General features: G+C 37.0%; 2 protein-coding genes across 2 annotated transcripts; both read right to left on the reverse strand.

Moving 5' to 3' along the window:
* Positions 1-37,301: 37,301 nt before the first annotated feature.
* LOC145952206 (uncharacterized) lies at positions 37,302-38,177 on the reverse strand. Its single transcript, XM_083064481.1, has one exon. The coding sequence runs from the start codon at positions 38,175-38,177 to the stop codon at positions 37,302-37,304; it is 876 nt and encodes a 291-aa protein (XP_082920607.1).
* A 7,564-nt stretch (positions 38,178-45,741) lies between these two features.
* LOC109792778 (isoliquiritigenin 2'-O-methyltransferase) lies at positions 45,742-57,525 on the reverse strand. The gene is made up of 4 exons (XM_020352205.3): positions 57,053-57,525; positions 46,725-47,041; positions 46,414-46,478; positions 45,742-46,310 (listed from the first exon to the last, which is right to left on the reverse strand). The coding sequence occupies exons 1-4, from the start codon at positions 57,472-57,474 to the stop codon at positions 46,020-46,022; spliced, it is 1,095 nt and encodes a 364-aa protein (XP_020207794.2). The 5' UTR covers positions 57,475-57,525; the 3' UTR covers positions 45,742-46,019.
* Positions 57,526-60,948: the final 3,423 nt, after the last annotated feature.

The following is a 60,948-nucleotide window of genomic DNA, read 5'->3' on the forward strand; positions in this document are numbered from 1 at the left end:
GATCGTGCTTCCATTGGGAATTTTGTCGATCTTGCTTTGATAGCTCTCGCTGGGGATTTGTTCCGTGAGCTTGAGTTGGGGTTTCTCTGGGGAGTATTATTTCTGCGAGCCTCTCTAAGCTCAATTATTCTGATGAGAGTATTATTTCAGCAAGCCTCTCCAGGCTCAATTATTCTGTGGGAGTATTATTTCGGCAAGCCTCTCCAGGCTCAATTATTCTGTATGATGAATTGTTTTTTTGTTCAGCCCAAGAATGCAAGCTGAGATGTCTTTTGGAGAGTATTATTTTGGCAAGCCTCTCCAGGCTCAGTTATTCTGTATAATTTTGTTGGATTTTCTGTATTTTGCCTTTTTGTTGATTTTGGCTTTTTCTGTGTTTTTGCCTTTTTTGTTAATTTCGGCTTTTTCTGTATTTGTTGATTTCGGCTTTTTCTGTATTTTTGCCTTTTTTGTTGGTTTTGGCTTTTTCTATACAGAAATGTCTCTGAGGAGTATTATTTTGGCAAGCCTCTTCAGGCTCAGTTATTCTGAGAGAGTATTATTTCAGCAAGCCTCTCCAGGCTCAGTTATTCTGAGAGAGTATTATTTCGGCAAGCCTCTCCAGGCTTAATTATTCTGAGGAAGTATTTTTCAGCAAGCCTCTCCAGGCTCAGTTATTCTGAGAGAGTATTATTTCGGCAAGCCTCTCCAGGCTTAATTATTCTGAGGAAGTATTTTTTCAGCAAGCCTCTCCAGGCTCAATTATTCTGTACAAACTGAGGAGTATTGTTTGTATCCTTGCCTTTTTTTCGTTTTCGGCTTTTGTTGACTGCTGTCATACACAAGCAATTTTCTATTTTTTCTATTTTATGCAATTGCCTCGTGGTAAGGTCTTTAAATGTGCAACTAATGTGTGTGATGCACGCGATGCAAGTTTTTATTTTTGTTCTTTTATTTAGAAAAGTGAATGGCTCTCCCTATCCTCTTTTTCTTTGGAGGAGTTTCTGTCATAGACGCGAGGGAGGATTTTTGTGAGCCTTTTATGCAGGAGATTATGGATTTTATAGGAACCCCTCCAATTTTCTTTATTGACCGATTATTAAGGAATTTCATACAATTTTTTTAGAAATACCAATTTAGAGGCATAATCACATGGTCAAGAGAGAAAAGAAATGAATAGATATTTTATTAATATTCACAAGTGTTTTTACAGAAAGATATACAGAAGGAATTTCTGAAGAATGGCTGGCCAGGGTAGGCTATATACATTTTTGGCTTAAACAATTATATCTGTAATTGTCGCTCTTCCCGTTCCCCTAATTGCTTCGGATGAGATGCCTATGCCAGGAGTGTAGATGCTGCAAGACGCTTGCTTCTAAAAGATAATCACTTGAACCGCCTTCCGGTTTTCGATTCAAGTGACCGTTGCTTGCTTTGCTTTTACATCTTATTCTTTTGCCCCTAACTTTTGCCTAGGACGTATCCTAGCGGGGATAATTTTGCCTTTGTTTTGCTTAGTACCTTTGTACTGGCGGGCTTTTTGTTTTGCCCTAACTTTTGCCTAGGATGCCCTTTTTCGGGTTTTCATCCTAGCGGGCTTATGCAAGCAACGTCTTCAAGCATAGTACTTCTTTACCTCGTCAGTGTTGACTGGGTATCGAAGTTCTTTTCCATCCATGTCTGTGAGGATCAATGCTCCTCCTGAGAAGGCTCGTTTTTCCACGTATGGTCCTCCGTGATTTGGGGCATACTTTCCGATTTTGTCCTTTTGAGTTGGTAGCAATTTCTTCATTACCAACTCTCCCTCATGGTAGACTCGAGGGTGGACTTTCTTGTCAAAAGCCTTTTTGGTCTTCCTCTGATAGGCTTGACCACGGCATATGGTGTTCAGCCATTTTCTTCAATGAGGTTCAATTGGTCATACCGGCTTTGAACCCATTCTACCTCGGAAAGTTTTGCTTCCATAATTACCCTTAGAGAAGGTATCTTGACTTCGACGGGTAGAACTGCCTCCATCCCAAAGACGAGGGAGAATGGAGTAGCTCCTGTAGATGTGCGTACTGAAGTCCTATAACCATGAAGAGCGAAGGGTAACATCTCGTGCCAGTCTTTAAATGAGGCAACCATCATTTGCCCTATTTTCTTGATGTTCTTATTGGTTGCCTCGACTGCCCCATTCATCTTTGGCCGATATGGGGAAGAGTTGCGGTGTTGGATCTTGAATTCTTGGCACAGTTCTTCCACCATTTTATTATTCAGATTAGATCCATTTTCAGTGATGATTTATTTCTCCATGCTTCCACTAGATTATTCTAAAATCTTTTGGGACAAGAGAGAAGAGAAAGGAAAGATATTTTTTGTTCTGAAGTTTGTGTTTTAGAGGGGATTTATTTTTCAAAAATGGTTTTTGTAAGAATGGATGGCCAAGGTAGGCTTATGTGGTTAGGCTTGTTTGATTAAACACTTATGAAGTTAAAAAGTCGTGTTGTGATTTGACAACTTGGATAGCTTCCCTTGAACCTTTCTTTTTGAATTCGGTTCATGGTACCATCATGGATTTTCTTTTGTTTTTTGATTGTCCTTATTTTTGCCTAAAACACCCTTTCGTGGTATTTTAGCGGACTTTTGTTTTTGTTCATTATTTTGTAACCCTAATTTTTGCCTAGGTCACCCTTTCGTGGGATTCCTAGCGGGTCTTTTGCTCTTATTTTTGCGCAGTCCCCTTTTTGAGTTTTCTGCCGAGCTTCTTTTATTTTAAAGGATTTATTTTTATCCATGATGGCACTTGTCAAGGCCAAGGGAAGGTGCTCCAAGTTGTCACACACACCTCCACATGAAAATGATGTGGGTTTATTATTATTAAGATGATTTTAACCTCATTCATGTTTATTCAAACAGGGTTAAAAATGATGCGGTTTAGAATTTTATTATAAGCAAGAAAAGAAGCAATGAAGAATGATTTTATTATAATCATAGCGGAAACATGTGTCCTTATTTCATCACTGATATGGGTCTCAATGTTGACCTCTTATATCTTTCGGCCATGCCCCAAATTCACAGTCTCTAATTTCTCTTGACGAGCTTCTTAATGTAGCAATCTTTGCAGATCCGGAGAAATGGTCTCCTCATCACTGTCCAACTCAACCCATTTATCCTCAACTTTTGGATCCCGGTCAGAGCGAACAATTACAGACACAATTATTTTATTGGTTCTGTTTAGGTTTAGAATTATTAATGTTAATGGGGAAAGAGAGAAAAGAACAAAAAAGAGAGAAATGTGAAAAATGCCTCTTTATTGATATGTATTAAAACTGTACAAAAACCCTTATTTACATGAAAAGGTTCTCATGATCTCGGGTACTGATCATGAGTCCCTAAAAAAAAATATGAAGGGGCCCTATCGTGGCTTGTTCTTCTCTCTAATCCTGCTTTGGCCGAGGATTCTTGCTCACGTCGGGCGCTGTCGAATCGAAGGTGACCCATCCGGCATCAATAAGGTCTTGGACCTTGTATTTAAGAGATAGGCATTTCTCTGTTGAATGCCCTGGTGCCCCCGAATGGTATAAACATTTGTCTTGCGGTTTGTACCAATAGGGATGAGGTGGGTCAACCTTCTTTAGTGGAACGTAAGCTAGAAGACGTGCTTCCACTAGCTTCGGCAGGAGGTCGCTATATGTGGTCGGAAGTTTATCAAACTTCTTCACAGGGTTGAATTGCGACTTTCCTGACTTCGAAGTGGAAGAAGATGAGGAAATGGTTATGGCGCTGACTCTTCTCTCCTTCTTCTTCCCAAAGGTCTTCTTAGCTTTAAATGATTGGGAATGTTCAGCTAGCTTCCCACTTTTCAGCTCTTGTTCCACTCTTCCTCCAACATGATGGGACTCATGGTCATTGTGCTCAGCCCCGTGTATGTTGTGGTGACGCATGAGTTCCATCATTTGCGCCATTTGCTCCTTAAGCTGTGAGAGCTCGGCTGTAAGCTTCTTAATTTGTTCCTCCAATGCGTCCATCTTCTTGATTTTCTGCGTGCGCGTGAGGACAGAGAGATGACCAGCCACTTTCTAAAAATGAATATTTAATCTAATTAATTTATGGGATGAATACGCTCTTGACATGAGCTTGATAACCCTCCATTTTTAAGGTGCTGCCCTTTTAAAATGGAATGTTACCACCCTCGTTGACTTATGATCTCTCCTTAACGGGGAATCTCGATAATTATGGGTCTCTTTTACTCATGTCAAGAGGTATTGGTGAACCTAGAATGCATGGTTTGTGAGGATGCATGATATCTTATTGGTAATGATGCACATGCTTCTCACTTTTATTATATTTTCACACATGGTTTTTCCTCTCATGTCATGGTTTTTTCATGCATGGGGATTATTCTTTAGACCTTATCACGAGGTTATTTATTAATGCACAAACAATTGCACATAAGCATTTACACAAACAATTCACTCATCCACGAACAGTCACGAGCGAATCACGAGGTAGGGGTATCCTGCAGAAAAGTGCATATTCAAGGTGGTTCTAACTGTTCTCACCGGTCTGAGGCCCCCAAGGTGCCCCCATTATAGGGACCCAATTCCTCTCGTCGTAAGCCGATGGAAAGCTCCAACGCACTGTCGGACTCGAGTTCATGGTTATCACCTTGAGTGATGCTTTCCGACAACGGTCTACGGGCACCTATAGACCCATTCGACAACCGGCCGTACTAACATCCACTCCCTATGGCTTACCACTCATGCCCCCGGGTATAGAGGGAACTGTTGTGTGCAAAGGTTTGTGTGCAGTTTTTATTTCAAACAATTGCAAAAATTTAAACATACAACAGTTATTTAAAGCCAAATAGGTAAAACGTGTTATTATACAAGCAAGGGGTAATGAAGTAATTTTAACTATTATTTGTTAAAAATAATCTGTCACTAAATGGGACTGACTCTCGAAGCTTCCCTAGTGGAGTCGCCATCTGTCGCCACCGGCCCGAAACGGGCTTTTGGCATTCGCGAAGGATGGTTGGACTCTTTTATTTGTTTAAAAAATATGGATTGCTAGAATGACTTATTCTCAAACTGAGACCTCGTCAAACGAGCAATTTTATTAAAAGGCTCACCAATCCATGTTAATCCCAAGCGGGACCCTCCATAGATTAGCGGTTTTCATAAAAAGGAAGGGTTCATGGAGTCGCCACCAATGTTTTACTCAAAACATTGGAAAAAGGGATAAGGCAATTGATTTTATAAATCAACTTCGGCCATTACAACCAGAGTTGGGTAAGGGAGTCGGTTACGCGTGGGGAAGGTGTTAGCACCCCACAGCGCCCCTTTCGGGTTCCCTATGACAGATTATTTAACAATTATAGTGCGAAATTACTAAATTACCCCTATTTATTCTAAGCAATTATAAATTAACTATCTACATGATGACAGTTTAAATATGTACAATCAGAAAGCAGTAAAAGAAGGGATTTTTAGAAAAGACCTCTTGAAGCGTGCTTTTTATATATCAAGTAAAACTGGGAAGCTTTTTGGCGTTCCCTCGCTCTACAAGCCCGCTCACTCCTTCCTAAAAAATTTTAACTATGGAAATCCGGAGGATTTCCCTTCGACTAAGTTCGAATCTCCAAGCTAAATGCTCGGAATTCCAGAACTTCGTCGGATCGACTCCCAGAGAGATTTCTAGGGCAGAACACTGCTCAAAAACCCCAGAATACTCAAGAAGGGAGTCCAAACTCAGTGGAAAAGTGTCAAATGACGTCCCATTGACGTCATATTTATAGGGAAGAGGCTCAATACGGTTTATGAGGGTCAATACGGTCAACATTGAAATTTTGAACTAATACGGCCGTATTGAATTCAATACGGCCGTATTGAAGTTCAAAAAACCTCAATACGGCCGTATTGAAGTTCAGTGCGGCCGTATTGAAGTTCAGTGCAGTCGTATTGAATTCAATGCAGCCGTATTGAAGTCCAGAAACTTCAATACGGCCGTATTGAGTTCAGTGCGGCCGTATTGAAGTTCAAAATGTTCAATACGGCCGTACTGAACCTCTGGGAGGCCGTATTGGGCTTCATTCCTCCCACTTTTCTTATTTTAGCTATCCTAAGACCTCTAGACCTATAGAGAACCCTCCTTGGGCCTTCTGGAAGTCCTTCTGGCTGATCTTCCTTCAGTCTTCGAGAGTCTTCAAGCTTTATTTCCGACCCAGACAATTTTAGGGGTCTACAAATTAAATTTGATCGGGTACGACACCTATTCCCAAAACAATTCCAAAGCTCCAAAATTTCCTAAGGTAGGGACAATCATCATGGTTTTTCAGGCTAAGGGCTTTTAATGAGCTATAAAACAATGAAAAAGGATACATAGGCTCAAAGGGGCTATTAAATGGGATGAATTCAAGGCAGGCTCATTTGGTTAGTAGCTAATAGAAATCAATTGCCTAAATCACTTCAATACATGCATGTGGATCAAGTTGTGTCAAAAAGAGTCAAGCCAAGTTCTAGAGTGCAAGCATCATGAATGAAATCACACAAGAGAGAACAATTATCTATCTAAATCAAGGCTCACAATCTCACCAAGGGTAGGTGTCACAATCAATCCAACCTCTTACTCATCAAAACCAACTTGACATAACAAGAGAGTTCACAAATAATCAATCCACAAAGTAGCAATATATAAGAGAAACCAAAAGAAATAGGAAAAGGGCCCATGAAATCAATACCCCAGACATCGAAAACCTCATAGAACAACATAGGTTGCTGAGGCATCTGCTGTCTCCAAGTAATGGCACCTCCTGCTCTTTGGCACTGCTCACATGTGCTACAAATCTTTTAAGATCGGTCATGCTAATAGCCGATCTTAAAAGTTGTGAATTTTTTTAAAATGATTAGTTTGTTTTAAGAAGGTTTCTGAACAAAACCTGCAAATTAATACCAGGAAAATGATATATTTTCAATGGTCCAGATTACATACTGTTGGACCCACTCGAGAAACTACAAACAAGTCGAAACAATCATGTAGATTCCTCGAAAAATGATATGAAGATGGACACCTTCCAGTGTCAAATATTCGAGATCGAGAAGAGTTGTGCTCGAAAACTAGTAAAAGTGTAGTACCAATGGTCACATGAAGGTGGTCAAACGTCTAAATCGAGAAGTTAACATATGTGTGGACAGGTAGGTCGAAAGGTTAATATGAACGTGGGAGGACGGTTAAAGGAAGTTATAACTCAAGACCACGTAGCAAGCATAGTGGATAGCAGTTATGAGTTAGAGGTGTACGTGCAAAAAATTAACCGCTCTTGATCGCTCTATAAATACAAGGATTACGGACCGTAACAGAGGTCGGAAAAACTCATACTTGAATAGAGCTCTGAAGCACTCTCCGCCTGCGCATATGGCTTTCGTGCACGGAATCGTGTTTGGGTATGGTTGCTTCTTGACCACTCTTCTTTTTCCTTTGTAGATTAGGATTAGTTTAGTTTAATGTCTCTTGTAAGCACTTAATTTTCATTCACGTACGTTTCTGATGATGTTGTGATGTTTACTATTTACGAACCATGATTTGTATTGGGAATATATGTATTTTTCATTCGGTTCATATTATTGTTTGCGTGCATGAACGTTGCCTATTAATATTAATTGAGGAACATTTGGAAACAAGTAACTTCTGAGACCTCTACTTTACTCCTAATTCTCAATAACGCGGTTATACAGTGAAGTACCTAAATTGAAACACATTGTGTGCTAGTGTAAATAAAAAGAACCTTTAAAACGAATCCCACCGTAAACAAATTGGCACGCCCGGTGGGACTCGTTTAATTCAGAACATAATTGGACTAGTTTTAGGTGTGTGAATTGCATGAGATTAAGGAGTGGACGAACTATGTCTACGTCTAATAATCAGAGAGACCCAAATGCAAATCATAATAATCATGTAGATATAGAACAAACCAACCCCGACCCTGATAGTGCAACCAATGTGACCAGGGGAGCAGCGTCTCCTCCTGTGTTACTCGAGAATAATGCTAGGCCAAACAATGTTACTCAGGAATTGGTAAATGTCACTAGAGAATACCCCTGGGGCATGCCACAAAATTGGCGTAATACCCAACCTGTACACGTAGAAATGCCTATACCTTTTTTAGGGACAAACCCACAAGTACACGTATCCCCACAGGGATACAACCCTGGGCCAAATGGTTTGGGTTTTGTCATGCAAGACCCATATCAACATGTAGGGACAAGTCAGGAGGGTTCGCTGATTCGACCAGGGAGTTATATACCTACGGGTATTAGTAACCAAGCCATGATGGCTCTTCGACAACAAATGGACCACAGTAATCATGACATGGTCAATTTGCTGTCAACACAAATGCATAATATTATGACTCCTCTGTATGAATTGATAAATAAAATTGGAGATAAATTAGGTGAGGGGTCACCTTCGAGAGCCATGAGTGGAAATCTGAATGAGATGGAAAATCCTGGGGGGCATGAGAATTTTCACCAGAACGTAGTTCGACCTAATAGAAACCCACAGGATGACTTAGACCAAATGGTAGAGAGGATACTCAATAGACATGGATTCGATATAGGTCGAAATGAACGTCCATATTTTGTATCAGCCTTCCCTGATTATATCACACAGGTAGAACTACCCCGTGGAGTAAAAGTCCCAAAATTCTCAAAATTCGCGGGAGAATTAACTAAGTCAACAGTGGAACATATAGCTAGGTACGGGGTTGAATGTGGGGATTTAGCAAATAATGAATATTTGAAAATGAAATATTTCCCTAGTTCATTAACCAAGCATGCTTTTACATGGTTTACCACTTTGCCTCCTAATTCGATACATACTTGGGTACAGTTAGAGGGTAGTTTCCATGAGCATTTCTTTAGAGAAGAAACGAAGGTTAGTATAGTCGATCTAATGAACATTAAAAGACAAAATAATGAAACGTTAGATGACTATTTAAATAGGTTCAGGCAATTGAAATCTCGATGCTATACTAATATACCTGAACATGAATTAGTTAGAATTGCAGCAACAGGATTAGATTTTTCGATACGCAAGAAATTAGTAAATGAACAATTGAGGGACATGGCCCAACTTGCTGAGAAGGTGAGAAGGATCGAACAAATTAAATGGGAAAAAGAAAGGTTGAGAAAATTTGACAAATTTGTTCGAAAAGAGAAAGTAGCGTAGTTAGAAAATTCTGATTTTAGTGAAGATTCTAACTGTGAAGCTTCGAGTGAAGATTTTGAGATTAATTTAGCAGAACTACGTCCCGGACCTACGTACCAGTGTCAAATGCTAAAACCAGGGGGTAATATGGAAGGGAATTCGAATAAGAAATACAGTTTCGATATAACCAAAGCAGAAAAAAATATTTGACATCTTATTAAAAGATAAGCAAATTATTCTTCCAGAAAATCACAAGATTCCACCATTCGAGCAAAGAAAAGGAAAGAAGTTTTGTAAATACCATAACATATATGGCCACTGGACTAATAATTGTGTACGTTTCAGGGATTTGATCGAAAAGGCGATTACTGATGGTCGTCTTGCATTCGAAGAAAAAGACATGAAAGTTGACACAGACCCATTCGCTGCTCATACTGGATATGGCGAACCAGTCTCTATGGGGGTCAACATGGTGGATGTTACTGTGGAAGAGGATGAAAACATCGAGCCTATCTCTGATGAGAAACTCGAAGAGTTAATGGAGGATTTTGCCAAGGAGCAGGAACCCATTTACCCAAAGGAAGGAGATAGTTTGGTCGAATTCTTATCCAAGAAGAAAGAAGCAGACAAGGAAGTCTTGTTGTGCCCTCGATGCAGTGCCGTCTTTGACAAGGCTGCTGCCAAGGCCTTCGAGGAGTCGGAAATGCTGAAAAGCTACAAAGCTGAGAAGCTGCGTGAAAGGTCTAAAATATATGAAGGGTCGAAGGCAGGGTTGACCATGAGGCAAGTTCATATGCCTCAATACAATGCTCCAGTGGGAAAAATGGAGATGTATAATTCCTCGAGGTTCGACAATACTTACGTGCCGAACGCAAATGTGCCTGTGGGGAAATGGAACGCACCACCTAGGCCAATGATGATGGGAGGTATAGGTCGAGGAAAACAGGTCATGAGTCATACTGCTCACCCGATGCAAGGAGTGCCCAGGAGGATGCCAAACTCCATAACAGGGCCTAGTCGAGTTAATACCGGAGGGTATGGGCGCGGTTTTCGACAACCTTTCAACAACCTGACTAAGACTCAGTGGAGGAGACAGCAAAGGATGAGGAAAGCTACTTTTGAAGGTATTAAGGGAAATCGTTTTTCGATTCCTGTACCCCAAAAAGGGGAATCCTCTCAGAAGTTCTTAGAGGATGATGAAGATATGATCACAGACTGCTTCAAGAGCGGATTTGAGGATTCTCTAGAGGATATTTGTGGAATAGTGTCCATTTTGCCAACTGAGTATGCTGGGGCCATGGAGGCCGTGAATGAACAAGAGGATATCCATCGAGAGGATTATTTTGAGGACCCTAATTATGAGTCCAAGGTTATATGGGTGAATCAGATCTCGAGGGTTGTCCCCAAGTTCAATTCTGCTGTGTTCGATTCTCCCACAGAGGAAATGAAAGGGCACCTTAAGCCCCTCTTGCTGACCTTGATGATCGAAGGGCAAGAAGTGAACAAGGTCTTGGTCGATGGGGGTGCAGCTGTGAACATCCTGCCTAAAACCATGTTGAAGAGGTTTGGGAAATCTTTGACTGATCTGAAACCTCACAATATAATGATTTCTGATTATGTAGGCAAGTCTTCAAACCCTGAAGGTATGATTCTGCTCGATGTGCAGATTGGGAGTGTGAAGAGGACTACTATGTTTATAGTGACGCCCTCTAAGGTAAACTTCAATGTTCTGTTAGGTCGAGAGTGGATCCATGGAGTAGGGGCCGTTCCTTCGACAGTGCATCAGAAGATTTTCTTCTGGAATGATGATGAAGGGTTAGAGGTCCTCGAGGCCGATCAGAAAACGTACGAGGTTGGGATGCATTTTGCTGACCAGCAACTAACGGCCTTTGCGAAGACCAAGCCTTTCGAGGCTTACAATTCAGGTGTGATGGACGAAGAGGAAAGAATCAAGAAAACCTTTTGCTGGGATGTGAAAAAGGGATTTGTGATTCGAGCCGAAAAGGATTCGGCTCCACTGGATGAATGAAGGAAGAAGATCCTTACTCGAGCTTCTTAGCTCGAATAGCGACCTATGTGGCCGATCAAACGGCCAACTTGGCCGAGAAAGATCAGTTTGACAATGAGGTTAGCACGACCATTTTGGCCGAAGAAAAACAAAAAAAGAAAGAGGAGACGGATTTCGAGTCAATAAGGAAAAGACTTCGAAATCGAAAAGAAGAATGAAGAAAAAAAAAACAGAAAATCAAAGGGACCAAGGAGTCTCAGATAAAAATGAAAAGCAAAAAGAAAAAACAGACCTAGAGGTCGAGAAGACAAAAGAAGGTAAAGAGCAAGAACTAGAACTCAAACTGGACTGTATTTTTGATGATTCACCCTTGGGGTTCGAAAGGGCCGCTAATGAAGAACATAAGTTAGAATCCCAAGATCCTCTCGAAGAGGTTAATCTAGGAACCATCGAGAATAAGCGAGTCACTTATATTAGCAAGTTCTTGCAAGGGGAGCTGAAAGAGGAGGTAATTCGAATGTTGCATGAATACAAAGATTGCTTTGCATGGGATTATGATGAAATGCCAGGACTAGATCGAGAATTGGTGGAGCATAGGCTACCCATGATCCCAGGAAAGAAGCCCGTGAAGCAAAGTCCTCGAAGATTTGCTCCTGAAGTAATCGAGAAAATCAAGGGGGAAATTGAGAGATTGCTGAAGGCAAAGTTCATCAAAACTTCGAGATACCCTGACTGGATCTCGAATATAGTGCCGATTATAAAGAAAAACGGGAAACTCAGAGTTTGTATTGACTTTCGAGATCTCAACATGGCAACTCCCAAGGATGAGTACCCTATGCCCGTTGCTGAAACTATGGTAGATGCCGCTATAGGTAATGAAATTATGAGTTTGTTTGATGGTTATTCTGTGTATAACCAAATTTATATTGCAGCTAACGATGTGTCGAAAACTGCTTTTCGATGTCCAGGTGCCTTAGGCGTCTATGAATGGGTGATGATGCCATTTGGACTCAAAAATGTTGGTGCTACTTATCAGAGGGCAATGAATTTAATATTCCATGATCTAATTGGTAAGTTTGTACAAGTATATATTGATGACATAATTGTTGGGTCGAAACAAAAAGGGGATCACCTAAGCCATTTAAAATTATCTTTTGAAAGAATGAGAAGACATGGTTTGAAAATGAATCCACTAAAATGTGCTTTTGGTGTTTCAGCAGGAGAATTTTTGGGGTTTGTTATACACCAGAAAGGAATTGAAGTTAATCGAAATAAGACGAAAGCTATCATGGAGACTAAACCTCCATCGAACAAGAAGGAACTTCAATCTCTCCTAGGTAAAGTAAACTTTCTGCGAAGATTCATATCGAACTTGTCTGGTAAAACTAAAGTATTTTCTCCTCTTGTACGCTTAAAAAAGGAGCAAGAATTTCGATGGGATGAAGAGTACCAGAAAGCGTTCGATGATATCAAAGATTACTTGGCTCATCCTCCAGTGCTTGCACCAATCTCTGAAGGGAAGCAACTCAAGTTGTACATTTCAGCTAATGATTCGACTATTGCGGGCATGTTGGCGCAAGATGATGAAAATGGCATCGAGAGAGTCATTTACTATTTAAGTCGAATGTTAGTAGGAGCAGAACTTAGATATACCCCTTTAGAGAAATTATGTTTAAGTCTTTATGTTGCGTGTACTAAGTTGAAGTACTATATTAGGACTCGCGATGTTGTAATACTTTGTCGAAGTAATGTGATAAAATATATGTTGTGTAAACCTGTGTTACATTCTCGAGTCGGCAAATGGGCACTCGCATTAACTGAATACTCATTAACTTTCGAGCCGCTAAAAGCAACTAAAGGACAAATAATTGCAGATTTTCTTGTAGATCATTCGAATGAAACTGAAGAAGTTAATTACCTAACCACCAAGCCTTGGCAATTATATTTCGATGGCTCGAAACACGAGTTAGGCGCTGGAATAGGTCTTTTAATCATCTCTCCCGGAGGGGTCCCGACTAAGTTATCATTCAAAACAAATACAGGATACTCGAATAATGAAACTGAATACCAAGCACTCATTACTGGACTTGAGATTCTTAAAGAATTGGGCGCTAAAAATGTGGTAATTCGAGGAGATTCACAACTGGTCATCAAACAATTAACTCGAGAGTATAAGTGTTTAAATGAAAAATTAGTTGAATTCAAGACTCGAGCTGTGCAGTTACTTGACACGTTTGGTGAAGTAGAGTTACAACACATTCCTCGGGACTCAAATCTTATTGCAAATGAGTTGGCTCAGATAGCCTCTGGATATAAAATCAGTAAAGAGTGTCTCGAATATCTGATTCATATAGAAAGTGAAGTGTTAGACCATCGAGAAATTCTAAATATAGGTTCAACAAGTCAACAAGATTGGAGGAGCAAATTGATCGAATACTTGCGAAATCCTAATATAAAGGTCGAAAGGAAGATTAAACTCCAAGCTCTCAATTATCTCTTACTAAACGATGAATTGTACAAAAGAGGCTTCGACGGAGTTTTGTTCAAATGTCTGGGAGACCATGAAGGTTATATAGCAATGGCAGAAATTCATGAAGGCATTTGTGGAGCACATCAAGCTGGAAAGAAGATGAAATGGGTTTTGTCAAGGAAAGGCTTATATTGGCCAACTATGATTAAATATTGTATCAAATTCGCAAAAAGGTGTGAGGAGTGTCAAAAACATGGACCAATACAAAAGGTACCAGCAAGTGAGTTGCATTCGATCATCAAACCTTGGCCATTTCGGGGTTGGGCAATGGATTTAATCGGACAAATTCACCTACCTTCTTCAAAAAATCACAAATATATTTTGGTTGCCATAGATTACTTTACAAAATGGGTTGAAGCTATTCCTTTAAAAGATGTTGAGAAAAATGACATAATTAATTTCATCGAAGATCACATTATTACAAGGTTTGGGATTCCCCAAACAATTACAATTGATCAAGGTACAGTTTTCACAGGTCGAAAAGTCGCTCAATATACAGAATCTAGAGGGATTAAGTTGATAACTTCAACACCATATTATGCACAAGCAAATGGTCAAGTCGAGGCAGCTAACAAAGTAGTGATTGGGCTAATTAAAAAGCACGTATCAAGTAGGCCTCGAAGTTGGCATGAAACTCTTGTTCAAATACTATGGGCTTATAGAAATTCTCCGAGAGATGCTACAAAAACTACTCCATATAAGTTAGTGTATGGGCATGAAGCCATCCTTCCTATTGATATTAACTTACAATCAATTCATATACAGAAACAGAATGAATTACCTACTGATGATTATTGGAATCTAATGTATGATGAGTTGATTTCTTTAGAGGAGGAAAGGTTAATTGCATTGCAAAATATTGTTCGACAGAAGGAAAGAGTCGAGAAATCATACAATAAGAGAGTCAAAGCACGTAGTTTTCGAGTGGGTGACTTGGTGTTAAAAGTAATTCTTCCCATGGAGCAAAAATCTCGATATCTAGGTAAATGGTCTTATAATTGGGAAGGTCCCTTTGTAGTCGAGCAAATATATTCAAGTAATGCATATGTGATCAAAGAAGTAAATTCGAATGCAAGCAAAGTAATAAATGGAAAATATTTAAAGTGCTTTCATAACAGGATAGAATATTGATTGTTCAAGGATAAATCTAATTATTACAAAACTTTGATTTAAAATCATTGAAAGCCTTGTAAGCCTCGTCCAAACGCTTTCTTCGAGAGGAACATTGAGCTTCCAAATGTTTTTTCTGCTCTAAAGTCTTCGCAAGTCGAGAAGAGATAACCTTGCCTTCCTCTTTGAGACCCGTTTGACGCTGCTTGATCTCTTGACTTTGAACCTTAATAGCATCTTTCTTCGAGCGAGCCTTCTCTAACTCATGTTGGAGAGACTTGATGGTGGTTTCTATATCCTTCTCTTCTTGTTGTAATTTTTGCAGAGAAGACACCATTTCCGCCGTTGAGTCTTTGATCATAAGCAAGTCAGTTCGGAGCTTTTCGAGTTTAGCACGGTCTTCTTCGCTTTCAACCTCGACATGGGTTACCTCTTGAAAGGAAGTGGACCATTGAGATCGAAGGTCCCATGCGAGGCTAAAAGGTTTGACAAACTCTTGCAACTCGGAATGGACCTCAGGAGGAAGGCTCGAGTAGGATAAAAGATCCTCCATCATTTGTTCAACCTCTGTCTTGAACTCAGGAATAAGGAAGGCCTGATCAAGATCATCAACATATGCCTTTGTTCGAAAAGAATCAAGCAAAGGTTGATATGAAGGAACCTCAAAGACGTGCTCGACGGTTTTCTCTTTCTCCTTCTCCGACCCAGAAGGACCACTTGTCCAATTATCCAAGACCTTGAAGATACTATTGATATCTTCATCTTCGTCGTCGAAAAAGCTCATCAAGTCCAGGTCCGGAGAAGGAATTGACGAAAGACCTTGGACAGAAGAAGTGACCCCGCCTTGAGTCGAAGGGGAAGTTGTGAAGGGTCGAGGCGATTCAGTCGAACCTGTACAAAGAAAATACATTAGAAGGTTTCATTAAAAATGATGATAAAGTTGTAAAGTTGAAAGAAATATACCCTTTGTTCGGACTCAAGGGAGGTTGTAGCTCGAAAGAGGGATCACCTTGAACAGAGTCGTGCAAGGTCTCTGCGTTGACTAAAGGTTCCGACTGGGGAACCTTATCCTCTTCGATTTGAGGAGGAATTTGGATGGAGGCCATTATCGAAGCCATCTCGGTAACATTCAACTGAGACGTGACCAACTATAAACAAAAGAGAAGATCATAAACATTTGGTGTTATTGAACAAATCTCGATCCAGACGATGAAATAGGAAAGAACATGAGTAAACTTGTTGGGACGCCTCAGTGACAGGAGGAATATCTCTCGAGATGTCTCGAGAAGAATCAACATCAATGATATCAATACCCTGATGAGTAAACAGTGTTAGAAAGATTTAACAAAAATCCAGTCGGAAACAAATTATTGGTCTGAATACCTTGGGTACTGATTTCATAGCATCTTGAAGAAGCTTCCTAGTAGGAGGTTTCTGAGTTTTTTTAGTGAGAGAAACTAACAACTTTCCCTTTCCTTTATCCTGCTTCTTCGTGGTCGAAACCTGAAAGTAAGGAAACAAAATGAGTAGGATTTAAAGGGATAAGAAAATTTAAGGTAAAAGAGCTCTCTTACTGTCTTGGTACTGCTTGAATCCACTTTTTGTTTCTTAGAAATTTTGATATTTTGAAATACGAAAAGTAGGAAAAGATAAAATGAATGAAGAGAATTAATCGAAAAGGCTCAAAGAGATGGTGAGTAAAAAACTGTACCTCAGAACGAAGAGTGGCTTTTTCAGAAGCGGTCTTTCTTTTCCGACCCTTCAATGATGGTTTTTGGGCATCATCATCACTTTCCCAGTTAGGAGTTGGCTCAATATGTTGTGGAACACGTTGAGGAATGACATCTGCGAAATTCGAGGGAAAAGATGAGAAAAGTACAAAATCGAATGTTTAGTTAAGGGTTTGGCCAAAGTTGTTTACCAGGAGGAGGGTTAACGTTATTGACCCAACATAGTTGCCACCATTTGCCTCGAGGAAAATCATACACGGAACATCGCGCATAGGTAACTCGATTTTTTACGGGAATCTCCTTGCGCTCGAGGTAAAACGGGTCGAGTGTTTTCACCCATGGAGGGTGAGATAAATGCTTAACTAAACCAAAAAGAGCATTTGGAAGAGGAGGTATATGTTTTGGACAAAATTTTTCGAAAACGGTTTTACCTCGAGGGTTTATTACCCTTTTCGAGCGGATGTTCCTTTGTACCATTTTCGATAAGGAGACAGAAGCATCAAAGATGGTTCGATGCACATTGTCGGGTCGATAACAAACTTTAAAAAATTGCTCGAATTGATAAATTATAATTTGATTCTTGAAAGTACCTGATTGTTTGGGACCCTGCGAACAAGAGAGAGGAGAATTAATCAGCTTCTTCAAAAAGCCATCAAAATTGATGAGTTTATCTACAACATAATAACACCTCCATCGAAGGTAGCATTGTGAAACCAAAAATGAAGGAGAAAAAGTGGAGGGTGTAAGCTTGAGCTCTTTGTCAGGTCAAAGGATGAAATTGAGGACTTCTTCATAATTCCCTTCGTCGACACAAATATCTGCATCGATGCTTTCCTTGCGACGAAGAGGAAGAGGCTTCATTTGACAAAGCCCAAATTGTCGAGCGAATAACTGAGGTTGGTAAGGGTAGAGTCTAACATCTTTTTGCCTCATGCCTGAGAAGATGAAGTCCCATGATAAGAACCCAAACCAAATGTCAGTCGAAGAAGGATTGATGCTCCCAACCTGATTATTTTGACGTAGCCAGACTGGACCTATTAAATTTCGTCGAAGAAAAAGGGCTAAATCTTCGGTGAACTCAGTGAAACTAAGAAACGCTCTAATATATTTTTCAAAATTATCTACCAGACGTTTCCGTGGGGTAAGGGTAGTCAAACGAGCTCCTTCGAGTTCACAGAGTGAAATTGGAGTTGAAGGTAAATAGAGCCTCTTCTCGAGAATGGCGTTGAGCCATAGTTGGAGCAGCCATAATGGACCGGAAAGATTTCAAGGCCCCGACTCTCGAGAAAGACTCTCAGAAGCTTCGCCGAGGCATGTGTATAGGGAAGCTAGAAGAAACTTGCTCAAACATATCTTTTTCTTCAGATGAAGGGCCTGTGCTAGAACATAGTAATATTTTGGGACTTGGAGGGAAGGAGTACAGAAAACACAGGCCGACAACCAATACATTAGAAAAGCAATGTGCTCTGAAGAGGAAACAGGTGTACCAGGTTGTCCCATATGGGCAGTAATGAAAGCCAGATAGGTTTTTTTATCCCAGGTGATCGAAATATCCTTGATCGAGACTTCTTCCTCAAAAGCATAAGGATGAAACCTCTCCCCAAGAGGCAGTAACCCTGTTATAGCAGCAATGTCGAGCAAAGTGGGGCAAACAAAACCACAAGGGAACTCGAAAGCCCTAGTTTCTCTATTCCAAAAGAAAATGGAAGAAAGGAGCATTTGAGGATCAAAAAGGTGAAGGTCAAACTTGGCTAATTGGATAAACTCAAAAATACCTATCTCTTTCCATTCAGAAGACATAGAGGCTTCTATACGGGTTAGCCAGGATAAATGCCTTTCTTTAACAGGGGGAAAAGCTCTAAAAAATTTTGTGGTATCAGCAAAGAGATTTAGGTCTATCTTGGGTGAGTAAATGAAAGGGATGGTGGTGGCGTCTTCAGGAAGAAGGGTATTACCAAACTTCTTGCTGTTTTGACCGGCAAAAGGACCAAGAAAAGCATGGATAGAACCATTCTCTAGGGAGAAAGGAAGAAGTACCTGAGATTGATATATCTTCAAACTGGCATCCTCCATGCCGGGGATAGGAATGAAGGTATCATCGCCCCCCTGAACCTTGCGGACCTGAGCATTGGTAATGAGCAAAGGAGTGCCCTGAGTAGGAGTGACAGTGGCCATAGTGGATGCAGCGGTTGTGGCTAAGATAGGAGTAGAGGTAGAGGCAGCAGCAGGAGAAGTTGTAGAGATCACAGCAGCGGAGCTGGAAGCAGCAGAAGAGGCCATTGAGTCACAAGAGTAAAGATTGTGAGAAGGAACGCAGGGTTCGCCGGAGAAGAAAGCACAGGATTCACCGGAGAAGAAAATCTAGAGAAAAGGCAGAGAGAAAGCAAAAGAAGCTTGGGCGCGAAGAAAAACAATGGTAAAAATGAGTTTCACGAGAGGTAAAAAGGGTTTTAATGGGCCTAAGGTAAATGAGCCCACAGGGAAAAATTCAAATTAAATGATTGTAACAGCCGCCAAAATATTTCGGTAGCAGTAAAAAAACAGGAAGCACGCGCCGTTTCTGCCATTAATATCGTTGCAACGGTCATATACATTCAATGCGAATCCAGAAACGAGCTAGACTAGGGTATCATCGAAAAAGGTGCTTCAAGTAAACGTACTTCAAGTAAATATACAGGGATTCAACTCTTTAAATGTACAGGAATTCGACTTTCTTTATATCGATACATATATCAAGATCGAATTCCTAGGGGGGCACTTGTTGGACCCACTCGAGAAACTACAAACAAGTCGAAACAATCATGTAGATTCCTCGAAAAATGATATGAAGATGGACACCTTCCGGTGGCAAATATTCGAGATCGAGAAGAGTTGTGCTCGAAAACTAGTAAAAGTGTAGTACCAATGGTCACATGAAGGTGGTCAAACGTCTAAATTGAGAAGTTAACATATGTGTGGACAGGTAGGTCGAGAGGTTAATATGAACGTGGGAGGACGGTTAAAGGAAGTTATAACTCAAGACCACGTAGCAAGCATAGTGGATAGCAGTTATGAGTTAGAGGTGTACGTGCACAAAATTAACCGCTCTTGATCGCTCTATAAATACAAGGATTACGGACCGTAACAGAGGTCGGAAAAACTCATACTTGAATAGAGCTCTGAAGCACTCTCCGCCTGTGCATATGGCTTTCGTGCACGGAATCGTGTTTGGGTATGGTTGCTTCTTGACCACTCTTCTTTTTCCTTTGTAGATTAGGATTAGTTTAGTTTAATGTCTCTTGTAAGCACTTAATTTTCATTCACGTACGTTTCTGATGATGTTGTGATGTTTACTATTTACGAACCATGATTTGTATTGGGAATATATGTATTGTTCATTCGGTTCATATTATTGTTTGCGTGCATGAACGTTGCCTGTTAATATTAATTGAGGAACATTTGGAAACAAGTAACTTCTGAGACCTCTACTTTACTCCTAATTCTCAATAACGCGGTTATACAGTGAAGTACCTAAATTGAAACACATTGTGTGCTAGTCTAAATAAAAAGAACCTTTAAAACGAATCCCACCGTAAACACATACAAAATACAAGAGAACGTTTTGGAAACATATTCAATACAATAATGTATACATAATAAGTATTTCATAAAGAATAAGTCCTAACTAGTTAGTGTTTCAATGAAAAATGTAGCTCATTGCTCCCTAATGATGTTGATGTCTTTTGATGACAATGGTGATCGATCTATAAATATCTATAAAGAAAAATTAGAACAATTAGAAGTATTCATAAAACATGACAAAATGAAAATTTAAAATAAAAACTTTCAAAACTGTAAAACTTACTTCAGTCCACCCAGATACTATTTGTGAATTAACAATAGTATGCATTGCCTTCATTACATAGTATCCGCACTCATAATTTCCTATTTGTTTATGAGACTGCAAAAACAATATAATAATTAATTTTAATAATAATGGTAATTCAAAACAAAATACCTTAGAAAAATATCATTATTAGAATAAAATTACTTACTTTAACAAATAACCACTGCATTTTCTTTTTCGACTTTGAACCCCTAAGTATATGATATCTTTCCATGGTCCTATAATAAAATGATATTATTATTATAGTTTAAAATAAAATGTAATGATAATCAATAAATCAAAGTAGTTTTTTTAAACAACTTACTTATCTAATAAATGTTTGAAGTCTACAGGAGGAGGTTTATACAATGAACAAAAGCATAAAGATCTATTCTCCATAGGACAGATAACTATAAGTTGCCAATGAGCACTGCATTAAGAAATAATTAGTAATAGAGAATACACTTTTAAAAATTTTATAATCAATTATATACAAGTAGACTTACTCATAAAAGTAAGGGGCCAAGTAAATATTTTTATTTGAGTCAAACATCGAATTCTGGATGTAAGCTTGTATTTCATCTGCCTTGTTCCCACTTTTTTGGATTGCTTCGGGTTCCAAAAATCCATAAATGTTATCATTCCCTTTATCCACACTCAACTTATGGATAAATCTACAAGGTTAGAAACAAACTTAGATAAAAGCAACAAAACAAAATTAAAACTAATTAAAATACTTACAATATCCACAACTGTAAAATTGATATGTTCAACATGCAGTGCCCGTGTGTAATCTCTGATATGTCACTCTGACTTATATACAAGGGTACTTTACTAGGTATGCCAAACACTTTAGGATCCCAAGGGATCTGTTTGGGTTGATCATCATCTTCCATATTTGCAACTAATTTCCAGTCTCTTTATCGGAGGTAGATTTCTAGAAGGGGTAAGCATTCCCTTTGGTGGGGCAACAACATCCTATTCAACAAAGTACAAAATATTATACTACGTTATAATAAAATAACAATAAATTAAAATTAAATAATTAAATAACATACCTCCATAGATAAAACCTTCACCAACTTACGAAGCCACTGAAGGAAGGTATTTAGGGCCTGTCCTATAGTTTGAACCTCTTCTGTGGGCACAGGAACTCTAGCCTTTGGGTGTATAACATGCAACACTGAAACCCTAACCATATCATCTTCCATGGTTTGATGGTGCACAATGGACCCCAAGATGTGAATCCTCCCTATGCCCACAGGATCTAGTGATCCATCAACTAATAACTCACATTGATTAGATTTATTAGGGTTAATGCCAGTAGCAGAGGGATCAATAGCTGCACATGATCCTTTTGTACTCACATGTTCTACAACTGGTTTTGTCATAAGAGTAGTCTGTTGAAACTGTTGGCTAAATGATTGCATATACTCCTGTAGCTGCCTTTGCATCTCCTCTTTCATTTTCCTTTGCATGTCCTCTTTCAAAGTTTCCACAACCTGAGACACCTTCAATTCCACCAATTGATCCACTGAGGTAGATGAGTGTGAAGTTGATTATCGTCCAAAGTAAGTTTGCAAGTTATGACCTTTTCCAGCTGCTCGAACCCGACCTGTGTGCTCAGGCTTCCCAATGGCAACAGTAAGTATATCTTGTCGTCCATGGGAAACAAAAGATCCTTCTTTGGCTTGTTGTTCTAATATCTCCTATAACATAAGACACAAATAATTTAATAAACCTTTATCAATCTTACTATCATACTTACCATCTTGCTATCATATGAACAATAAAATTATACTTACTATCTTGCTAACAATCTCCTTTGCTGCCTCAGTTGTAAACTCGCCCGTTTTTTTTATGCGGGCAAACTTCCATAATTCATGGCGCATGGGTGGAGACGGAGGATCACTAACAACATTGTCATCTTGGCTAGCCTGATGCTTCATAGCTTTCTCCTTCATGATCTTCTTCTTAAGTAATTGATAACCCCCACGAGACGTAATAACAGATGTTTCATTCTTTGCCTGAGTCTCTTGTACCTTTTTTCTTTTCTTCTACAAAAGTAACATATAATAAGATTAAGGGCAAGAAAGAATATTCACAACTACACAAATGACAATGCATATAATTCTAACTGACCATAAACTCCTCACTCATTCTAGAATCTATAAATGCATCCCATGTCTCTTGATCTATAGTGGGGTTTTCATTACCGGGAAATTCTCCTTTCTTTCCCCCAAAAATATACTTGCTTGTGAGGGTGGTCTTATATGCCTTCCACCTCCCAGCCACAATAAAGAGGATCTTCCTTCTCATCCTCTCTGTGTTGGGAATGTCCCAAGTTTCCTACATTTACGATAATAATGAGTTAATACATGTTGATATTCTAATCATGTTTAATAATGAAAATGTTGAGTGTAAATAAAACTTTACCATAATATCAGCCCAAATATGATTTTTGACAACCTCCTCTACATCATCCCAACTAGGGATTAAAATAGAAATCTTAGTTCTAGCATGAACCCCCATGGTACTCATAAACTGGGCAGCTGAATCCCCTATAGGTTGCCCAGTGATCTCATCTATATCAACATGTATCTTTTCTCCCTTGAGACGTTTGGTTGCAACATATTTCATTTTAGTGGGACCTATGACATTCTTCTTGGCTGTAGATTTTGTAGAGGATGTAGACTGTGCAGAGCCTGAAAGAAAGTCTTGTTGTTCATCCATATTTACCTATTAACACAAAAACAAATTATAATTAATTAGTATAAATTGAATTGATGACAAATAATACTCAAATATATTATAATAACGTACTTTAGAAATATTATCAAGTTGGAATGTTCTCCCATATTCCTTCCTGATGATCATCACGAGTGGCATGCACATCATCCACATCATCATCTTCATTGAAAGTTGGTGCCACATGTATTGAAAAGGAAGGAGTATCCATAATATCGGTCGAATCTCCAAATTCGTCACATACATTGTTATTCTTACCTTGTAGAACAACAGACCACTTATTATTAGATGGATCAGTGACATAGAATACTTGTTTTACTTGGATAGCCATGATGAAAGGCTCTTCTTTATGACCAACTTTATTAAGGTCCACCAAGGTAAATCCAAATTCATCAATTTTGACACCATTATTACTATCAACCCACTTGCACTTAAATACAGGTACTCGGAATGGACCGTAATCAACCTCCCATATGTCTTCAATAACCCCAAAATAGGACATCGATGCTGTGATAGGGTTCTTATCATTTTTGGTTGAGAAATGCATAAATTGAGCAACTATCATAATCCCACTATTTTGCATGGTACTTTTGTCATCTTGTGCCTTTATATAAAATGAATAATTTTTAATGTCATATCCACAAAAAGTAAACACATCAAAGTTAGGCCCTTGAGCTAAGCGTTGTAAAGTTTCATAAACATTTAAATTTGTCCCAACATTCTTTTTGAACCACTCAGCAAAAGTCTTATTATGCTCGTTCAACACCCATTTTTCAGGCATTCGAGGGTTGTTTCTCTTCACCAAGTCTTTGTGGGCATTCAAATAAGGAAGAACCTCGTCGGTGTTGTTCAAAATATATAAATGAGCTTGAAAAACTTCTTCTCGTGACATGCTCTTTAGTTTTGTGCCTATTGTACCCTTCCCAACAATTCTTCCTTCATGACGAGTCCTAGGAATGCCTATTGATTTAGCTTGGGTCATGTATTCAGTACAAAACTCAATAGCTTCCTCTGCAATATACCTTTTTATAATGGATGCTTCCGGACGGTGTTGGTTCTTCACATACCCTTTCAATATCTTCATGTATCGCTCAATTGGGTACATCCACCTCAAAAAGACAGGACCACACAACCTAACCTCCCTGACCAAGTGGATGATTAAGTGAACCATAATGTCAAAAAATGAAGGAGGAAAATACATCTCCAATTGACACAATATTATAACAAATCATTTTCCAACTCATCCAACTTCTGAGGATCAATTACTTTGCTACATATGCCATTAAAAAACAAGCAAAGCCTAGTTATGACTTGTCTCACTTGTTTAGGTAAAATGTCATGTATAGCGACAGGAAGGAATTGTTGCATTAGTACATGACATTCATGAGACTTCAAGCCAACTAATTTCAAATCTTTCATTGATACTAGACTATTTACATTAGAAGAGTAACCGTGTGGTACTTTGATACCACGTAAGCACTCACAAAAGCTTATTTTCTCATTTTTTGACAATGTGTGACATGCTGGGGGCAAATATGTTCGCTTATCCTTAGATTGTGGATACAATTGTTGTCGTATACCCATGTGTTGTAAATCTAGACGGGAGTTGAGTCCATCTTTTGTCTTACCCTGGATATTGAGAAGTGTGCCAATTAGACTATCACATACATTTTTCTCAACATGCATGACATCAATGCAATGTCGAACATCAAGAACTTTCCAGTATGGAAGATCAAATAATATCGACCTCTTCTTCCATATGTTTCTCTCTTTGGGTTGTTTTTCCTTCTTGCCAAATACCACATTTAAATTCTTCACTCGTGCATAAACTTGCTCACCTGTTAATGCAGTAGGAGCAATGTCATATTCTTGAAATCCATTAAAAGCTTTCTTTAACCTTCGATATGGATGGTTAGGCTTAAGAAATCTTCGATCTTAAAACTAATTTTTGTACTAGTGATGTTTACATCGGTTTAGTAGAGAAACGATGTAAATATGAAGAATTTTACATCGATTTTGATAGTAACTGATGTAGAATTCAAATCCAAAAATATAAGAACACGCTCTCTCATTCTCACAAAAATGTTCTCTCTCAAAACCCTAGTTCCTCCCACCTTTGCCGGAAGCCAAGCCAATGTCGCCTTCTTCCTGCCAGCGACTCGGGCCTAGGCGAACGGCGTGGCCCACCGCAACAAGGCTCCGCCGCTTCCCCCTCCTTCCAAGGATCAGGTAGCGAAGAAGCGCAGGGACTCCTTCACCACGGTGGTGCCCTCCTCCCCAGGGATGGCCCAAGAGATCCTCCAAAAGAACGACCAAGCCTTCGCGAGGCGACCCGTCCCGGAATCTGTGGCGACCCAGCCCAACGTGGGCGACACCCTGGCGTGGGCCCCCGCGGGCCCAAGGTGGCGACACCGACGATGCATCTGCACCACAGAGATCTTCACAGCCCAACGGCTAGACCTATTGCAGCATCTGCGGCAGCGCAAAGTGCAGGAGCTAGCTAGTGGAGCACCTCCGGAAGCAAGCTTGGAGCGGAAACGTGGTTGACATAGGTGAAGTGGCCCCCAGTTTTTGTTTTTCTGTTGCAAAGACTTCACCTTTACCATTTTACTTCACCTTTACCTTTACCATTTTACTTTACCATTTTGAGTTGGTGTTCTTGGATCTTTGATTAATGTTTTGTGCGTTTTGAATTTAATATAACTTGTTCTTTTTGTTCCAAATCTGTCAGCAGAAATGGAAACGAGGTTATATACATGATATTGGAAACGATGTTGGGCAGGTGGAAGAACAATGCTGTAAAGGCAATCTACATCGGTTCTAAGGAAAATCGATGTAGAAATGTATACATTTTCTAAGTTTCTCTATTCTACATCGATTTTAGAACCGATGTAGATGACTTTGCAGAACCGATGTAGAATATGCATCTTGTAGTAGTGTATCTTGAATAATTATTAATCCTTCAAGTATTCATTTGTATCTTATATTTGTGACACCCTCTACCCTAACATACATGCAAAAACATATCCTTTGTTTAAATAAAATATTTATAATTAAAAAAATGAATCCATTAACATAAGAGTAGAGAATTCACATTCATATACTTCAAACATGGTCAAATGCAGAATTTATAGCAAAATGAATCTTTTCCAAAACAGAATAACAATAAGAAAATCCAAAACTAAATCTAGTTATGCCCCGATGTCACATATCCTATCAGAGCATGCCCAACTGAAGCTTAAACCTCGTCACCAACATCCACGTGTTGATGATCATCTGCAACGCAATTTAAACATATGCAAAGAACAATAAGGGAGTGAGAAATATCTCACTCAGTTCCAAGTGTAGAAATAACAGTTAGGCAACACACACACGAATCATAACAATGACAACCATAGCTACACATTATTCGGGTGTAAATTCAAATTATACATACAACAGTAACACATGCACAGCCATTCATCATACAATGATCTCATGGACTCAACTCATAAATGCATGTGGCGCCAGTCACGTGTCTCATAATCACATTTCTCATCATTTCATCACTAGTGACCCAAGGTACACCTTTTTAGCTTGTTACATCACCAGTGACCCTAAGGTACACCTTGTTAGCTTGTTACATCACCAGTGACCCTAAGGTACACCTTGTTAGCTCATATATGCACATGATACATGTCACATATTCACGATTTCATTGACTTAACATTTCACTTATCACGTCTCATCATATCTCATGTAGCATTATTTCACAATATCATATCACAGATCATATGTTCACCTTTCACATTCTCACATCATGTTCACATAGTCTCATGGTCATATACATAAATCATACCAAGTAATTATCCAAAACATGAAGCCATCATCAATTTTACATATATTGCCTCAAAATCATCCAAAAATCATATTCCTAATTTTACTTCATAGGGTTTCCCACAAGAAACCACATAACACTTTAATTCATATCAAAACTTATCTAATTATGAAATCAAATACATATTCACACTCTACATCACACAAGGAACGCAACAGAACAATCAGAAAGCAAAACAGAAAAAATTCATATTTTGCCTGATTCTCATAGGGTTCTCTCAAGAATCCATAGAGCACTCTAATTTATATCAAAACATATCTATTTTCAAAATCAATCACATATTCATACATCACAGCCAACAAGGAACACAACAAAAGAATCAGAAAGCAAAACAGAAAATATTCATATTTTGCATGTTCCTAGAAGCATACATCAAGCAAGGGATTGGGGCTCAATCCTACTATCCAACAATTATTCCCACACCCTCAAGCGAGGTTTCTCACTCCCCCCTTACTTGGATAAGCAGAAGATGAAGCTAGAGCAGAATCTGGCTGATCTCCTCCTCTTGATTCTCCTTGGTCTCTAGAGAGTGTGTGTTTAGAAACAGTGCCAGAGTGCTCTATTTGTAGATTTCAAGAGTGGCCAGAACGGCCTGTTTCAAATCTGGAACGGCCCGTTCTAGACTCATTCATCATGTGTAAAATTTTACATCTAGAATGACCCGTTCTAAAATTAGAACGGCCTGTTCTAGGGTTACATTTTAACCCATAACGGCCAAGTTTGGCACGACCCGTTCTTAAACCAGAACAACCCTTTCCCAACTAGGGTTACAAGCCTTTTTGGTGGTTTGGAATGACCCATTCCCAACTAAGATTTGTAGGCAATTTTAGTATTTTGGAACGGCCCGTTCTAGTCTGGGAACAGCCTGTTCTGGGCTACTAAATCACCCTCGTTTTAATAGTTTGGAACGGCCCGTTCTGGGCTACTAAATCACCCCTACAAAATTACTAAATTACCCTCAATAAAAATATAAAAAATAGGGTGTTACAATATCCATTCAACTTGTGTTCTTAAGCATTAGGTATCCAAAATTAAAATATAAAAAGTAACCTTTTAATTATTATGATAGTCTCATGTCAAAAGAAAATTTACATTTCTTCACAAGAATTACCTATTGACAATCTAAGATAATAACAATCATTAAGAAATCTCACTCGTTTTAGCTAGTTTAATTATTACATCCATTTGTGCATCATCTATCTATAAATAAATAAATATATATATATATATATATATATATATATATATATATATATATATGAGAGTGTGTGTTATCTATCCAAATTATTATAAATATCCTGTTCATAATAATTCTATAATCAACAACCGTTTAAGTTAAAATTATGCAAAACTTGTTTTTTTATTATCATAATCGATCCTTTTTATGATAACAAATATTTAATTATGATCAAAGACTTTATTACACTACAATAAAAGTTAGTATTACTGCAAATTATTTAATGGCAATAAATTAATTCCCTCTATTTTATTATTTAATAAAAATATTAATGACTATTATATAATGGCCACTAAAATTGTATGTACATCACATCAAAATTTACTATTAGCGACAATTATTTGTTAGAAAAACTTAAGTCCCACATTGACTAGAAATAAAATAATTGAAGAGTATATAAGTGAATGATAACTCTCACCTTACAAGTATGTTTTATAAGGTTGAGTTAAGCCTATAACTTACTATTCTAAGTTAGTATTTAGGAGATAAGATAATTAAAAAAATTAAAGAATATATACTTAGAAGATAACTTTCATCTTCTAAGTCCTACATCAATTAGAAATAAGGTAACTAAAGAGTATTTGTACTCATCTTACAAGTCCTACATCGGCTAGAAAAAGTTATACACTTTTCCCGACCATTATAAGGTAATTAAAGAGTATTATAAATCTTTTCTTAAACTTTTAGCAGCAATTTTAAATGCCAGTAACAAATGATACAAAAAGTTATACACTTTTCCCGACCATTATAAGGGTCTTTACTAGTTGTTTACGGTGGAATTAGTTTATGGATTCTTTTTATTCGAACTAGCACGAGAACGTTTCAATTTAGGTATTTTAATTCGTTGAACTTGCTTAAGAATGGAAATAGATGAGACAGAATTTCCTAACACACGTTTGTTTCCACATTTTCATGAATAATAATCAAGTAATAATTTGCATGCACATAGATACTTAATTGAACAGAATGGACAACAAATACATTGGCAATACAAATCATTGTTGAGTTTGCATATTATAATATTAGAATTAAACAACTTACGAACTACAGAACTAAAGGAACTACAGAATTAAAGAAAAACTACACTAATCCTAGAATGAGGAAAAAAGTAATTTGGTCAACAAATCAATACCCAGCAATTGCATGCACGGAAGCCATATGCGCAGGCAGAGAGTGCTTTTCAAGAGTGCAAGTATGAAATTTTCGACCTTTTCTGAGGGGTATGATTCTCATATTTATAGATTTTACTTGAGAGCGATTAATCACGTATTGATGTCGTGGGTGTGTAACCGCTGACCACTACACTAATTTCGTGGAATCAAGGTAACTTCTCATAACTGTCTCCTCCACGTTCCTTGTTTCTTCGACCAAGTCTAGGTAACTACCTTAGTGTAACTGCTTAACTGTAGAGGATTTTCCGCTTCTTTCATTTTTCGATCCATTCTCGAGTTTGTACGTTTAGGGCTTGTAATCCTTTCTTTTGGTAGGTACCTATTTATTTGTCTTTCTTTCGAGTAGATTCAAAGTGTAACTTTCAAGTGATATGGCTTTCGAGTAACCCCAACACCAGTATATAGAATAATTGTCGGTAAATGTTTTAACGACACTACATACAATGATTAATGTGTGAAATGCAGGTAAAATATTTTGTAGCGATTTTTATTGCCACTTGTTTGTGGAGGATTTCGTTCGTAGGTTCTTTTTGTTCGAACTAGCACGAGTTCACGTTTCAATTTATGCGTGTTCGTGACATGACAGAATCGAAGACTTTCGGTGAAAGAATAAATTCATACAAGAAACAAATAGAGTTAAATTAGGGTGTTGTCTCAGCACGTCAGAAGATCTATGCTTGTTATTTCGAGCACTTCAGAAGATCTATGCTGGTTTTAGCACATCAGAAGATCTATGCTCATGTTTCGAGCATGTCATAAGATCTATGCTATTTTTTAGCACGTCAGAAGATCTATGCTTGTTTTAGCACATAAGAAGATCTATGCTAATTGTACAATCAAATTCATGCATGTAATAATTTATATGAATCGAACAGATGACATGTATATTGACTGCAGAAATCATATCCTTCATTAAATGGTAACAGAATTACAATTCGTAAGGATAACGAAACATGTTCAGAATGACTACACTACAATAGGCTAGATTACGCTATGCTACGCTACTCCTAAAAAGGAAAAGAAAAGTGGTCGAGAAATCGTACCCAAAGCTGTCTCGTATGCACAATATGCCTTATGCGCAGGCTGTGGAGTGCGTGTGAGGTATTGTGGGAATTAGATTTATGACCCTTTGCTATGAGCCTGGCTCGTTTAATTTATAGACAAAGATTTGGGAAAAATAATTGTTTCTGACACACCCCGGAAATGCATAACCGTTCTAAACTTCTACATAGTGGCTTACTCCCAGGCCCGTCTCTGGATAATTCTTGGAACTGCTTGTTAACTTCCCCAAACCGTTCTGCAGCCTTTGACACTTATCCCATGTTACTTCAACCGCTCCCAAATCGTGTCTCCTTTAAGTTCTCCATTTTGAGAGGCTATGAAGTGTATTCGTATATGTCCGGATTCTTGGGATTTCGAGTAACCAACGAAAACTATACTTGAATGTTTCCTAATTCTGCTTGTACTTTGAGAGGTTGCAAGGCCGTGAGCCCCTTTTCCTAGGCAGCATCCTTCCTGGCTCAAGGATTTCGAGAGTTTCACGAAAAATGTCTTCGTGTATCTCTTGAATCTCTTCAAGCTTCGTATGCCTTCTTTAGAAACTTCTCCGCCATTTCTCGATCATCTAGGATTTTCGAGCACCCTTGTGTTTCGAGTGCCTCCGAATTCATTTTTTGGCACTAACAAATGCCCCCTGGAAAACATTTGTTTTGAGGTAACTGCGAAAGAATGTTTTCCAATACCTCAATCATATTTTCTGATAAGAGCCACGTGTTCTTCCCGAGAATTAAATGCCTCTGACATTACTAATTCCAAATTTCTCCTTTTCGTACCTACTGCAGTAAATTTGGCGGCACTAATTCCGCTTCCCTGGGATATGCTGACGCATTTTCAAATTTGTCCGTTAGCGAATATTTTCGGTTACCCAAAAATTTGAATTCCCCCTTTTTTGAATTTCACAGCGGGCTTTTACTACGCCTTGGCCCATTTTGCTCTTTCATATAACCTTTTCACCTTGCCCTTCTGAGTATGTTTTACTGCACCCTCGCACTTATCTCATTTTTACCTTCGACTTCTTCATCATCTTCATCTCGTTCCCATGGCAACTTCCGTTGCATCCGCGTCTACGGCTACTCCTGCGACTTCGACGGTTTCCCCTACTCCTTCTGTTCCTTTGCTAACGGAGAATGCAACTATTTCCACCTTGAGCGAAGGGGCTAACCCATTCGTTCCCATCCCTGGCATGGAGGAAGCCAGTCTCAAAATCTTCCAATCACAGGTACTTCTTCCTTTCTCGCTTTCTGACGGATCAATGCATGGTTTTCTAGGCCCCTTTTCGAATCCGAGCAAGAAGAAGACTCATAATGATTTGCTTCCGGAAGATGATTCTACTCTCCCTTTCGTTTACTCTCCAACCATCGACCTTTCTCTTTTTTCTGATACCGGAAGATGTTTCGGGCCTTTCCCCCTCCTAAGGACAAACACATTCAATTGTTGGAACGTATTGAGGCCTCGAAGCAATTTATTTGGAAAGAAGCTAGAATATTCGATTTCGTTCAATTATCGAAATTCAATCTGAACGTTTTCGATCCTTAGATGTTATTATCTACTATCTTCTTTTGGAACAGGGAAACTCGTGCTTTCGAATTTCCTTGTGGTTTTGTCTGCCCCACTCTCTTGGATATCGCTGCCATCATGGGATTGAAACCCTTGGGGGACCGTTATCTTCCTGACACTCTCGAAGAAGAGATTCCAATGACCGAAACTTCGATCGTCTGGGACAAAAAGACATATTCTGCCTTTGTCAGTGCACATCATGGCGAAGAAGGTACTCCTGTTACTGACTCTGAGCACATTGCCTTCTTGCTCTATTGGCTGTCTTCTTATGTCTTTTGTACCCCTTCTCTGCAAGTTCCCAAGTACTACTACGCACTCGCCCAGGCTTTGCATATGAAGAAAAAGATTTGCTTGAGTAAGTTGCTACTTGCCTCTTTCTACAATTGTCTCGATGAAGCCTCGAAAAGCTTGTTTCGAGAAACTGGCCCTCGAAACCTCACAGGGCCACTTTGGCTTTTGCAATTATGGCTTAATGCCATTTTCGAGAAGAAACTGAAACTTCTTCCTCTCCACGCCTCCATTCGATATTCTCTCGAAGGCGCTCACTTGACTGCTTTGACTCCCAAGAAAAGATCTACTGATGGTTTTGCCCGTTATGTTCAGGCAATCCTTGAATTCGAGGAGTTCTCGAATGACTTGGCTCATTTCATTCGTTCTGATTTGGTAGGGCCTTCCTGGTTAATTGGTAACAATCAGGTAGCACAGATTTCCCCGGAGATGGTCGAAATCTGGATGGGATTCCTATCTTGGGATCTCATCTTTACTGGTATGAAACAAAGGGATGTGAGAGTTTATCCTTACCAACCTCAAATCTTTGCCCATCAATTCGGGCTTTGTCAGATTAGACCAACACCTCTTTTTCCCAAGGACAGAATTGATTCTGATGTTTGTGTAGAAGATGTCGATTATAAGGGTTTTCTGAAGTTCATCTTGACACCATCTACTCAATTGAACCTTACCCCTTGTTCTTTTCTTCCTTCATTTTTGGTATCCAAGTGCTACCTTCGATGGTGGTGTGGATATTACACTGACAAGATGTTTTCCTTTGAGGATTTTTCTCAGAAACTTACAAATTCTCCCTTTTCTCTGCAGGGCCCAAAGATTTCAGGTATTTATGATAATCGCAACATTATTTCCCAGTTTGAACAATATTACAGAGTTTGTTATCGTCCCGAAAATATGTTTTGAACTATTTTCGATGCTACTTTATCCCTGACTAGAATGGTACAATGGAACATCTGTCAAAACAAAGTCATTGATCCTCAGGGTCAAACTATTTTTGCAAAGTTTTGTCCTAAGGACATACCTCCTCTTCCCAATGCCCTTTTCGGCCTTGCGAAACGTCTTGATTATCCTCCTTGGGTGAGAACCCTTGATCCCTCGTATGAGGATAATAAAAACATTCCTGTTAAGGATCGAGTGACGAGTACGAGATGTTCTATGTATGATTTTCCCAGGGATAAATAATGGCCTTTGTGCTGGGTTGACAATACTGTTGTCTATCCTGGTAATTGAGCTTTGCCTTTTCTTTTCACGCTGGCTTCAAATTTCACATCCCTACTCATTTTTCACCTTCCTCATGTTTAGCTGTTGTTTCCCAAAAAGTTCCTCGGCATTAAGAGGACACTCAGCACCGGGAGACAGTTTTAGAGGATGACGAAGATGATACTTCGTTGAAGCCTCGGAAACGAAAGACCCTTTCTGACCGACTTTGGTCTCGCTCGAAGGTAATATGTTCTTTCTTCTGAAATTGCACTGAATTTATGGCTACTCATGACTTTGCATTTTTTTCTTGTAGGAGGTTGAAGTTCCTAAGAAAAATCTTCGTTCAGACTCTCAAAGTGGGCAATTTGTAAGTCATCTTTCTGAGCGCACTCGAAATTGTTACTTCAAATGCCATACTGATCTCTTTTCTCTTTTAACATTTTTTAGGTTTCCACTACTCGAAGATCCTCTTGAGACAAAGGGAAACAAAAGGCAATTTCGGCTAGGTCTATCCCCAGACCTAAAGTTCCCACTAAGAAACTTATGAAGGATGCAATGAAATCCCCTGTCCAGGTAATGTGCTACTTTTCTGGACCTTCCTTACTCTTCCCTTTGATTTGATTTTATCCTCTGTAATGTTTTCTCCTTTTTTCCGAAAAAGGTTGATTCAGAGGCGTCCGAGTCTTCCTCTGAGAGCCCTCGAAGTGGTCCCACTTCTCCTACTGCTGCTCCATCTTCTCGGGATGTTATTGAGATTCGTGAATCGGCCTCTCCTCCTGGACATCCTAAGGTATGTTCTGTTGACTTTCGATTTTACTTTTCTGGCCGTTCTCAAATTCGTGCATTATTACAATGCTTTTCATAATAGGTGGTTTCTTTCAATGTTCTTACGGCCACTGTTCCTGTCACCATGCCAACTATCGAACCTTCCCCTCCTGGTCCTATGCAAGGTGATGCACCTTCCTTCAATTTCGACACAGGGGTATCCTCCTTTCGTTCGAAGGCTTATGTGGATCATCTTGACCAAGCTCTCTTGGACCCTCAATTCAAACTAGAGATTGAGCGGATGGTTGATGATCTAAATGCATATCCCGATCTTTCTCCGGAGGTAACCACAGAGCTGAATGAATATGTGCATACCTTTGTTGCAGCCTCCGAATTGCACACGAAGTGGTCTACTTCGAATCAGGAGATGATTCAGATCGAGGCTGATACGGAAGAGGATCGAACTAAATTGGAAAAGCTCAAGACTGAACTTCTTTCAATCAAGGATTCCACTTCTCAGATAGTTCCCAAACTGATGAAGCTCAAGAAATCTGAGGAAGATGCAGAGCGTACCATTTCTGCCCTGCAACGAGACCTTGACTCGATTAAGTCCAAACATGATGCTTTGAAGCTTCAAAGCCAAGAGATTATGTTAAAGCAAAAGGGTTTGCGGGATGAAGGAAAAGGCATATCTCTTTGACTTTCAAAGTCGTTGGATCAAAAGAGAAGATTGGAGGTATTATGTGCTTCGCGGAAGCAAAGTCTCGACCAAGCCTACCAAGCATATGAAGCACTCAAATCCAAATTCTGCAAGTGATCGAAAACCTGATGCCTATTTATAATTTAATGTTTATCCGCTTGTACCTTTATTGCTTATCTCTTTGAACATTCTTCTCAGTACATGCTACTTTCATGGAATTTCTTCAAGTATTTTCTGTTGATCACTTTACTTGCATTTCTCGAATTTAACTCTTTGATCAAGTATGCATTGTTCGAGTAGAGTCTTTCGATGTTGAACAGTCCTTCCCAATTATAGGTCCATTTACCCCGATCTCGAGATTTTTGGTCCATTGGGAGGATGACTTTTAGGACTAAGTCTCCACTCGAAAATTGTTTGCTCTTAACCTTTTTGTTATAAACTCGAGCTATTTTTTCTTTCTGGTGAATGACATTTTGCATGGCTGTCATTCTTTCGTCATCCAGTCGAATTAGTTCATCATACATTAAATTCCAGTAATCCTCGACTAGCAACTCATTTTTCCTTTGCACTTGAACAGATTGTAAATTGATATCAATAGGCAAAACTGCTTCGTGACCATAAACCAACTTGTATGACGTAGTTTGAGTGGCATTCCTGGGTGAATTTCTGTAAGCCCACAATACTTGCAGTAATGTTTCATGCCAGTTTCGAGGTTTCCCCGAAATATGTTTTTTGATCAAAGCTATGATCACTTTGTCAGTAGCCTCGACTTGGCCATTAGCTTGTGCATAGTAAGGTGTCGAAGTAATCATTCTGATTCCTCTCGACTGGGCATACTGGACCACTTTTCGACCTGTGACATATGGGTCTATGGCATCGAAAGGCTTAGTTTTCGCGAATGCAGTAATTTGTTGATCCGCGAAATACATTCCCGTCTCATACTCTTTTTGATCTGCATCCAACACTTCTAGATGTTCATCATCATTCCAGAAAAATATTTTCTGGTGCACTGTCGAAGGTACTGCTCCCATTCCGTGGATCCATTCTCTTCCTAACAGTACATTAAAGTTAGCTTTCGAGGGAGTGACAATAAACATGGTGGTCCTTCTCACACTAACAATTTGCACATTTAGCAATATCATCCCTTCTGGTTGAGAAGATTTTCCAGCATAATCAGAAATAAGGATATTGTGAGGTTTCAGATCTGCCAAAGTCTTCCCAAAACGTTTCAGCATCGTCTGTGGGAGTATATTTATAGCAGCACCTCCATCCACTAAGACTTTGTTGATTTCAACTCCTTCAATCATAAGAGTCAACAGTAAAGGTTTCAGATGGTCCTTCATTTTTGTGGTAGGTGAGTCGAACACTGCTGAATTAAACTTTGGAATGACTCAAGATATTTGATTCACCCATACTATTTTTGACTCATAGTTGGGGTCACCGAAAATATCTTCACGGTGTATGTCTTCCTGTTCATTCACATATTCCATTGCTTCAACGTATTCAGAAGGTAGGATTGATACCACTCCACAAATATCTTCGAGGGAATCCTCGAAACCACTTTCAAAACAATCCGTAATCAAATCTTCCTCATCCTTTGCAAATTTCTTAGATGCCTCACTTTCGTAAGGTACAGGAATCGAAAATTGATTACCTTTGCGTCCCTCGAAAGTTGCCTTTCTCATTCTCTGTTGCCTTCTCCACTGAGTCTTGGTGAGGCCATTAAAAGGATATTTAATTCCTCTTCTAGAACCCCCCTTGCATGTTTGACACAAATCTGGGTCCTCCAGAAAATAGGTTTTTCGAGTAGTTCACAATTTGCTTTCCTCGACCCATTCCAACATTGGGCCTTTGTGGAGAAGTCCATTTCCCAATGGGCACATGCGCATTTGGCATGTATGTATTACCAACTTGGGAGGAGTTGTACATCTCCATCTTTTCGATGGGAGCCATAGGAGCATTGCCTTGTGGCATATGAACTTGACGCATCACTATGCCAATGTTCACTTTCGACTTTCCTCGAGCCTTCTCAGCTTTATAATTTTTCATAATTTCAGATTCCTCGAAAGCCTTAGCCGCTGATCTATCAAACACAGCGCTACATCTCGGGCAAAGCATAACTTCCCGATCATCATCTTTCTTCCTCAAAAGGAAATCGAGCAAACTGTCCCCCTCTTTCGGATAAATGGGCTCCTGTTCTTTCGTGAACTCCTCTAAGAGCTCTTCCAGCTTTTCATCCGTAATAGGTTCGACAACTTCCTCTTCGTTCACAACCAGGTCAACCATATCAATTTCAAGCACATTGATTCCCATGGTCCACATATCCTGCTTGTGCAGCGAATGGATCAGTATCAACTTTCATTTCTTTCTCCTCGAAAGCCAAGCGACCATCAGTAATCGCTTTCTCGATCATGTCCCTGAAACGTACACAATTGTTAGTCCAATGACCATACATGTTGTGATACTTACAAAATTTTTTCCCTTTTCTTTGTTCAAAAGGAGGAATTTTATGATTTTCTGGAAGTATAATTTGCTTATCTTTCAGTAAAATATCGAATATTGTATCAGCTTTCGTTATATCGAAACTATATTTTCTATTCGATCCGGCCTCCTCTATATTATTTTCTCCAGGTTTTAATAACTGGCATTGATAGGTTGGCCCGGGTTGCAATTCAGCTAAGTTCACTTCCATTTCTTCATTTAGACATTCGAAATGATCATCGTTAACGTCCATATTGTCTAAATATGCCACTTTTTCTTTTCGAATGAACTTGTCAAATTTTCTCAACCTTTCTTTCTCTGCTCGAATTTGTTCAATTCGTCTCACTTTCTCTATTAGTTGAGCCATATCTCTCAATTTTTCATTCACAAGTTTCTTTCGAATCGAAAAATCCAACCCAATGGCTGCGATTTTTACCAACTCATGCTCTGGAATATTCGTGTAACATCGAGACTTTAGTTGCCTAAATCTATTCAAATATTCGTCTAATGTCTCATGATGTTGCCTCTTTATATTCATCAAATCAACTATGCTCACCTTGGTTTCCTCTCGAAAAAAGTTTTCGTGGAAACTCCTTTCTAATTGTGCCCAAGTAATAATCGAATTAGGTGGCAAAGTCATAAACCACGTAAAAGCATGTTTGGTTAGTGAACTTGGAAAATATTTCATTTTCAGATATTCATTACCCACTAGGTCTCCACACTCAACTAGATATCTCGCTATGTGTTATACGGTGGATTCACCTAACTCTCCTGAAAATTTCGAGAATTTTGGTACTTTCATCCCCTTGGGTAGCTGAGTTTGGGTAATATAGTCAGGAAAGGAAAATACAAAGTATGGGTGCTTGATGGAATAACACTAAGGCCGAGAAGTCCAAGAGGTGATATATTGAAGGAGGCAAGAGGAATGGGTTAGTGTTGAAAAATCATAGGAGGAGTAAGCCTACTTTTGGGCCTTAGCTCCTAAGTTTTTATAGCATTTATTTTTATTTTATTTGTCAATTTTACCCTTGTATTTTGGGGTGCTTAGGACTTAGAATTTATTTTCCCTTGTATTTTCCATTTTTCCCTTGTATTATGGGGTGCTCTAGATAATTAGGTTTTTAATTTTGGGCTAGGGTGTTAATTAGAGGGTGACGCATGTTTTTGGTGTCATTGAGTCTATTTTTGGTGTTAGAAAGGCTTAGACCCAAGTGGAGGTTAAAGGTTGCATGGTCTTATCATGCACCTAGATATAGCCAATCTAAACCCAAAGATTCCATCCTTGGCCACCAAGTTGCATCTAGGGTTCATTTGCATTTCATTTGGAATGCATTTGTCTACTCTAAATGCAACCCTAGATGCCTCCCCTCCTATAAATATCCAGCACCCCACACCTTGTAAATACTTTGGAATTTATGATATTAAGAGAGCCTTTGTGCCTTAATATTCTTCCTTAGTCCCCTTGGTCATTTCGGCCACCTATCCTTCTCATCTTCACCGTGAGTGTTCTCACCTTTAGGAGTGGCCTTCATCCATCAATGAAGTGAGCCAAAACCCTAGAGTACCACCTTAACATTTCATCAAACACCTAGCCTCCATAAACACCATTCGCCCATCTCCATCTCCAAGGCTAGAAACCTTGAGTTCCATGATCCAAGGAGTCCGGTCATCCCTCTTTCACGCTCTTAACTCAATCCATGCAAGGAGGGTTACCATCATGTGGTATCTAGAGCCAATGGTTCTTCAAGGGTAATCTCTAATCTATTTTGAGTCTTTTAAAAATCCGGTCATGTCATGGTGTCTTCTTGCTTGTCTTGAAGTTGTGCTTGATAGATCATATTCATGCTATATTCTCATGGTCTATGTGTCTTGTTTTGTTCATTGATTCATGCCATAAATTTCCTTATGAATCATCTTGGTGCCTAGGTTTCTTTATAGGATCCGTCCATTTTTGTTTAAGTTTGGGTGGCTGGAAAATTTTGTGCATGATAAGAAAAATGATGATCATGTGTTTTTATTTTATAATCTATTAAGTTTTGTCATAAGAGTATGATTCTCCCTAATTTTTCTTGAAAGAAAAATCCAAATACACATGCCTAAAGACTTTCATGATCAAAATATGATATGCATGCTATATGTTTGTTGAAATGGTCGTGGGATTTAGAGTGCTTTAGAGAGTCAATCATGCATGCTAATTAATCCTAGCATGTTCCTTGATATTTAACCATTCATGTGTGATTTGTATCTTTGCACACATTGCAAAAATCGGCCATCTTGCTTTCCTTTTCCATTTGCACTTAATATGAACATGTTTTTCTTGATAATTTGAGGTTGAAAAGTGATTATATGTGCTTATTTTACTGCTGGACTTTATTACACAAAAAGCTCAAAGAAACTAAAATTATTGACTCATTAAGCCATCACTAATTGCTAAAAGGATACTCCAAATTTTTTGCTAATCAAAATCAACAAACACAAGTGTAAAACCCAAGCAAAGGAGGAATATTAATATAAAAAAAAAAAAAGCAAGAAAGTGGCTGGACATTATCATTAAAAAAAAAAAGTGCAAACAAAAGGGATCCTTTGCTAGACTTGTGGACTTTTGGACAATTTTTCCTACCTTAGCAATTGGAGTTATTCTTTGGACCTTTGGACTATGTTTTAGTGGCTGAATGAGACTTTAAAATTTAACATGTTAAGTGCAACATTTTATCAAACACTTGCTACTCAATTCTAGTGCCATTCTAGGAATTAATCTTTTGAGTACTTGCCTTTCTTAATGTGCCTTAATTTTAGTTTTTGTGTCTTCTTTCTACTCTTAAGTTTTGTCACATATATCTCTACTTGAGTTTAGCCTTTTTAATTGTGCCTTTTTAGTTTTATTTCTTTGGACTCTTGTACTCTTGGGTGGTTTCTTCTTGATCTAGGTGTGGAAAGCTCCTAAAACTCATCACATACACTTTTGGTGAATTGATTTGAGGAGCTTTCCGATTTGATTCCAAGACCTTTGGAAGGATTTCTACTATCAAAAAGAGTGCATACACATTGAGAGGCTAACTTTTGGTTGTTCCTTGTGAAGGGGTGACAAGTGGGAGACTTGAAGACTCAATTTCTTGAATTGTTTTATCTTTTGCACCATTTCTTTTAGGCCACTTGTATTTGGCCTTTGTTTATTCATTTTTGGTTTGTAATTAGCCATTTCTAAACCTCTTCACTTTGGTTTTAGTTCGTGTAGTTGAAGGTGATTTGAAAACCTTCACCTAGGACTTCGACTAGAGTATGTTTTAAGTGCTTTCCTTTTGCATGTTTTATAGTTTTTGGTAGTATAATTGTTAGGGTTTTAACTTTGCTTCCAATTACGTTTAGAAGGCTTGCTTTGCCTACTAGGGGTAACGTGCACACACACACTTTATTGTTGTGCCAACTTGTTTTGTGAGAAAAGTGGAAAGGGCTTTGTGATTTTTACTTGATAAGGCTTGGTTTTTAAGTGATTCCTAGTAGTCCACCTCCCTTTGATAGTTCACTTTGTACACTTAAGCCTTTTCCTACCTATCTTGCACCTTAAAAGCCTTTTTGAAAACCTTTTCACTCACTCTTTGTGAAAACTTTTTCAAACCTTTTTGAAAACAACTTTGTAAAAACCTTTTTGGATCAAAGATGAGTGATCATTCTAGTGTCCATGGTCATAATTCTTGTAGTTCTAAGTCTAGTGTTAGGGATGAACTTAGGCAACTCAAAGAGTACCTAAGAAGAAAAGAAGAGGAAAATATAAAAAAAGAGGAAGAATTGAGAAGAAAAGAAAAAGAGTTTGAAAAAAATAATGCGGAAATAAAAAGGTTACTTGCAAAATTAGTTGAGAGGAGAGAAACTAGTGGATCCAAACCTAGGGTTGTCTCAACTAGGTATCAAAATTCCAAAGAGGTTAGAATCCTTAAGAGTATGCATGAGGAAGAAAATACAAAAAGAGAGGAAGGACTTAGAAGAAAAGAAAAAGAAAAGAAAATAGAAAAGAAAGAAAAAATGAAGAAAAGTATATAGAAAGTTCAAGAGTGGTTAGAAAATGAAACACAACCAACACTCTTAGAGAAGAGTAAGGAGGATAATGTTTCCTCCAAAGGGCTTATGCTTGAAGAGAGTCACTTTCCCATTGAAAATGATTTAAAAGAAACTCTCTTTATTCATCAAGACCTTAACTCTTTCTCTCACATTGCCACTAGTCATGAAGTGGAGATTCAAAAACAAGTCCTTTTTAAAGAAAAAGAATCTCAACTTCAAGATTTAGTGAAGAAGAAGTGGACTTCACTTAGTCCCACTTCTTGTGCTACTTCCTTGGTGGTGCCCAAGGAAGATAAGCCTTCCTTCTTTAAGACTTTCTCCACTTTAGTTCCCTTCATAAAGCACCCTACTTTCGATTTGTATGATTTGTTGGATACATCTCATGGTGTCCTATTTTCTATTTTTGATCTTGAGGGAAGTTCAAACTTAATTGAACTTAACTTGGATACTTCCCTACAAGACAAACTTAGATTATATGAGTTTTCTAAACTTCTCTTAACACCTTTTTCTCATATGTATCTAACAAATTATGCAATACAAAGTTGTTTAGGTAATTTTTTAGTTAAGTTTTCTTTATTTTCCAATACATACCTAGGTCATTACATTGGGCACTTCCAACAAGATATTTTAGTTTTTAGGACTAATACATTAGTGTGCTATAGTTTTAGTCTTTTTACCTTTTTAGGTTTTAGTTATACACCTAGACTTCACCGTGGGGAGGATCCTATCCTTAACATTAGAGAGTCTAGTCCTTTTAATTTAGACAATCTTTTTAGCATTTTTAGTAGAACTCCTCTTAGGATACACTTTCCATTTCTATCATATACTATTACCTCTAATGCTTATTTTTATGTTTTTGTTGGTCATGATGCCCACCATGAGGAACCTCTTGATTTGAGGTCAAATCCTTTTTAAGAGGGAGGGAATGATGGAATAACACTAAGGCCGAGAAGTCCAAGAGGTGATATATTGAAGGAGGCAAGAGGAATGGGTTAGTGTTGAAAAATCATAGGAGGAGTAAGCCTACTTTTGGGCCTTAGCTCCTAAGTTTTTATAGCATTTATTTTTATTTTATTTTTCAATTTTACCCTTGTATTTTGAGGTGCTTAGGACTTAGAATTTATTTTCCCTTGTATTTCCCATTTTGCCCTTGTATTATGGGGTGCTCTAGATAATTAGGTTTTTAATTTTGGGCTAGGGTGTTAATTAGAGGGTGACGCATGTTTTTGGTGTCATTGGGTCTATTTTTGGTGTTAGAAAGGCTTAGGCCCAAGTGGAGGTTAAAGGTTGCATGGTCTTATCATGCACCTAGATATAGCCAATCTAAACCCAAAGATTCCATCCTTGGCCACCAAGTTGCATCTAGGGTTCATTTGCATTTCATTTGGAATGCATTTGCCTACTCTAAATGCAACCCTAGATGCCTCCCCTCCTATAAATATCCAACACCCCACACCTTGTAAATACTTTGGAATTTATGATATTAAGAGAGCCTTTGTGCCTTAATATTCTTCCTTAGTCCCCTTGGTCATTTCGGCCACCTATCCTTCTCATCTTCACCGTGAGTGTTCTCACCTTTAGGAGTGGCCTTCATCCATCAATGAAGTGAGCCAAAACCCTAGAGTACCACCTTAACATTTCATCAAACACCTAGCCTCCATAAACACCATTCACCCATCTCCATCTCCAAGGCTAGAAACCTTGAGTTCCATGATCCAAGGAGTCCGGTCATCCCTCTTTCACGCTCTTAACTCAATCCATGCAAGGAGGGTTGCCATCAGTGCTCATTTCTCCCCGTTTCAAATTCGTGCCTATTCAGTACCCTCTCGACTATATGATCCAAATTTTCCTCGACATTTCTCAGCGGTCCCCCTTGATTGAGATTGATACGATTTCTAATCTCTCAAATATTCGTCTCATTGACGGTTGGATTTTCGAGGCCGTTCAGATTTACACTCGTATCTCTCGAGAGTCGATTATCATTAATTTTATCTCCTATTTTTCCCATCAGCTCGTATAGGGGTGTGAGTATGTTGTGCATTTGTGTAGACAACAAATTTACCATATCGTGGTTACTATGATCCATTTGTTGCCGAAGGGCTATCATGGCTTCATTGCTTATACCCGTGGATATATAGTTACTTTGTCGAACCAACGACCCTTCTTGGCTTGTTCCAACATGCTAGTGAGGGTCGTGCATGATAAAGCCCATCCCATTTGGGGCTGCATTATACCCATATGATGATATTTGCATTTGAGGGTTGTGCCCAAAATATGGTATTGGCATTTCTACGCTCATGGGTTGGGTACTTCTCCAATTCGGAGGCATCCCCCATGGGTATTCGCGGGTAGCGTTCACCATTTCTTGTGACGCATTCAGAAATCCCACGGAGTTCAGAATATTTACAGGAGGTGGAGACATTTCCCCCTGGTCTCATTTGGCACATTCTCTTGATTTATATTCCGATTTTCTCCATTACCCTGTTCTTCATTAAGCGCATCTCTTCAGCTGGATGTAGACATAGTTCTCCCACTTATAAGTCTCATAAAAATTAAACACACACAAAACTAGTTCAATTAGTTCGATTAAGCTCACCAAACGAGTCCCACCAGGCGTGCCAATTTGTTTGTGGAGAATTTCGTTCGTAGGTTCTTTTTGTTCGAACTAGCACGAGTTCACGTTTCAATTTATGCGTGTTCGTGACATGACAGAATCGAAGACTTTCGGTGAAAGAATAAATTCGTACAAGCAACAAATAGAGTTAAATTAGGGTGTTGTCTCAGCACGTCAGAAGATCTATGCTCGTTATTTCGAGCACTTCAGAAGATCTATGCTGGTTTTAACACATCAGAAGATTTATGCTCATGTTTCGAGCACGTCAGAAGATCTATGCTATTTTTTAGCACGTCAGAAGATCTATGCTTGTTTCAGCACATCAGAAGATCTATGCTAATTGTACAATCAAATTCATGCATGTAATAATTTACGTGAATCGAACAGATGACATGTATGTTGACTGTAGAAATCATATCCTTCATTAAATGGTAACAAAATTACAATTCGTAAGGATAACGAAACATGTTCAGAATGACTACACTACCATAGGCTAGATTACGCTATGCTACACTACTCCTAAAAAGGAAAAGAAAAGTGGTCGAGAAATCGTACCCAAAGCTGTCTCGTATGCACAGTATGCCTTATGTGCAAGCTGCGGAGTGCGTGTGAGGTATTGTGGGAATTAGATTTCTGACCCTTTGCTACGAGCCTGGCTCGTTTAATTTATAGACAGATTTGGGAAAAATAATTGTTTCTGACGCACCCCGGAAGTGCATAACTATTCTAAACTTCTACATAGTGGCTTACTCTCGGGCCCGTCTCTGGATAATTCTTGGAACTGCTTGTTAACTTCCCCAAACCGTTCTACAGCCTTTGACACTTATCCCATGTTACTTCAACCGCTCCTAAATCGTGTCTCCTTTAAGTTCTCCATTCTGAGAGGCTATGAAGTGTATTCGTATATGTCCGGATTCTTGGGATTTCGAGTAACCAACGAAAAATATACTTGAATGTTTCCTGATTCTGCTTGTACTTTGAGAGGTTGTGAGGCCGTGAGCCCCTTTTCCTGGGCAGCATCCTTCCTGACTCAAGGATTTCGAGAGTTTCACAAAAAATGTCTTCGCGTATCTCTTGACTCTCTTCAAGCTTCGTATGCCTTCTTTAGAAACTTCTCCGCCATTTCTCGATCTTCTAGGATTTTTGAGCACCCTTGTGTTTCGAGTGTCTCCGAATTCATTTTCTGGTACTAACACCACTAAAAGTCATATTAAATGCCACTAAAAGTTCATTTTATTGTAGTGTTAAAAAAATTATATAATTTAATAAAATATGATAAAATAATTAACATAATACTTTATTATCGGTATCAGAATTGATTGCATATAATTGAATCTTCGACATACACAATTTTTTCCAACATGACATACATCCTAATCGTAATGCAATTAGACATTACTGCAACCACGTTTTTACCTCCTTTTGTCCTTGCTAGGCATGCATCATCATCATCACACTCTTCAACCTAAATAGTATACTATATCACGTTCTTCCAAAGCTAATCCCTTCACTCCTTTTCTCGATGGCAAATGAAGTTGTGTCAGCCACCATAAAAAAATGCAGCAAAAGTAGAGCAAAGGAATTTCATAAATAAGCAACTTTTATTTAATTTTAACCATCATTACATTGGACGATAATAGCTATAGAGGGATGTAGTAATATCTTTCGACCTACATATCAAGAAGAAAAATAATTAAAATTCGGCTCATACTTGAAGCCTAGTTATTTATGCCCATATATATCCTAGGCATTAGCATTGTACAACCAAACATTGCTAAGAGTGGAACATACTTCTTCTAAAGGACCTATGTTTTGTTTGAATTTAAGTGATACGAAATAAAAGATAATTTTAAATTGCCCTTATTTGTGAAATTCCATGACTCCCAAGGCACCAAATGCTCTAGAAACAACTTCAAATCCTGGAAATCCCGAAAGCTTGGATAAAGCCTCAAATTCATTAGTTGTTCTCTCCTTACCACCAATGACAAACATGAGATTGTCGATGATAGAAACAATCTTTGATTCATCAGAATCTGATGCTTCTGGCACTATTAGGTCCACAACAATCACCTTTCCATTTTGTGGCAGTGCCTTGTGACAATTTCTCAAGAGCCTTAAGCAGTCTTCATCCGACCAATTGTGCAGCACAGCCTACATAATTTAGCCAAAGATGAATATATAGCATGAATTAGGGGTCACTTTTCGATCAATATATAGTTCTAGAAATTTTAAGGGTCATAAAGTGCTTTCTAACCTTTAGAATTATGGCATCACCCTGGGGTACACTTACGTACATGTCTCCTCCAACATGTTCTATGCCTTCATGCAAATTAGCACAGTTTGTCAATCAATATTTATATGGAAAATGTGGACCATTATCTTTTGGATACTGGTTTAAAGACAATTTCTATTGAAAAACGTAACTATAGTGTACTAACTTTTTATATATTAATTCATATAACCGGTACTCTAACGATACTGATTAGAAAATTCCTATTTATTTGTAAAGTACAAATAGGGCAATGAATTGCATCTTTAATTCAATACAAGATTAATTAGTAGTACCTGGATATGTTGGTGCCTTTTCAACAACGTGGGGCAAATCAAAATTAATGCCCTTTATTGAAGGGTACTTAGAGATTATCATATGTAGCATTTCTCCGATTCCTCCACCTACATTAACCAGTGTTGATATTCCTTCAAATCCTGTATACTCTTGTAAAATGGCTTTCATGTCCATGGTGCTTATACCGTTCACTGCCTTGTTGAAAATGTGGTTCTGTGCTGGATATTTATCAGCGTATTGGAATGTTGACATTCCATGAACTTTATTGAATAGGTCATCAGCGGCGGCATCAATTATAGCATCCTTAAAATTAGGCCTAAAATAAAATAACACCCATTACAAAACTCAGAATATTTGTGTCTCATTTTTTTTTAATTATTTTATGTTTTATATGTAATGAGAAGTGATTCATTTATTTCATAAAGTAAGTCTAATTAGACTTACTATATTTAATATTTTATATTTTATATTAAATTTCAACGATTTAATAATTGAATTTAAAGTTCTTAATGTATAGATCAAATTTGTAAATTTTTAAAAATTTTAAAAATCATTTGATATTTTGTTTCATTAATTCAAATTGATGAGTAATTATAAAATCATTTCATACGTTGATTTGAATTAATGAAACAAAATATCAAATAATTTTCATTTATTTTAAAATTTTGCATATTTGATCTATACATTAAGAACTTTAAATTCAACAATTAGATTGTTAAAATTTAATGTAGACTATAAGTTATTGAATGAAATAAGTCTAGGTAAACTTACTCCTAAAGTAAACGAATCCCTCCTCAAATGTAATATATATATATATATATATAAGGAAATTACTCAAGTGAGAGCACTTATTAATACGAAAACATGAGATCAACTAATAACAACCTTATATTAAAATAAATAATTTAGACTAAAATATTATATCTAGAATCATCATCTATCACTACTATTGTAATTTTTTTTCTATATTTATTATTGTTGTTAACTTTATTACCTTCACCTCCATCACAACTTTGCCACATCACCACCACCACCACAACCATAGGTACTACCACCACTACCACTGTTGTTGTGATTACCGTCATTCCTACCATTACCACCCTTACCACCATCATCATTGACAGTGATGACAACAGTAGTAGTAGCGATGATAACGACAGTGGTCAATACAGCACAAATAGTTTTTAGCAACATTTGAAAATGTTACTTATAAATGTTACTATTTTTCTTTAGTAACATATTATCAAATGTTGTATATAGTTCATGTTGCTAAAAAATTTTAATAACATTTTTCCATAATTAGGCAATAGTTTTCAAATGTTATCAAAGTAGTATTTTTGTAACATTTTAATGTTTTTTTTATAACATTTTAATGATGTTGCTAAGATTTTGTTAACTTTATAAAATGATAATTAATTTTAATTTAGATATTACTATCAATTATTATATTTTTATGTCTCCTAAACTCCTAGGGATTCTTTAAGAGAAGATTAAAGACATTCTTAATTTTTTTAGGGAAAGACATTCTTAGTTAGTCACCACTAATTATATATAAAACATCAAAGTTCATTTATCTTAAGTATAACTATTTTATTATATATACTCTTTATAAGTCATTCATCTATTTGATGTGTGACTTTAATTACGGGTAACAATTAGATATGAGAAAAATATACTTTTTTTACTAGATGTAAGACTTTGATTTTAAAAACAATTATAGTAACATTTTTTTAAAAAAAAATGTTGCAAAATAACCTATAATAAAATCAATTAGTTTATCGATCCAAAAGAACTATGAAATTTTTGGTGTGTAAAAAAATTGATCAAAAATTGGATAAACTAGTTTAAATCTGTTAAAAACCAATCAAGTAATAGTGTAGAAAATCGGATTGAATTGGTCTTTTTAGTTTTTTTTTCTAATTTTTTAAATATTCTTATCATAAATAAATAAATATATTTAATAAAATTATAAATTATCTTAATTATTACTTTTAATAATTTTCTTATTAAGATGAAATTTAGTCATTTATATTAATTTATAATTTTTATATCATAATATTTTATATTATATTAATTTAAATTTTTTCTACTCTAAATATAAATTGTTATATTTTATTAAAATTTAAACTTAAAATATTATATTTAGATTTTTACATAAACTTTAAAATATAAAAATGTATAAAATAATTTTTTTAATCTTAATTTTATAAAAATTATGATATTATGTTTATGTAATAATTTTATGTATTATTTAAATATTATTATTATTATTATTATTTTATTAATATCAATTCAGTCATAATTTAATCACAATTAAACAATTAATCCTTAAATCAATACCTTGACAGATTCAATAATCAGTCTAATTTTAAAAATATTACTAAAAGTAGATTAAATTTTTATAGGAAATATAACTTGTGGAGAAATCATTAAACACGGAAAATCATTGGATGTGGATTCTCTCATTCACACTTAAATTCCAACAAAACTAAGAATTCAAAAAATATATGTTGGATAAAAACATATTTTATTTAAATAAGATAATCTCAAAGATGATGAATACGCTAGAGATAAACATCAATCTTCCCGTAGAGTGTTGATGGATGAGAAGCAGGAACAGGCTACGGGATAATCGAACGTTTGACAAAGAGGGAGAAGAAAGAAAGAAATGGGTGGCCTGAAAACGAAGTTGGAGTCCTGTTGAAAAAAAATTGAGGGTTGAAATATTATATATATATATATATATATATATATATATATATATTTTAGTGTTCTTAAACTTTGACCAATGTTGACTTTTAATCCTTAAAAGAAATTCATTGGCCTTTATGGTCTGAGGTGCCCATTTTTTTGTTCATGGAGGAAAACAAAAAATTATTTGGAGATTAAAATTAGAAGTTGACCAAACAACTGCAGGATTAAAAAAAATTAAAAATATATAATTTCAAATTTCAACTCCAAAATAAAAATTTGTTTTACTGCTGGTCAAAAGGACTGTTCCGTAGAATTTCAACCATCAAAAATATGGGGTTTTGTTGCTTGTCAAAATAACTGTCTGAATTTCAATAAAAAAAATTTGGTTTTGAATTTCAACCAAAAGTTAATAATTATTTCAAAATTATATACAAATAAAATAGTATTTTAAGTTGAAAAAAGGATTTAACGCGAGAAAATTACACTTTTAAAAATAAAATATAATAATAATTATTGATTAAAAATTAATGATTAATATATTAATTAATTTTAAATTATTTTATAAAAATTTGAATAGGGAAGAAGTCGAACTATGAGCACTTGAGAGTGTTTGGTTGTTTGGTATATGCCTTGAAGAACAAGGAAGGGAAGTTTGACGAAAGGGGGAGAGCATGTGTACTCATTAGATACCCAAGTGGACAAAAAGGATACAAAGTTTATGATATTGAAAAGAAGGAAATACAAGTCTCAAGGGATGTGATATTTTGCGAACATGAATTTTCATTCAAGGCTGAAAAGACAATCATGCCCAGACAAGTGACTCTACCTGTGTTCGAAGAAACTGAAGACATAATAACAAGAGAGGTGAGGTGCTTGGTAGAACAAGATGTAGAAGAAATAAGGGAAAAAGTGGTCATGAGGAAAATCATGATGTTGAATCATCGCATGAAAGGGACACAGGAAGTGGGGGTGTTACAAATGAACACAATGAAGAAAGACGCAGTAGAAGAATGATACATCCACTAAGACACTTAGAAGAGTATGAAGTTAACCTACCACCCTTCATTACACGATTTCTATATGACCCTATGTAACTCAGTAGTGCATCCTTTATCAAGTTATTTATCCTATGATAAGTTTTCACATTCAGATAAAGCTCTCTTAGTGGCCATCTCCTTTCATGATGAGCCAAAAAATTTCTCACAAGCAGTAAAGAATGAATGCTGGAGGGAGGCAATGAAGAAAGAAATAGAGGCGTTGGAGAAAAATGAAACATAGACGTTGGAGGCACTTCCACTAGGAAAGAATGTTGTCGATTCAAAATGGGTATTTAAAATAAAATACAAGCCAAATGGTGAGATAGAATGCCAAAAATCAAGGCTCGTGGAAAAAGGTTTTACTCAAGTTGAAGGAGTAAACTTTCATGAAACATTTGCACTAGTAGCAAAGTTAATAACAGTGCGATGTCTATTAAGTGTAGCAACAACAAATAGGTGAGAAGTTCACCAACTTGACGGGAACAACGCATTTTTGCACGGAGAATTAGAAGAAGTGTACATGTGTATACCCTAAGGCTTCGCAAAGGAAGGGGAAACTAGAGTTTGCAAACTAAGAAAGTCCCTTTACAAGCTATGCTAAGCATCAAGAAATTGGTATCAAAAATTTACTAGTGCATTAAATAAGGTTGGTTTCAGGCAATCTAGGGTAGACCATTCCTTATTCATTTACAAAAGGGAGAGAGATTTTCTAGTTGCACTAATATATGTAGATGATGTTATATTGGCCAGGAACGATCAAGAAACCATGCAACAGATGAAGAATTATTTAGATAGAGTTTAGCATCATAAACTTAGGGACACTGAAGTATTTTCTTGGCGTTGAGGTAGCCAGGTCATCTCATGACATATTTCTTAGCCAAAGAAAATATGTCTTGAACATATTAAAAGAGACGGGGATGCAGAGATGCAGGCCAAGCAAGTTTCCAATGGAACAAAACTACAAATTACAAGAAAGTAATGATGAACAAGATACTGATGTCACAAGATACAGAAGGTTGGTGGGGCATCTACTCTATCTAACAGTAACAAGACTGGATGTCACATATGCAATCAATACATTGTGCCAGTTTGTGACAACACCAAAACAAAGACACATGGATGCTGTAGAAAGGGTACTATGCTACTTAAAGTCAACCCCATGGCAAGGAATATTGCTTAAAAGTGGTGTTGCATTGAGGCTGGAGGCATATTATGATGCAGATTGAGGTGGATGTACCTTAACCAGAAGATCCTATATAGGGTATCTGATTATGTTAGGAGGGTCACCTATTTCATGGAGATCAAAGAGGCAGGCAGTGGTAGTGAAGTGATCATCAGCAGAAGTAGAGTACATGTTCATGGTAGCAATAGTCAGTGGATAATATGGTTAAGATGGTTGTTGATAGAGTTAAGGGCATCACAACAGGAAGCTACTACCATGTTTTGTCATAATCAAGCAACATTACATATTGTTATGAATCTCATTTTTCATGAAATGACAAAGCATGTAGAAATGGACTCTTATTTTGTTCGAGAACGAGTTCAATCAAGAGAAATAATGCCTACAAAGATTTGGAAGAAAGAACAGGTAGCAGCACTAGTGCAAAAAATTGGATTTAAAATCGGAGTTTTAAGATCGGTTACAAGGTAACCGATCTTAAAAGTGACGCGGTGGCAATTTTGTAAATAACATGAACACTTTTAAGATCGGTTAAAATTTAACCGATCTTAAAAGTACTTTTAAGATCGGTTACAAAATAACCGATCTTAAAAGTGGTACTTTTAAGATCGGTTATAAAATAACCGATCTTAAAAGTACTTTTAAGATCGGTTATTTTATGACCGATTTTAAAAGTGTTACTTTTAAAATCGGTTATTTAAGAACCGATTTAAAAAGTGCTACTTTTAAAATCAGTTATTTCATAACCGATTTTGTATGTAGTATACAAAATCGGTTCTTAAATAACCGATTTTAAAAGTATTGTCAGAAATCTTTTATATTCCCCTCCATTCTCATTCTCTTTAATCTTTCCCTACATTCCTTTTTTTAATCTCTAACGCTCTCATTTTCTAAAGTTTTCAATAAGGTAAATTTCGTTGTCGTTTTTGTTTTCATTTTCGTCTTCTCATGTTTTTCTTGTGTCTCTTTTCGTTTTCTCATGCTTTTCTCGTCTCTATTTTCGTTGTAGGTGCAATTTCGGTAAATTTTGAAGCTGGAACAGCCCGTTCTGCAAGGAGAATGGGCCATACTTCATGGAAAACGAGTCGTTCTCCCTGGAGAACGGGCCGTGCTGCAAGGAGAACGGGCCGTTCTCCCTGGAGAACGAGCCGTACTCCATGGAGAACGGGTCATTCTCCCTGGAGAATGGGCCGTGCTACAAGGAGAACAGGTCGTTCTCCCTGCAGAACGGGCCGTGCTGCAAGGAGAACATGTCGTTCTCCCTGCAGAACGGGTCGTTCTGCAAGGAGAACGCCCCCATTCTAAAAGTTAACTTTTAGGCCTTTTGAACAGACTAGAACAGCCCATTCCAGTTTTGGAACGACCCGTTCCAGTTTAATTTTTTTCCACGGCCAGACTTTTAAGATCGGTTATAAAACAACCAATCTTAAAAGTTAACTTTTAAAATCGGTTGTTTAACTGATTTTAAAAGTCTAACTTTTAAAATCGGCTCTTTCAAAATCGGTTACGGAACCGATTTTAAAAGTTAAAAATAACTGATTTTAAAAGTCTTTTTTTCACTAGTGCAGACATGTTCACAAAGTCATTAGGAAAGGATAGATTTGAATCTCTACTCAGCAAGTTGGACATTGAAAATCTTCATGCACCAACTTGAGGGGGGTGTTGGTATGGATAAGGATTGTTAGTATAGATAAGTTACAACTAAGGATAGATATGATTTGATAAGACTTAACTTAGTTTGTTAAAGTTGTTATATCTATTCTAATAAGATTATATCAGAAATAGAAAATTAGGGAACTGTTTTAGATCAGTAATTTAGTCATTCAATATAAATGTATAAGCTGACCACATTGAATCAATGAAAAAATTAGATTGCATATTTTCTACATATACTTTATTTTCTAAATACACCTTTTTTTTTTAATGTCAAATTCTTAAAGTAAATTGTTAAGTATTAACGTGTGGTGTCAATTTTAGGACCACAAAATAAATTTAAGAAAACACTGTAGCATTAAAGTCAAATTTTGTCGAGTTTTTAAATCTAGGCGGAATTGTAGGGTTTGAAGGAAAAAAAAATAATAAGAATTCCACTTGAGATGTTTCCGGTAAACTAAATTATATAATTCGTCGGTTTATTAAACTAAAGCTCAATGGTGTTAGCTTTAGTAAATGTGACTAATGCTCATTGTTTTTTTTGAACAGCAAAGAAATAACTTATATAATGAAATGGTAAAAAGAGATACCAATCTCGTATACAAGTTTACAATACAAGTTTACATGGGAAGGAAGGACACAGCAAAGTTGGGACTAATGTTCATTGTGTGTATATGATAACAAGGTTAGAAGAATAAAAATATGTGCATCCAAGTTTATAAGTGCTTTTAAGATAATTTTATCAAAAATTATTTTTTACTTTCAGAGAAACTTTTAAAAATATTTTTATTTAATAAAAAAAAAAAAAAAAAAAAAAAAAAAAAAACTTATGAACAACTAAGAAGTATTTTGCCTGGAACTTGGCCATGATCATGCTAATATTTTCGTGCACTTTCGGGATATGGAGTTGCGAGTCCACGATGTTGTGCAAGTTGATCAATGGCATCTTGGAATCTTGGAATAGATATGGTAATAGATATGGTTGTTGGATAGGATTGGTCTGCCACAGGAGGAATCTTGGAATTGGATTTGGCTTATACATGTGCAAAAAAATGTTAAACTATTTATGTGGCTGATATCGCTTGATATTATCCCCTCAAAGCAATTTCCATTTGCACGTAATATTAGCTCAAATGTTTTCTACGGTAGTTGCAACTTGATGGAAGAAGATACTTTCACATTTTCTTTGAATGTCATGCTGCTAAGGAAGTGTGGAGAAGGTTTGATGTGAGCCTGTAGTGGAAAATCAGTCTTTTACGTCACCTCTTTATCGTTGGATATATCAAAAACCGACGTAAAAAAGATGTAGTGGCATTTTTGTAATTTTTGTGAACTTTTTTACGTTAGACATAAGGGAGTCCGACGTAAAAAGATTTATTAATCTTCCCGCGCACACCAGTATTTGAAAACAAGAAACATGTGAAACGGTGTGAGAGAAAGAAAAAGAAGAAGCAGAAACTCAACCGCTTAGGTCGGATTTATTTTCTGCCACTCTTCACTTTCCTTCTTCGATTTCGGTTTCGTCAGAAGTAACACACCAACACCAAAAATTTCTTGTTTTTTTACTTTGTTTTTAAAGTCTAAACTCATGCATGATATATTTATTTTTATGTTTATTTAGTTTCTTTCAATTTTGTGTTATGCTTTCAGCTATGATTATTTAGGATATGGAGCATCTACAGGTAAGGTACGTAATTCTTAAGTTTGTAAGTTTGTTTCGTGTAGGGGTTTTTGATTTTGTATCTGGAACGGCCCATTCTGCAATCAGAACGGTCCGTTCTCCAGGTAGAACATCTCGTTCTTCTTGCATTTGTTATGTTTTTTTTTGTTTATAACTTTTTTACGTCGACTCTTAAGAATGTTCAACGTAAATTTACGTCTGCCATCACAACATACATAAATTTACTACCCCTTTTGTACTAGTGGAGTAGCGAACAGGGGTGCCCTATTTTTGGTTATCATGTGGGAGATTTGGATCAACAGAAATGCATCTTTGTTCTCGGGGTCTGCTAAACCTCTCTATATCACTGTGATGAACAATTGGAATTGTCATGTAGATATATTGTGTCATTTGTGTGTGTTATGCAATCTGCGGTTCGTGGTCTACATAAGGAAGAGCAGTGGGTTAGCTGTCTACATGCGTAACAAGATCAAATAGTTGTTCATGTTGATGGCAGTGCGCATGGTTGCCCTGGGCCAACAGGTTTTGGTGGTCTTTTAAGGGACAATAGAGGTCGATGGATTGTTGGGTTCTATGCTGATGCAGAGTCACTGATAATCTAAAAGTTGAGCTGCTTGCAATACTTCATGGGTTGGAGCTGGCCTGGAGAAATAACTTTCGTGATATTATGTGTTTCGGATTCCTTAAATGCTATAAATCTGGTGCGAGGTGATCCTATTTTCGATCATAAGTATGCACCGGTTATTGCAAAGATTAAAGACTACTGGGAGAGTTTGGAAAGTTAATTTTTATCATTTTCTAAGGGAGAAAAATCAATGTGTTGATTTTATGTCCAAAATGGGTTCTAATTGCGGGTCTAATTCAGTTGTTACAAAGGTTATACCTATTGGTTTAACCCCTCTTATAAGGCAGATGAATCGAAGACTTCTTTCCTAAAGGTGTAGGCTTTTTGTTATTGTTTTTTTCTTCGTTTTTTACGTTTGTAAAACCCAAAAAATATGTCTATTTTTTAATCCAAACAAACTTCTATTGTGCATGTAGAATAATGATATCAATGTTAGAAGTAGATCCTAAAGGCATGTTTGATGCGATAAATTTCATGGTACTAAACAAGACAAAAATATTTGTTTAACATTTTATTGACCGGACAAAAAAGAGGAAGAAGGACAGAACAAATATCTCACTTTTTGTTATTCAAGAAATTATGAGACAACTTATTGTCTTTTAAGTACAAAAATACTGACTACCATGTTGTTGTTACTTACTTATCACCACGTAATATTCTTATTGTCATCATTTATCACCATTGATGTAATGCACCACCATCAATGTGGTCACTTACCGCCACTTTGTTTCTATCACCCTTGTTATTGTCATTTCCACTACCATATTAACATTGTTATTTTTGTATAATTTGTCCATATTTTTACATTAATATAATATTGTTTGGTTTGAATTTAAATTCTCATAGTTTATTTTTAGACATCAATCAAAATACTTCATACTAATAGATATTATTATATGTATATAAACTCATGTTCATCCTTTTATTTAAACGATGTAGAACTTTACTAATGATAATTAATATTAAAATGGATATGATAATTGAGTTAATATTTTTTTGTATTGTCTATTATTCATTAAATATTGTAATGAATAAAAAGTTGTTCAATAACTTAAGCATTTATCTCTCTTGGTCAAATGCACCCTAAGACTTTGTATATAGAACTTAAACCTCTTACTATACTATATTATGTCAACTCTAATAGTTCGACAAACACCTATTTAATATGTTATCTTTGAACTCATAATTTATCGCATGTAATCAAAATGGTTAAGCTAGTAAGGTAAAATGAAGGAATAAGGACAATTTCCATTTTAATAGTATAATCAAAATTAAATTTTTTTATAAATTTAAAATTAATTTTTAGATAAATTATTTCAAAAGAAATCTCATAAATTAATTTATATATAAATTAATTTTATAAAAAAAACTTATTTTATTTTTCTATAAATATTCACAAAGATGTTTGTCCATATATATATACCTGTTATACAAGGATGCAGATATAAATCACTCACCAAACCTGAGACATAGCACGAGAGCATAGAAGAGAAGTAAATGAAGCCAAAGTGCCCCCACTTTCATCTGTGACAAAGTATTTTCCAACTGATGACACTTTATAAACTCTTTCGGTGTTGCCATCAGCAGTGGCACGAGTGGCACATGTTAGAAGAGAATGACTCGCAAGCAAACGAAGCATGCGTTCGAGCCTATTTGGTAACTCTGAGTAGTGTTCTATTGCCATCTTAGAAGCAATTTCAGAGGCTGACATGAATGCATCATTATTACCTATGATCTCAAACAAGTTGAGCTCAATAGCAGCATTCATGACCACTGTCAACATTTGGTTACCAGAGAGTACAAAAGCAGAGAGACGAGCCTCTTTTTCTGATGCTATATAGGGCACCATTGATTCACCCTCTCTATTGATGGAAACCATGTTATTTTCTTTGTGTGATTTAGTGTCTTAACTCTCTGGTGATTCCTTCTCCCAGAATTAACCAATTTATAACTGAAAATTTTCATTCTACAATAGTTGACAAGTTAAATATTTATTATTTATACCAGTATGATGCATGATAATGTAATTATTTAATACGGAAACTTGTGGGATTTCACTTTGACTTTGGGCAATTTTGAATGAACCAGTTGAATTTCACACTTTTATTTGATTTTTTTCATGCAAGAAACGTTATTTATTAGATTTTTACTAGCTGTGCTTTTGAACATCTTTATCAATGAGTCATGAGACAGAAAATAGGCCATTAAAGCAATCTTTCTTAACCTTTGGATACGCAGTGGCTGACGTGATACGCAGCAATTTCTATAAGAAATTGTATCATGCGAGGAAAATCAGACCCTAATTAAATTGTATGAAAATTTTCAAAGTCACAATTAATAAAAATATGATATCTATAAAGAGGTGCCAAAAAAACTAAATCAACTTGTTTGAATTTGAAAAAGAACTGCACCATCTAAAAAAAATCATAACTAATTTAAAAAAAAAAAATCAAATCCTATTGTTTAGATAAAATGGATTTTAAAAATTGAATTGTATTGATAATTAGATTTGGTGCACTGGTACATTAGTTTTAAATAATAAAATTAAATTAAATCAAAATAATTTTTTTATATCTTTCATATTGTGAAGTCCCACATCGGCTAGTAAGGTGAACGAAGCATGCCATATATATGGGTGTGGATACCTTACTCTTGAGGACGCGTCTAGGGATGCCATGAGGGCATTGCCTAGAACAAAGCCGTGAGGCCGTGGGCCAAAGCGGACAATATCCTCATGCGGGTTGCGCGGGCTGTTACATTTGGTATCAGAGCCGGGACCCGTGAGGCCGTGGGCCAAAGCGGACAATATCCTCATGCGGGTTGCGCGGGCTGTTACATTTGGTATCAGAGCCGGGACCCGGGCAGGTGTGCCAGCGAGGGCGCTGGGCTCCCCGAGGGGGGGTGGATTGTGAAGTCCCACATCGGCTAGTAAGGTGAACGAAGCATGCCATATATATGGGTGTGGATACCTTACTCTTGAGGACGCGTCTAGGGATGCCATGAGGGCATTGCCTAGAACAAAGCCGTGAGGCCGTGGGCCAAAGCGGACAATATCCTCATGCGGGTTGCGCGGGCTGTTACACATATCTTACGGTTTAATGATTTACCGTATCACAGAAAATGTTTGAATATTATTTACGATCATTCTGTTCTTTATTTTTATTTTTTTAACTTTTTTATTATCTTTAAACTATTAAAATAAATGTTAGTTATCAAATCATGTTTCATAATTAATTTTTCATATGACAATTATAAATTTTCAATGCTTTTGAGTTGACTTCAACGAGTTTGTTTGTATAAATTTTTTTCTTTTAAAAAATGTTATTAATAAAATAAACAATTTTCTACCTTATATTATATGTTTGTCTACTTAATTGATCTCTGAGTTAAATATCTAACTAGTAAAAGATTTTTAATTAATCTCTAAAAAGTGTATTAATCATAACTTTGTTCAATATTTTGAAAGAAAAAATATTCTTTTTCTTAAGAAATCCAATTTAAAATTTTGTTCAATTCTTAAAATCGGCCCAAAATTGGTTTGGTTTTAAAATCGACTCTAAATCAGCTTTAAACTTGTTTATAAAAATGGTTTGATTTAGAACCAATTATTGATGTGATTCAAATGATTCATAAACTAATTCAGATTAATAAAATGGTGCAATGCGATTAAGTGTGGTTTTTTTTTTTTGAAAAATCGAACATGTTCACCCCTAATATCAATTGACAAATAAATGGGAATGAAATCGTGCTAATTATCTTAATAAACATGACTACTCAATAAATCAATAGATATATTAACATGGTTTGAATCTAAGATCTTAATATATATTATGTGTCTTTAAGTCCACTCTAGTCATTGTCCACTTTTCAGACAGTTTTGTTTTTCGTAAAATCTGTTAAATGGAATAAGAATTTTATAACACCTAACAATAGGTTCTTTTTTATTTAATTTTTATATGACAAGGTTTGGGAACATGTTACGGATGAATAACTCAACTCATTATAAAGTCACTCTTGGTACAAAAGCTTATGCTATGATATTTCATAGTTGACATATAGCAATTAATAGAATCCTTGTAAGAGTTTTGTGTGATATCCTCTATCCCGCAAGACATAAGACATAAATAATAAATTAAACTGAATAATACGATCTCCATAAATAAACTCAACGTGTTCAAGTAGAAAGTATCACATTTTTAACTTAACAAAATGACAACCAATGAAATCGTGATCATAAAACTAATGTTTTCCAAAATAATTCAATGGAATAATATCTTAATCTAGTCCTAGCTATGGATGTCACATGTCTTGTGGGAATAAAATCCAACTATGAAGTTTAAACCTCATCACCAATATCTTCAACCTCATGCTGATGATAACCTACGTAACAATCAAGGAAAATAACACAAAGCAAAGAGAGTAAGAAACATCTCACTTTGACTCATGGTATAAAAATCCAAACTGGACAGTCAAACACAAATAAGGAATAGAAGATATAGCATACACAAACAAACATTAAAACCACAGTCATTTGGTCATGGCATAATAAAGAATAATAGTTGCATTATAATGCATTATGCAATGGACAGGGACAACATGATATCATGCATGTAGCGTCAGTAAAACATCACATATCACACTTGTGCATTACCGCTAGCAATACACGTAGAATAATCTAGGAGTACATGTCGAGTCACACCCTCTACACACTCTCATTAAAAAGGCATACTACCAAAATCTAGTCGAGATAAGTAGTGAAAGATACATTTCATGCTCACAAAAGTAGGACTAGGATTTCTAAATTGAGTTATCTCGAAGGTTGATTCCCAAACTTTTACACAAAGGACCTTCCCTGGTCGTATATTCCATATCGTACCCTATTGTACCCTTTAAATAAAACATTTTTTATGCACGTGATGCATGTTAAATAGACTCAATGCAATAACATAAATATGATGTCATCACATGTCACATAATCCTCATATCGATCACCTCATATATCTCATGTGCATTCTCAAATACATCAACTAATCTTTAGTAAAAAGGAAGTATCAAGATCACAAGGATAAAACAACTACCTAATAGTTATAGAATGAGTTGAGCTCCCGAAAGCCTCTCGTTGAGCAAATAACATCTAGTTGAGCCACCAACATCTAGTTAAGTGACCAACATCTAGTTGAGTGAGTTAGGGCTTCTCGCTGAGTGACCAACATCTAGTTGAGCGAGTTGAGCCCCTTAAGACTTCTCGTTGAGCGACTAATATCTAGCTGAGCAAGCTGAGCTCCTTGGAGCTTCTCGCTGAGTTACCTTGCACATCTCGCTAAGCGAGAATGCAATCTTCCTTTATGGAAAT

This window comes from Cajanus cajan, chromosome 1 (assembly GCF_000230855.2).
Source record: "Cajanus cajan strain Asha chromosome 1, NIPB_CcT2T_4, whole genome shotgun sequence".
In the NCBI taxonomy this organism is placed as follows: domain Eukaryota; kingdom Viridiplantae; phylum Streptophyta; class Magnoliopsida; order Fabales; family Fabaceae; genus Cajanus; species Cajanus cajan.

Excerpts from the sequence above, each read along its gene's own strand:
- LOC145952206 (XM_083064481.1), bottom strand. The coding sequence starts at position 38,177 with ATGAAATATTTTCCAAGTTCACTAACCAAACATGCTTTTACGTGGTTT.
- LOC109792778 (XM_020352205.3), bottom strand. The coding sequence starts at position 57,474 with ATGGTTTCCATCAATAGAGAGGGTGAATCAATGGTGCCCTATATAGCA. Across the intron at positions 47,042-57,052 it reads CGTGCTATGTCTCAGGTTTG|GCCTAATTTTAAGGATGCTA; the intron begins GTGAGTGATTTA and ends ATTTTATTTTAG. Across the intron at positions 46,479-46,724 it reads AAAGGCACCAACATATCCAG|GCATAGAACATGTTGGAGGA; the intron begins GTACTACTAATT and ends ATTTGCATGAAG.